The 65,148-nt window shown below is 36.1% G+C and overlaps 1 protein-coding gene across 1 annotated transcript; it reads right to left on the minus strand.

Annotated features, from left to right (window-relative positions):
* Positions 1-35,386: 35,386 nt before the first annotated feature.
* On the minus strand, positions 35,387-55,182 carry LOC102275141 (alpha-amylase 2B). The gene is made up of 12 exons (XM_005897948.2): positions 55,170-55,182; positions 51,935-52,045; positions 48,189-48,331; positions 47,687-47,833; positions 42,867-43,064; positions 42,256-42,486; positions 41,340-41,473; positions 40,412-40,534; positions 40,218-40,317; positions 37,884-38,002; positions 37,316-37,441; positions 35,387-35,576 (listed from the first exon to the last, which is right to left on the minus strand). The coding sequence occupies exons 1-12, from the start codon at positions 55,180-55,182 to the stop codon at positions 35,387-35,389; spliced, it is 1,635 nt and encodes a 544-aa protein (XP_005898010.2).
* Between the last annotated feature and the right edge of the window lie 9,966 nt (positions 55,183-65,148).

The raw sequence follows: 65,148 nt of genomic DNA on the forward strand, positions 1-65,148 counted from the left end.
GTATCTCTAATTTTCTTGAAGAGAGCTCTAATGTTTCCCATTCTATTTTTTCCCTCTATTTCTTTGCATTGAGCACTGAGGAACACTTTCTTATCTCTCCTTGCTATTCTTTGGAACTCTACATTCGAATGGGTATATCTTTCCTTTTCTCCTTTACCTTTCACTTCTCTTCTTTTCATAGCTGTTTGTAAGGCCTCCTCAGACAACCATTTAGCCTTTTTGAAAATTCCTTAGGACACTATAAAGTCATTTATTTAAGGAAAGTGTCAATTTTCCTTTATAAGTAATCATCAGACTAACAGTCATTAACAGTTTCAAGCAGCCCTATATTAAAACATTTTTCTAGGTTAATTTTTAAAATTTAAAGTAAAAAGATGAAAAGGATCAATAGAATGAAATTCCTTTTGTGCTGGAGGCCTACACTAACAGACACTTTCAGTTCAGTTCAGTTCAGTCGCTCAGTCGTGTCTGACTCTTTGAGACCCCATGAATCACAGCATGCCAGGCCTCCCTGTCCATCACAAACTCCCGGAGTTCACTCAGACTCAAGTCCATCGAGTCAGTGATGCCATCCAGCCATCTCATCCTCTGTCATCCCCTTCTCCTCCTGCCCTCAATCCCTCCCAGTATCAGAGTCTTCTCCAATGAGTCAACTCTTCTCCTGAGGTGGCCAAAGTACTGGAGTTTCAGCTTCAGCATCATTCCTTCCAAAGAAATCCCAGGGCTGATCTCCTTCAGAATGGACTGGTAGGATCTCCTTGCAGTCCAAGGGACTCTCAAGAGTCTTCTCCAACACCACAGTTCAAAAGCATCAATTCTTCAGCGCTCAGCCTTCTTCACAGTCCAACTTTCACATCCATACATGACCACAGGAAAAACCATAGCCTTGACTAGACGGACCTTTGTTGGCAAAGTAATGTCTCTTCTTCTGAATATGCTATCTAGGTTGGTCATAACTTTCCTTCCAAAGAGTAAGCGTCAGAAACTTTTTAATGTTTCCAATGTTTTTTTTTTCCCTCCCCATGAAATTGCTATATTTAAAGGGAGATTTTTTAATCTACTGAATAATTAAATTATTATATAACATGAACTATGCTCCTAATTGTGCTTAGTTGCTCATTTGTATCTGACTCTTAGAAACATGATGGAGTATAACCTGCCAGGCTCCTCTGTCCATGGGATTCTCCAGGCAAAAATACTTGAGGGGGTTGCCATTCCTTTCTCCAGGGGATCTTCCTGAACCCAGGGGTTGAATCTGGTCTCCTGGATTGCAGGCAGATTCTTCACCATATGACCCATGAGGTAAGCCCAACATGATTCATATGGGTCTACAAACTACAATGAGGTTTAGTGCATATGGCTTAATCTAAACCAACCATTTGTATTGAAGGTCTTCTGACAATAAAAGGGATAGCAAGTACATTTATCTTCCTGGTGTGCAAGTTAGAGTTAATAGCAAGAAAAATTGCCCATTTCTCTGCCCTAAAATCCAACTTCATTACCCTGCTATTGTGGGGCTAGGCTAGACTACTCTGGAGCTGGACTAATCTTAACTTTGGAACACTGAAATATCAATAACCTCAGATATGCAGATGATACCACCCTTATGGCAGAAAGTGAAGAGGAACTAAAAAGCCTCTTGATGAAAGTAAAAGTGGAGAGTGAAAAAGTTGGCTTAAAGCTCAACATTCAGAAAAAGAAGATCATGGCATCTGGTCCAGTCACTTCATTGGAAATAGATGGGGAAACAGTGGAAACAGTGTTAGACTTTATTTTTCTGGGCTCCAAAATCACTGCAGATGGTGACTGCAGCCATGAAATTAAAAGACGCTTATTCCTTGGAAGGAAAGTTATGAGCAACCTAGATAGCATATTCAAAAGAAGAGACATTACTCTGCCAACAAAGGTTCATCTAGTCAAGGCTATGGTTGTTCCAGTGGTCATGTATGGATGTGAGAGTTGGACTGTGAAGAAGGCTGAGCGCTGAAGAATTCAAGCCTTTGAACTGTGGTGTTGGAGAAGACTCTTGAGAGTCCCTTGGACTGCAAAGAGATCCAACCAGTCCATTCTGAAGGAGATCAGCCCTGGGATTTCTTTGGAAGGAATGATGCTAAAGCTGAAGCTCCAGTACTTTGGCCACCTCATGCAAAGAGTTGGCTCATTGGAAAAGACTCTGATGCTGGGAGGGATTGGGGGCAGGAGGATAAGGGGATGACAGAGGATGAGATGGCTGGATGGCATCACTGACTCGATGGACATGAGTCTGTGTAAACTCCGGGAGATGGTGATGGACAGGGAGGCCTGGTGTGCTTTGATTCATGGGGTCGCAAAGAGTCGGACACGACTGAGCGACTGAACTGAACTGAACTGAAGGAGAAACAAAAAGGAAGCAATATAATGAAAACTACTACTAGTTCTTATCTTCCTACCCCAGTCAAAAGTATTGTAATTTAATCTTTTTTTACAATATCTAATTTGGTAACAAAAAAAGCAAATCAGTAAAAGGATAGGAAAATTGGTCAAAAACATTTTTTCTTTAAATTCTAAGCTCTTTGAACACTGAACATTTTCTTGTTCTCTGTGATCCTGTAAGGCTTAGCAATGATAAATAGCCATTCAATTATTTTTTTTAAATTCTTTCATCAATACTCTTAATCCTAATATATTTCAAAATTCTTGGAGTCATTTTATGGACTGGCAAATTAAATTTAGCATTAATCTGAAAGATAACTATGTCTTTTATAATTGGAGGAAAATAGCTTTACATGTTGTATTGTTTTTTACCATATAACAAGAATCAGTCATAATTATGTATTTATCCCCTCCCTCATGAGTCTCCTTCCTCTCCCCCAGATAACTGGGTCTTATCCACTAAATAATTATTTTACAGCAAATAGATATGTTTTAGACATTCAATAGTTTTGTAATTCATATTCAATTATAATTTTAAAATAATCTAAGAGGATATTTCCCCCCTAAAGACTGCTATAAATATGACATCATCTCTGAATCCACTGATATTTTAATACAGAAAATTAAAGAGAAGTGTGTTTTTCCCTTAGGCTAATCTACTGAAAAGGTGCAGACTTTTTGCCCATATTGAAAGACACTTATTCTTGCATAGAAGTTAAATTTGTTCTCTTCCCTTGATTTTTTGGGTTCTCTCCACATGTCATTGCTACCTTACAAAAAAAGTGTTTTATTTGAATACTTTAACCTTACCATTTCTCTCTGTAATTTGTATATATATTCAGTATACATATATTATATTTATATAAATATAAATACATGCACAGATTCACATGCTTTCCCACCACATTCTCAGTTTTAGAGCTTACTTACTAGTCATTATTTAACAACATATTTACTATGTTACTTAGAAAGTAGCTTTCATTTTCTGGCAGAGGTTGAAACAAGTTTATGAATCACTACTTTTAATTATAAAAGGTGTTTAATATGCTGTCATGGATCTAAAATATAATTTCATTAACATATTCCAAAAGTTAAGCTGGTTGTTGGTGATGAATATTTACCTTTTTTAGCTGGTTAAAATTGTGTTGACATGCAGAGGTAACAGAAGATAAGATCTCTTTGGATTCCATTTCATAACAGGATCACTTTAGGTGACAAAGCAGATGGTCAGCAATGTGTAAACAGAGCATTGACTTAACCAGATAGATTCGAGCATTGGTATAACTCAGATGTATTTGAGACTCACTCTCATCATTTAACTCTGCCTATATCAATTCCTCCTATTCCCTGATTCATAATAATACTTTTCATAGAAAAGTAACTAATAATTAAAGTTTATTTATGCTATGATCATTACTACATAGTACTTTATATACCAATGTTATTAGCATTATAAATATGCTCAGAATTATTCATTTTAATTTCATTTACTTATCCAATCTTACATTGGATATGTTAATTTGACTCAATCATAGGTAATATATATGACACCATATTCTTTTATGTAACTGGTCATGCAAAAAAAAATATTCAAGAGTAAAGAATACAGTTGTATTGTTTTTGTTCAGTTTTTTCTCTTTCTGTTGCTACATTTGGTATGATTTTTACGCTAAAAAAAATATTAGGATTACATGTGACACATCTGATTGCTCATGGTTAAATTTTGAAATAGAAATGTAAAATCTTTGTTAATTTTGAAGTGCTAAGTAAATATTTCTCCAATTCTTCCTTTAAAACACATTAAAAATAAGCTGTAGTTTTATTTTAACCTTAATTTTTAAAATTTTATACATTGTCCATTCACATTTGAAGTTTTATATTGACAGAAATAGAACTAGATATTAAATAAATATATTTTCTGTTATAAATGAAAACAAATTTTAAAAAACTGACAAATTATGGGGAAATCTACATTGAAATGATTTTGAAGAGCCCTAATTTTTTATCCTTCATACTCATTCTTCATCTCTCCCCAGTTTGTATCTCTATATATTTCCTGCTTATGGCTCATAATTGTCTTTTATGGTCAAGAGGAAAAGTGGTTCATCAACGTTCAAATTTCCAGGGGAAATTTTTTCTGTTTTTCTTACAAGCTATGTAGTGAGGAATTTCTTTTTGAATCTTTCTCATTTCTACTTAATCTAGCCTAAGGGAAAAACACAATTACTCTTTAATTGTTTGTGTTAAAATACCAGTAGATTTAGAGAAGGGGTTATATTTTAGCAGTCTTTAGGGAAAAAATATTCTCTTAAATTATTTTAAAATTACAATTAGACATGAATTACAAAGCAGCTGAACATCTGAAAAATATCTATTTGCTGTAAAAGAATTATTTAGAGGAAAAGTCCCAGTTATCCTCTGGGTTAATGCTAAATTTCATACTACGGGCTTCCCTCATAGCTCAGGCGGTAAAGAATCTGCCTGCAATGCAGGAGACCCAGGTTTGATTTCTGGGTTGGGAAGATCCCCTGGAGAAGGAAATGGCAACCCACTCCAGTATTCTTGCCTGGAGAATCCCCATGAACATAGGAGCCTGGCTGGCTACAGTCCATGGGGTCACAAGAGTCAGACATGATTTAGTGACTACAACACCACCAGGGTAATAAAAGGACGCCAAGAATTTTGAAATATATTAGGATTAAGAGAATTGATGAAAGAATTTTAAAATTAATCTAATGAATATTTATTATTGTTAAGCCTCCATGGGATCATAGAGAACAATATGTTTGATTTCTAAGGAGTTTGATATTTTAAAAAGTTTTTTGACCAATTTTCCTATCCTTTATTCTTATTGACTGCTTTTTCTGATTACCAAATTAGATAATGTAGACAAAGATTAAATCACTATACTGTTGACTGGTGTGAGGAAGACAAGAACTAGCCACAGTCTTCACTGTACTGAAATCATCTAAAATTCAATAGACAATATTGAGAACTCTAATTGACCACTCTACCCTTTAATAAAAATATCTTGTTGTGAAATAAATTCAACCCTGAAAACTTAACTCTCTTTTTAATTCAGTTCTACTTGTAACAAATAGCTACAATTTATTTTCTTTCTGTGTGTGTTCAGTTTATTTGAATATATCAATCTATATTAGCCATCTGGTTTAGTTTCTAAGTTGCATCTGACTCTTTTAAGATCACATGGACTGCAGCCTTCCAGGCTCCACTGTCCATGGGAATTCTCAGGCAAGAATAGATTGGGTTGCCATTTCCTTCTCCAGGGGATCATCCTAACACAGGGATTGAACCCAAGTCTTCTGCATTGCAGAGAGTCTTCTGCATTGCAGGCAGATTCTTTACTGCTGAGCCACCAGGGAAGCCCATATTAGCCATCTATATCTAGGCAAACCACTTCCATCTACACTAACCACTAATGTGTCCAGGTAATAGCAAACAAGAAATTTTGAAAGTCATTGTTGTTGTTGTTCAGTCACCCAGTCATGTCCGACTCTTTGTGACCCCAGGGACTGCAGCAAGCCAAGCCTCCTTGTCACTCACCATCTTCCAGAGTTTGCCCAAGTTCAGGTTCATTGCATCAGTGATACCATCCAGCTGTCTCATCTGCTGATGCCCTCTTTTCCTTCTGCCCTCGATGTTTCCCAGCATCAAGGACTTTTCCAATGAGTTGGCTGTAATAGATGGCCAAAATACTTGAACTTCAGCATCAGTCCTACCAGTGAATATTCAGGGTTTATTTCCTTCAAGATTGACTGGTTTGATTTTGCTGTCTGAGGGACTTTCAGGAGTCTTCTCCAGCACCACAGTTCAAAGACATCAGTTCTTTGGTGTTCTGCTTTCTTTACGGCCCAGCTCTCACAACTGTATGTGACCACTGGGCAGACCATAACCTTGACTATATGGACCTTTGTCTGCAGAGTAATGTCTCTGCTTTTCAACACATTGTCTGGGTTTGCCATTGCTTTCCTGTGAAGAAGCAATCGTCTTCTGATTTCATGGCTGCAGTCACCATCTGCAGTGATTTTGGAGTCCAAGAAGAGGAAATCTGTCACTACTTCCACCTTTTCTCCTTCTATATGCCATGCAGTAATGGAGCCAGATGCCAAGCTGGCTCTTTCACTTTCCTCCTTCACCCTCGTCAAGAGGCTCTTTAGTTCCTCTCCACTTTCTGCCACGAATGGTATCATCTGCATGTCTGAGGTTGTTGATGTTTCTGCCACCTATCTTGATTCCAGCTTGTAACTCATCCAGCCCAGCATTTCTCATGATGTGCTCAGTGTATAGGTTAAACAAACAGAATGACAGCAGACAGCCTTGTCATACTCCTTTCTCGTTCTTGAACCACTAAGTTGTTCTATACAGAGTTCTAACTGTTGCTTCTTGACCCCCATATAGATTTCTCAGGAGACAGCTAAGATGGTTTGGTATTTCCATCTGTTTAAGAGCTTTCCACAGTTTGTCATGATCCACACAGTCAAAGGCTTTAGCATAGTTGATGAAACAAAGAGATGTTTTTCTGAAATTCCCTTGCTTTCTCTATAATCCAGTGAATGCTGGCAATTTGATCTCTAGTTCCTCTTTTCTAAACCCAGTTTGAACATCTGGAAGTTCTTGGTTCACATAAATATGAAGCCTAGCATGCTGGATTTTAAGCACGACCTTACTAGCATGGGAGATGAGTGCAACTACCCTTCTTGGGAATTGGGATGAACATTGATCTTTTCCGATCCTGTAGCCACTGGCGGGTCTTCCAGATTTGCTGACATAATGAATGAAAAACCTTGATGGTATCCCAAATCCTTTAGGGATTTGAATAGTTCTGCTGGAATTTCATTGCATCCACTAGTTTTATTAACAGCAGTGCTTCTTAATGCTCACTTAACTTCACACTCCCGAATGTCTGGCTCTGGGTAACTATACACCATCGTAGTAATCTGGTTCATTAAGATATTTTTTATACAGTTTTTCTGGGTATTCCTTCCATCTCTTCTTGATCTCATCAGCATCTCCTATATCTCTACCATTTTTATCCTTTACTGTGCCCAACTTTGGGCAGAATGCTCCCTTGACATGTCCAATTTTCCTGAAGAAATCTCTAGTCTTTCCCCTTTTGTTGTTTTCTTCTATTATTAAACACTGTTTACTGAAGAAGGCCTTCTTGTCTCTTCTAGCTATTCTTTGAAACTCTACATTTAACTGGATGTACTTTTCCCTCTCTCCCTTGCTTTTTGCTTCTCTTTGTTCTTCTGCTATTCGTAAAGCCTCCTCAGATGGCCACTTTGACTTCTTGCTTTTCTTTTTCTTTGGGATGGTTTTGTTCACTATCTCCTTTACAACATTATGGACATGTGTCCATAGTTCTTCAGGCACACTGTTATCTAGATCTGGTCCCTTGAGTCTGTTTGCTATCTCTACCGTGAATTCACAAGGGATTTGATTCAAGTCAGACCTGGCCAGCTTAGTGTTTTTCCTGGTTTTCTTTAGTTTAAGCCTGAATTTTGCTATGAGAAGCTGATGATCTGAGTCACAGTTAGCTCCAGGTCTTGTTTTTGCTGACTGCATACAGCTTCTCCATCTTTGGCTACAAAGAATGTAATTAGTTTGATTTCTGTATTGACCATTTGGTGATGTTCACATGTAAAGTCATCTTTTGCGTTGCTGAAAAAGAGTATTTGCTATGACTAGTGAATTCTCTTGGCAGAAATTTTGAAAGTCATATTTATTGTAATTGGATGTATTCATGGCACAGCAGCAAATCTCTTAAAGTTGTTATAAACCATGCAGAACCATTTCCTTGTGATAGTTTGTTGAACATTTAAAGGAAAATCAGAGAACCTAAGCTATCTATTTCAATTCAGCTGGCAATTCTGCAAAGCTTAAGATCTAAAAGTCACAACATTGTAAAACAACTGTATTCCAATAAAAATTAATTTTAAAAAATCTAAATGCTAGAGTACCATCAAAAATTTTCACAATTAAATTAAAATATATAAAAATTACCTTGCCTTCAAACACTAATCTCCTTGTAAACATACATTTCTTTTACAATATCATGTACACTGTATAATGACCACATTATGTATATTTTATTCAAAATGCTTTTATATTCTGATTAAATTTAAGCCTTAGATTTATAAACATGGTTATTTGAAATTGTTTATCCTCCCCACATGATTCTCAGAGAGGAGGTTTCCAGTTGCACCATTCTAAGGATACTACAGGCTTCCCTGGTGGCTCAGAGGTTAAAGCATCTGCCTGGAATGAGGGAGACCTGAGTTCGATCCCTGGGTTGGGAAGATCCCCTGGAGAAGGAAATGGCAACGCACTCCAGTACTCTTGCCTGGAGAATCCCATGGAGGGAGGAGCCTGGTAGGTTACAGTCCATGGGGTTGCAAGGAGTTGGACATGACTGAGCGACTTCACTTTAAGGATACTACAAAGGTCATCAATGGCAAGGTAACCAGTTGTCTATCCAACACTTCTGCCCCTGTATGTTTCCTGTGACTCTTTTTCCTATTTTAGTTCTTTTGTTTTTATTACACCAAGACCTAGTTCTCCATACTGATTTCTCATCCTTCTTAAAATTTCTTCTTCCAAACTTTCACTGTTTCCATTCCCATCTTTTCCATTGCTATTTTATTCTTTTTCTTACCTTCATTTCATCTCTTTTCACTTTATAAATATAAGAAGAACTCCACATGAGGCCTCAACTACCATTTGAGGAAGACTTCACAACATATAGCAAATATTTTTCTAATAAAGCCTGAATCTGTATGTTCAGTTGTGCACTGAACAAAACTACCTAGAACCTCATGTGTTCAAATCTGAATTATCATCTTTATCCCATTTCATTCATCTCCAATTCTTTATTCTTTTTTCAACTCTTCTCCAGTTCTCCATTCATATTCACCATGTTCTCTGTTTTAGTGATAGCACCACCTATCTTCTAAAGTAAATAAGAAATTTTAGAGACTATTCTTAAATCATTCTTCTTCACCATCTGTATTATCTCAATCAGGAAACATTCTTAATTCTACTTCCTGAACACTAAAAGGACTATTTTCTTAATTTCTATATTCACAATACTGCCTGTATTCAGTTTCTCCCCCTATCTTTCACTAGCAACATCCTGACTAGTTTCCCAACCTCATCAAAATTATCTTCCTCCCTAAAAACACACTTTCTTCTCTTTTCTTTTTCACAATAGTAGTACCTTGTTATAGATATAGTAAATACATAGAAAACATAATAGACTCTCCAGAACCAACACTAATAAAGTGATATTCTCTTCTTCTTGCTCATATATTACCAAACATTTAACAGTGAGCATTTGCCTAATCAGATGTCATGTAATTGGTGACAGAAACACAAACACTAGTTTCTCTGGGAGCATGTCTAATTTCTAATGCTGTGGCCTATAATTTTTCTATATCTATCCTTCACTTTCATACTGTAAGCATTCCACTCTTTTTCATCTTACAAACATCACTATCAGAGTAACACTTGCCTCATAAAATGAGCTCAAAAGTATTCCTTCTTCTTTTATTTTTTTGGAAAGAGTTTGAGAAAGACATACTTCTTTTAGTGTTTAGTGGAGTTCACCAGTTAAGTCATCTGATCCTGAGCTTAGATTTTCTATTTATTTTTTATCCAGTCTTGATAGATTGTATGTTTCTAGAAATGTATTACTTTCTTCTAGGTTATCTAATTTCTTGGCATATAATTGTTCATAGCAGTCTTTTGTGATCCTTTTTATGTTATGGTATCAGTTGTAAACTCTTCTTTTATTTCTGCTTTTATTTGTATTCTCTCCTTTTTCTTAGTTATTTTAGATAAAAGCTTGTGAATTTTGTTTATCTTTTCAAAAACCCAGCTTTGTTTCATTGATCTTTTTATTCTTTTTCTAGTCTATATGTCATTTATTTTTGTTCTAATCTTTATTATTTTATTCCTTCTTCCTACTTTGAGTTGAGTTTTTCCTCCTTTTCCAGTTCCTTGAGGCATGAGGCTAAATTGTTTATTTGCTATATTTATTCTTTCTTAATGTAGGCAATTATTACTATACTTTTCCCTGATAATTGCTTTTGCTGTATCCTGTATTTTAGTATGTTATATGCCATTCTCATTGAGGTAACATTGGTTTATATATAAAGTTTCATATGCATAACATTATATTTCTACATACATATATATACCCTCCAATATGGTCACCACTGAAAATTGATTTTCCATCCATCAACATACAGTTGGTCCCACTTACGCATTTCACACTCCACCCTAACTCTCTCTGTATTTACATGATTGTTGTTGATTTCTTTGTTCATATATTTTCTTTTTCAATTCATGAGCACAGAATATCTTTCCATGTATTTGTGTCTTTTTCAATTTATTTCAACAATGTCTTTAGTTTTCAGTGTTTAAGTTTTTCATTTCCTTGGTTAAATTGATTCCTAGATATTTTTGTTGTGGTTGTAAATGGGATTGTCTCTAGATTTCTCTTTCTACTATCTCATTTTCATCATATATAAATACAACAGATTGTGTATATTATTTTTTATCCTGCCACTTTACTGTATTCATTTATCATTTAGAATACTTTTTGGTAAAATCCTTAGGGTTTTCTACATATTAAATCATTTCATCTGCAAATAGTGACAATTTTGCTTCTTTCTTTTCAGCTTGCATGTCTTTTATTTCTTTTTCTTGCTTAATCACTTTGATTAGGATTTCCAATACTATGTTGAATAGCAGTGGTGATAGCGGGCATCCTTGTCTTGTTTCTAATCTTAGAGGGGTAGTATTCTGTTTTTCACCATTGACTGTGATGCTAACTCTGGGTTACTCATACATGTCCTTTATTATTTTGAAGTATCCCTCCTATACCCACATTATTAAGTGTTTTTTTAAAATCAGAAATAGGTGTTGAATCTGTCAAATGTTTTATACATATATACTTTTTATCTGACCATATTATTTTCATCCTTCATTTTGTCAATGTGGTGTAACTATATTTGCATCCTTGGAATGAATCCCAGTTGACCATGGAGTTTGATTCTTTTAATGTATTGTCAAATTCATTTTACTAATATTTTGTTGAAAATTTTTACATCCATTTTCAACAGAGATATTGGCCTGTAGTTTTCTCTTTTTTATATTGTCTGGGTATTGTTGGCCTTGCAAAACAAGTTAGGAGGTATTTCCTTCTCTTAATTTTTGCAATGGTTTGAGAAAAATAAGCATTTGATCTTCTTTGAGTATTTGGTAGAATTCAATTCTGAAGTCATCTGGCCCCAGAATTTTGTTTTGGGGCAACTTTTTGATTATTATTTCAATCTCTGAACTAGTGATTGGTCTATTCAGAGTCTCTTGTAGCTTGGTGTGACTTAATTTGTCAATCAGTTGTGCCTGGCTCTTTGCAACCCCTTGGACTGTAGCCTGTCAGGCCCCTCTGCCCATGGAATTTTCCAGGAAACAATGCTAAAGTGACTAGCTATTCCCTTCTCCAGGGAATCTTCCTGAACTAGGTATCAAACTTGAGTCTCCTGCATGGTTGGCAGATTTTTCATCACTGAGCCTCTATTTCTTCCCACTTCAGTCTTGGAAGATTGTATGGTTCTAAGAATATGTCCACTTCTTCTAGGTTGTCTATTTGCTGATTTTATTTATCAGAGCCTTCTCTCTTTTTTTCTTATTGAGTCTAGCTAACAGTGTGTTGGGTTTGTTTATCTTCAAAGAACCAGGTCTTCACTTCTTTGATTTCTATTTTTTTAGTCTCAATATCAACTACTTATTATTTGATCTTTGTTACTTCCTTCCTTCTATTAACTCTGGGCTTCATTGTTCTTTTTTTTCTAGTTCCTTTAGGTGTAGGGTTAGATTGTTTATTTGAGATTTTTCTTACTTCTTGAAGAAGGCATGCATTGATATAAAACTTCCCTCTAAATACTACTTTTTCTGTATTCCATTAATTTTGGTATGTCATATTTTCATTTGTCTTCAGGCAATTTCTGATTTCCCCCTTGATTTTATTTTCATGGATCCAAAGTTTATTCATTATCAAGTTCAGTATCCACATATTTATGATTTTTCTAGTTTTCTTCTTATAGTTAATTTCTAATTTCATTCCATTTTCATAGGAAATGATGTTTATATGATTTCAGTTTTGTTAAATTTATTGAGACTTGTTTTGTGTCCCAACATATAGTCTGTCCTTGAGAAAGTTCCATGTGAACTCCAGAAAATGTGTACTCTGCTGAATTTGAATGGAATGTTCTGTATAAATCTATCAAATCCATCTAGTCTAATGTTTCATTTAAAGCTGTTTGCTTGTTAAGCTCTGTCTGGATGATCTGTTCAATGATGTAAGTAGGGTGTTAAAGTCCTCTACTATCATTGTATTACCATCAATTTCTCTCTTAGGTCTGTTAATACTTTTCTTATATATTTGTACTTCTGTCTTAGGTACATATATTAATTATTGTTATATATCTCTTGATGAATCATCCCCTTTGTTTTTTTATACTGTCCATATTGTCTCTTATTACCTTTTTTTGATTAGAAGTGTATTTTGTCTGATTGAGTATAGCTACACTAACTTTCTTTCAGCTGCTATTTGTTTGGAATATTATCTTCCATCCCTTCACTTTTAGCCTATGTTTGTCTTTAGTGATAAATTGTGTCTCATAGAGGCAGCATATGTTGGGGTGTGTTTTTCAATCTATCCAGCTACTTTGGGTCTTTTGATTTCCAAATATGATCCATTTACCTTTAAGGTGATTTTTGACAGGTGGGGACTTACTGCTGTCATTTTTTCTTTTGTATTATGGTTGCTCTATATCACCATTGTTTCTTTTTTATTGTAGAGGGGATAAAAAATTAACAGATTTTTAAGACAATTTAGCCTAAGATGGAGAAGCTCTCTACCATCATGAAAACAAGACTGGGAGCTGACTGGGAAAGACTAGAGCTCTCTTCAAGAAAATTAGAGATACCAAGGGAATATATCATGCAAAGATGGGCTCAATAAAGGACAGAAATGGTATGGACCTAACAGAAGCAGAAGATATTAAGAAGAGGTGGCAAGAACATACAGAAGAACTGTACATAAAAGATCTCCATGACCCAGATAATCACAATGGTGTGATCACTCACCTAGAGTCAGACATCCTGGAATGTAAAGTCAAGTGGATCTTAGAAAGCATCACTATGAACAAAGCTAGTGGAGGTGATGGAATTCCAATTGAGCTATTCCAAATCCTGAAAGACGATGCTGTGAAAGTGCTGCACTCAATATGACTGCAAATTAGGAAAACTCAGCAGTGGCCACAGGACTGGAAAAGGTCAGTTTTCATTCCAATCCCAAAGAAAGGCAATGCCAAAGAGTGTTAAAATACCACATCATTGCACTTATTTCACATGCTAGCAAAGTAATGCTCAAAATTCTCCAAGCCAGGCTTCAACAGTGTGTGAACTTAAAACTTCCAGATGTTCGAACTGGATTTAGAAAAACCAGAGATCAAGTTGCAGATGTCCATTGGATCATTGAAAAAGCAAGAGAGTTCCAGAAAAAAACATCTATTTCTGCTTTATTGACTAAATGAAAGCCTTTGATGTGTAGATTACAACAAACTGTGGAAAACTCTTGAAGAGATGGAAATACTAGACCACATTACCTACCTCCTGAGAAATCTGTATGCAGGTCAAGAAGCAACAGCTGAAACTCGACATGGAACAACACACTGGTTCCAAATTGGGAAAGGAGTACATCAAGGCTGTATATTGTCACCCTGCTTATTTAACTTTTATGAAGAGTACATCATGCAAAATGCTGGGCTGGATGAAGCACAAGAATCAAGATTGCCAGGAGAAACATCAATAACCTCAGATATGCAGATGACACCACTGTTATGGCAGACAGTGAAGAAGAACTAAAGAGCCTTTTGACGAAAGTGAAAGTGGAGAGTAAAAAAGTTGGCTTAAATCTCAACATTCAAAAAATGAAGATCATGGCATCTGGTCCCATCACTTCATGGCAAATAGATGGGAAACAATGGAAACATGACAGACTTTATTTTTTGGGGCTCCAAAATCACTGCAGATGGTGACTTCAGTCATGAAATTAAAAGATACTTGCTCCTTGGAAGAAAAGTTATGACCAACCTAGACAGTATATTAAAAATCAGAGACATTACTTTGCCAGCAAAGGTCTGTCTAGTCAAAGTTTTGGTTTTTCTAGTAGTCATGTATGGCTATGAGAGTTGGACCATAAAGAAAGTTGAGTGCCAAAGAATTGATGCTTTGAACTGTAGTGTTGGAGAAGACTCTTGAGAGTCCCTTGGACTGCAAGGAGATCAAACAAGTCAATCCTAAAGGAAATCAATCCTTAATATTCATTGGAAGGACTGATGTTGAAGCTGAAAATCCACTATTTGGCCACCTGATGTGAAGAACTGACTCATTTGAAAAGCCCCTGATGCTGGGAAAGCTTGAAGGCAGGAGAAGGGGACAAGAGAGGATGAGATGGTTGGATGGCATCACTGACTCAATGGACATGAGTTTGAGTAAACTCTGGGAGTTTGTGATAGATAGGGAAGCCTGGAATACTGCAGTCCATGGGGTCACAGAATATAGGACACGACTGAGCTACTGAACTAAACTGAACTCATCATGCATTAAATAATTCTGATCATCAGTTCCCCAGTATATACACACAAATATCTTTATGCAACATAAATTGAGACTGTGTGGACTTCACTTGTGTACTGACGATAGTAAAGATTATCTCTTACAATAAAGAGTAACACTTAATTAAAAACTAGATTTCTAGTCAAATCACTATACTTTTACATAATAACACCTGACTGAGTTACCAAAGCTGAACAAATCTTAACTTAATTTTTCCAGGTTTTCCCTTTGACTTCTTGAAGATTCTCCACAGAAGCACTGCCTAGGAGCTCCTCTCATGTCTTGCAGTATTTTTTTTTTTAAGCTTTTTACTTTATATTGGAAATTAGCCAATTAACAAAGTTGTGATAGTTTCAGATGGACAGTGAAAGGATTGTCAATGATCATTGACCATATATGTGTCCATATCCATACATATCTGATATGTAGATATATGAGATATATAGATATATATACACACACACACATAACAATTTAAGATGAGCAAGGAACCTGAATAAATACTTTTCAAAAAAAACACATACAAATGATGCATACGTATATGATAGTTGTTCATATTTCATCCTCAGGGAAATGCCAAACAAAACCATAATGAGATATCACATCAGACCCTTCATAATGTCTGCTGTCAAAAAACAAGAAATAGCAAATATTCACAAGGATGTGGAGAAAAGGAAACCCTGTACATTGCTGTTAAAAATGTAAATTGGTATAGCCATTATGGAAAACAGTATGAAGTGCCTCAAAAAATTAAAAATAGAATTACCATATGATCTGGGCTTCCCCAGTGGCTCAGACAGTAAAGAATCTGCCTGCAATGCAGGAGACCTGGGTTCAATCCCTGGGTTGGGAAGATGCCCTGGAGGAGGGCCTGGCAACCCACTTCAGTATTCTTGCCTGGAGAATCCCCATGGACAGAGGAGCCTGGAGGGCTACAGTCCATGATGCCACAAACAGTTGGACATGACTGAGAAACTAAGCACACACATATGATCTAGGTATCCTGCTGTGTATATATCTGAAAGAAATAAAGTCAGTATCTTGAATTGATGTGTACACTTTTATGTTCATTGCAGCATACTTACTATAGCCAAGATATAGAAATAACTTAAGTGTCCCTCATGGATGAATTGATAAGAAAAGATGATATATCTATATATAATGAACTACTATTCAGCAATAAATAATGAAATTGGGCCATTTGTGATAACATGAATGAAACTGGAGGACGTTATACTAATTGAAATAAACCATACAAACAGAAACAAAACTGTGTGATCTCGCCTGTATGTGGAATCTTTTTTTTTGTTTTTTAAGGTGGAACTCATAGAAGCTAAGAGAATATGGTTCCCGGGATCTAGCTGGTGGTGGGGATGGGGCAAATGAGAAGGTGTTGGTATACTTTTCCGATTATAAGATGAATAAATTCTGGGGCTGTAATGTATAGCATGGTGGCTATGGTTAATAATACTGTATTGTATACTTAAAATTTGCTAAAAAGAAAAAAGTAAATCAAGAGTTTTACCACACTCAAGAAAAAATGAACTATATTAGGTGACAGAGGTATTAATTTACTTAAATGGTGTAATTATTTAATTGTTTAAGGATCAACACAATTCTACTCTATTCACGTACCAAATACTTCGTTATTGCTGGCTCAGTTTGAGAGTGGTGATTTAATTTAAGACACAGTGGGGTTTCAAAGCTTTAGTTTACATGATCCTGGTTAGGTCCTCAAAATATGGGCCAGATATCATCTAGGGTTTTATTGCCCTTTGAGAGCTACCTAAGACTTTATAAATTACCCATGCTCACTCACTTTGGAATCCTAAAGTTTTCTGCTGTCAAGATTTCTGTTGATGTATGGTAGGGAGAGAATGAGTTTATGTCCTCATGGTCATCTTATAAAGCTTTACTGGCTTCTAACTCTTTTCCATCTTCAATCCCTGATTTTATATCTTTTCCTGGGGAAAAAAAATCCCATTAATTCTAGTAAAGCCCTAGAAAACCATGTTTATCCTCTTGAGGTCTTGTCTCAGAATCTCACTCTTTCTGCCAATGGTTTTCATATCTTATTAAAGACGAAGATTTTCATCTATGTGATATATCAGATGCCAGATACTAAAATAATATATTCTCACTTTCTAATAATTGTCTGCAACAGTTAGAACTGGACATGGAACAACAAACTGGTTCCAAATAGGAAAAGGAGTACATCAAGGCTGTATATTCTCACCCTGCTTATTTTACTTAAATGCAGAGTACATCATGAGAAATGCTGGGCGGGAGGAAGCATAAGCTGGAATCAAGATTTCTGGGAGAAATATAGATAACCTCAGATATGCAGATGACACCACCCTTATGGCAGAAAGTAAAGAAGAACTAAAGAGCCTCTTGATGAAAGTGAAAGAGGAGAGTGAAAAAGTTGTCCTAAAGCTCAACATTCAGAAAACTAAGATCATGGCATCCAGTCCATCACTTCAATGGAAATAGATGGGGAAACAGTGGAAACAGTGTCAGACTTTATTTTTCTGGGCTCCAAAATTACTGTAGATGGTGATCGCAGCCATGAAATTAAAAGACACTTACTCCTTGGAAGCCAAGTTATGACCAACCTAGAAAAGTAGAGACATTACTTTGTCAGCAAAGGTCCATCTAGTCAAGGCTATGGTTTTTCCAGTGGTCATGTATGGATGTGAGAGTTGGACTATAAAGAAAGCTGAATGCCGAAGAATTGATGCTTTTGAACTGTGGTGTTGGAGAAGACTCTTGAGAGTCCCTTGGACTGCAAGAAGATCCAACCAGTCCATCCTAAAGGAGATCAGTCCTGGGCGTTCACTGGTGGGACTGATGTTTAAGCTGAAACTCCAATACTTTGGCCACCTCATGCGAAGCGCTGACTCATTTGAGAAGACCCTGATGCTGGGAAAGATTGAGGGCAGGAGGAGAAGGGGATGACAGAGGATGAGATGGCTGGATGGCATCACCGACTCAATGGACATGGGTTTGGGTGAACTCTGGGAGTTGGTGATGGGACACGAAGGCCTGGCGTGCTGCAGTTCATGGGGTCGCAAAGAATCAGACACGACTGAGTGACTGAATTGAACTGAACTCAACTTCTACAATTTAGGAATTTATTTCTTAGCTTAAAGTGGCTCCATGGATGGCAGTCCCTTTCAAGTATCTTAAATATCATCTTGTCCAGTATCCTGAGACATGTAGAGGAAAATATCTTTCCCAGGATCATACTGATAGTATCAGAGCCATCGTTCAACTAGAGCCTCTGATTTCTCATGCTGGCATTCTTTCCATCACTCCATGCTGCACTAATATTCCAAACAAATGCAATCATTATTTAGGTAAACTATTAAAAGAATTTTTGCATTTATTCAAATGGTAAATACTCAAATTACTTAACAAGAAGATCTTAAATTTATATTTTACTTTGACTATTGAAATTGATAGTAACCACTCATGGAGCAGATATTCTTTGTGACTTTACATTAGAAAAGCAATTATGTATGCTTGTAATTTACTGCTCTTTCAAAGTGTAGTTCAAAATGCCACAGTAATACAATTAGTAAATTAATCAGTGTTGTAAAGTCAACTTTTATTTATAGTATTTGAATTTTTAATTCAGATTATAGGCAAATTTAATTTTATAAAACAAAGCACTTGGAAATGTTTAAGTAGAAACTCCATGGAAGCAATTAAATTAAATTGCTTGTATCTACTCAATTTATGCAAATGCATTATTCACTTACTCTTTCTAGTCAATATAAGGTTTATTGGATAATAACTATAATTTATTGCCTATTCAATGTGTCAGGCACTGTGCCCTATTTATATACATGCTGTTTCTGTAACTTCCCTGTGAGTTAGGTGCTAGGTGTTATTTATCACTACTGCCTAGGAACACAAAGGTGCATGCAGAAAGGTTATGTAAATTGCCCACAGACACACGACAAAGTAGCAGTTATTGAATTCAGACCCAAATCTGTCTCAGCTAAAACCTTTCACACTTTTAGGGATGTGAAAATTGATTCTTTATTCACAGTGATCAATATTTTTTTACTTTCTATATCTATTTCTATGTAGATTATTTTTCAGAGGTTGAATGTTAGTATCAAATGAAGAACTACATTTTTTCAATTACTCATCACATAATTCATTAAACCCTATTTTGTGTCAGCATGTTTGGTGCTAAAGACTTAAGGTATGCTTAGATGTAAATAAGTACTTGAATAATTAAGAAGATTTTCCTCCTAACATTTTATGAGCTTTTGTCAAATTACATATTTATTAAAATAGATAAAACATGTATTTTATTAAAATATTTATAAATATATTACATATATTTATAAAATAGACAAATGTTTATTTTATTAAAATATTTATTAAAATAGATTAAATACTACTAATGCAGTAATAAATTTTGAAAACATTTTCCTAAATGCCCAAGATATTCCCCCTTCCCCCATTAGAATCCTTGCCAGTGCCTCATTTAAACTTTTTCCTCCAAAATCTCTGGAATAGAGTGCAGCCTTTCCTGACCTGTAAATGGGCTCACTTTCCCAATATATTGAACACATTTTCTTAGCTTTGTTAACTGTCCCTAACATACTGGTTCATACTTGCACAGTATTCATCTTTAAGCAACAAAATCTAGGACAGGGATAATAGGAAGATTCACCTTAATTGGCAATATGTCAGTATTTTTCTAGGTAACAAGCAATGATTGATCTTGATGGCAATAAGAACACAAACGTACCTGACCTAGCAGCACATAAAGCATTCAGATAGCACAGATGATTTAACTCTGTGACCAGCCAATACTCTCAACATAAATCTTTTTTTTCTCAAACTAAACCCATAATTTTTAAAGTTTAAAACATGTATTAAAATACAGATTTGACTTTAATAATCTAACAAGGATGAATTAAATGATACAAACCCATTCCAAAATGTAATATGACTACAATTAATTTGGTGAAAGATAGAAGATACAGAACAACAGCACCTTCTTGGACATACTTTTTTTTTAATATAAATTTATTTATTTTAATTGAGGCATCCATTTATGATAAAAAAAAACTCTCCAGAAAGCAGGAATAGAAGGAATATACCTCAACATAATAAAAGCTATATATGATAATATCGGACATACTTTAATTTGCACCTAAACTAGATTTCAGAGTAATCCTAGGCTTGCAGAATGGTCTAAGTCGTACACGAATATCTCCATATTGGCTTGTGCACCTACTTCTACTTCAAATACGAGATGATGTAAGATATTATCTGAGACATGTGAGAGAGAGAGAACACAAAATCCTTATAAAGATGATTCTAAATGTCCTGAACTTTTACTCTCCTGAGTATATGTCAGTCATCTCTGAAGGTTGGGAAAGATTAGAGCTGAACATACAAAAGGAGAAATTCAAGATAGTGAACCTGATTTTCCCCATAGTCCAAAGGAAATAAAAAACATGGAACTGATAAACCCTAACACAGAATTTCTGCCTGGACACAGCTCATTCCTAAAGATTAAGCCCATCAACTCTACTTTTTCTAGGAGTGCCTGTTCTTCAAAGTGCCATAGTGCAAATCTCTAACACTCATTATCCAACTCTGTCTGCCATGTTGGTCAAGCTGTACAATGTGTTTTCTCACGTAGAACAAAGCAGAACTGCCTAGGTTTTAACCTGAGATGGATCAGGCAAATTACATATGTGTTCGTGGCTTCAGGAACAGAAAATAGAAAAAAAAAAAAAAAGAAGGAGAAAACTTGTATTTATATTTTCAAAAAGAAAAACATTGAATTGAAAGTGAAAGTGAAGTTGCTCAGACGTGTCCAACTCTTTGGAAACCCCATGGACTGTAGCCTGCCAGGCTTCTCCGTACATGGGATTTTCCAGGCAAGAGTACTGGAGTGGGCTGCCATTGCCTTCTCCAGGGGATCTTCCCGACCCAGGGATTGAACCTGGGTCTCCCACATTGCAGGTACATGCTTTACCCTCTGAGCCACCAAGGAAGCCACAGTGAATTATCATAATACAAAACTCAGAACTTTGTTAGAATTCCTCACATTAGAAGAAAAATTAGTATTTTTTCTGTTTCTTTTTAAAAACTATTATTAAAAAGGATTGTTAGTTGTAAATGGTTTCAGTAATTAGTGACTACTAAGTTTGAATCTAGCACTGATTTTGGCTTGGCACTCTAATTCAAGCGACCATTAATGTTTAGAAATGCATGTGAAGTAAAAAGTAAGATTTATTTTTTTCTAGGAAAAAAGTTTCAGTCTATCTTGTCTCTCTCCTTCTCTGTGTTGTATACATTGTATTGATTTCTAAATTTACCACTATAATACATCCCTCTCATATGCACATTTTCTGTTTCCCATCTTCCCAATATGGTTTCATTAACAAAACCCAAATTTACTGTTATTAATATTATGTCTATGTAAACATTTTTCATTCTGAGCCAAGTACTATGACAACATTCCATTACCTTTCTTAGACAAGAGTTTTTACTTTTCCAAAAGTTATTTTTAATTTATTTTATCTGCCTGGTATTCTTCAAACACCTATCTTCTTTCTGGTTTTAATTCATTTCTGTGGCATTCTTCAAATACCTGATTATGTCTTCCAAAACTTCTAACAGTTCTCTAAAATGCTTATCAATCAATGCTTTTCAAATTATTCACAAGGTCAAACACTTTAATTTTATTTTATTTTTCTAAAAATACTTTCCTCACAAAAATCCCACTAATGAACTTATATCATATTTTCTGGACTCTGCTTGAGCCCTACACTCTTGGAAATTTCTTGTTATTATATTAAGAATTCCCTTAGTCTCTCTTCTATATTGGATTCTCTCTATTTCAAAAAACTTATTTTCCTCTTTCTGGGTTTAACTCCTCATTTCTAAAAAAAAAAAGCATATGGCATTTAGATATTTTTAGATTTTTTTACATAATACAAATATCAATGAGAGTAGAAGTGTTAGTCACTCTGTCGTGTCCAACTCTTTGTGACCCATGTACTATAGCCTGCCAGGCTCCTCTGTTCCTGGAATTCTCCAGGCAAGAATACTGAAGTGGGTTGCCATTTCCTTACTCAGGGGATCTTCTGACCCAGGGATCAAACCTGTGTGTCCTGTATTGCAGGCAGATTCTTTACTGTCTGAGCCACCAGGAAAGCCCAAATATCTATTCTCTCCCACAAAACAGGTGATGGTATGGATAGCCACAAAATTCTAAGTTGTAAATCATTTTCCTAAGGATTTGAAAGAGATTGTTCTACTGTGTTCAAGCTTTCAGAGTTATTGTTAATCAGTTCAGTTCATTCACTCAGTCATGTCCGACTCTTTGCGACCCCATGAATCACAGCACCCCAGGCCTCCCTGTCCATCACCAACTCCCGGAGTTCGCCCAAACCCATGTCCATTGAGTCGGTGATGCCATCCAACCATCTCATCCTCTGTCGTCCCCTTCTCCTCCTGCCTCCAATCCCTCCCAGCATCAGAGTCTTTTCCAATGAGTCAACTCTTCGCATGAGGTGGCCAAAGTACTGGAGTTTCAGCTTTAGCATCAGTCCTTCCAAAGAACACCCAGGGCTGATCTCCTTTAGAATGGACTGGTTGAATCTCTTTGCAGTCCAAGGGATTCTCAAGAGTCTTCTCCAACACCACAGTTCAAAAGCATCAATTCTTTGGCACTCAGCTTTCTTCACAGTCCAACTCTCACATCCATACATGACCACAGGAAAAACCATAGCCTTGACTAGATGGACCTTTGTTGGCAAAGTAACGTCTCTGCTTTTGAATATGCTATCTAGGTTGATCATAACTTTCCTTCCAAGGAGTAAGCATCTTTTAATTTCATGGCTGCAGTCACCATCTGCATAGATAAGTCCAAATTCCACTCTACTGAAATTTTTATGCTAGACATTATAGTTTATTATTTGGGCTGGAAATCTCAGTTTTATTAGAGATGAAGGGGATTATTCCCTATAGCTTTTGCTCTTATTACTTTCTCATTTCATTAAGGAGGGGCTTGGAGTAGAAATAACTTTATTCTGTGATCTTCAAATGTAAGATAATGAAAAATTTTTAAAGAACTTATACTGCTATAACTATAACTTCTATGATTTGAAGAAGTTTCCTAAAACAAATTGCTTCAAACTCATGGTTTTCATGTTCTTTGAAAGAATCCATTTTAAAAAATTTAGAATTAACAAAGACCCTATATAAACTTAGAAAATACGCAAAAAGTTTTTGAAAACCAAGTTGTCAAATTTTGTGATACTTGTTTTGGATTTTGAAAGTATATAATTGACACTGGTAAACATAACAGTTAATAAAGGGAAAAAAAACCTAAGATTCATTGTCAGATATTTTAAATCAGTAGCTACAGTGTTAAATTATATATGTAGCAATAAGGAACTTAATTAATTTCAAGGACACACTGAAAATATTGTATTCTACTATATGGTTCTTCTTTTTTCCATATTTTAATTAGCCTTTTATACTTTGAATTAACAAGAGAATCAGATGCAAAACTTTCTGAGGGTATAGAGACTTAACAGTTCTACTAAATGAGAGGTCTTCCAGAGCAAAAGCCATACCTTATCTCTTTACCCCTCATAATTATCATCCTACCTTGCTGGTGGTAGTTAAGTATTCAAGTAGGTATGCACTGTACTTATGCCAGTAATGTGATGAAAATATTTAAACAATATATTTTATTGACACATTTTCCAATTAATTAGTATATATCAATTAAAATATTGGCACTTTCTTCATAAGCACCATCTCATTTATTTCTAAGAAATCTAAAGATTCTTTTAAATGAATTAAAAGACAACAAGTTATTCTCTATTAAAAGGGGAATAGCAAACCTTCAGCAAAATAACAATTGGCAATAAAAAGATATATCTCAGTCAAATTAAATTATAGAGTATTAACATTCATAGAATATAAGTTCCTAAGATAAATGGTGCAGAATTCCTAAAGTAACATCTGATTCTTATAAAATGTACTATCAGGAAACAGAGGTTCCATTTTATATTTCACTGCATCTGTACCAAGCAATTACCTTTAACAAAATCCCAACATCCCTCTTCAATTTCAATATGACATTTTATTCTCAGGTTAATAGATATTAATAATATGTACAATCATAGAATATAACTATATCAAGACACTAAATATATAGAAGGTAATTCTTTGGCTTCTATTCCATTAGGACACCATCCCAGGCCCCAAATCTGATCAGATATAATATCTTTAGAGTCATTCAGTCTCCTACTACACCACAGATTATCCGAGCAAGCCTCTCAGTGACAGTGTTGTACCTGAATATTCTTCCAGACTTATTTCATCTTTTACAGGATTTCACAGCAATAAAACGCTGGAAACTAATAGGTTCTATCATACAAAGCAGTGTCACTGTGAAAGACTTTGGGTTCAGATAAGAACAGTTACTAAATGCTAATAATAATCATAGTACTGAAGTAAAGCATATTTCAAAATATAAGCATTGATGCATCTAAATTGTACTGCTAACCTTGTAAATACATAAGGGTAACTAAGTGAAGGAACAAGTCAATTCTCAGTAGAATTATCCATATGTAGGCAGGGTAGGGGGCTTGGAGCAGTGTTAGGTGCCAGAGTAAGTCCAAAGTGACAATTCCAGACAGTAAAATAAGGAGACAAAGAATAGATGGGATGGTTGAAATAATTCTTCTGCGGCTGCTGCTGCTGCTAAGTCACTTCAGTGGTGTCTGACTCTGTACGACCCCATAGATGGCAGCCCACCAGGCTCCCCTGGCCCTGGGATTCTCCAGGCTAGAACACTGGAGTGGGTTGCCATTTCCTTCTCTAATGCATGAAGGTGAAAAGTGAAAGTGAAGTCACTCAGTCGTGAGTGACTCCTAGTGACCCCATGGACTGCAGCCTACCAGTTTACTCTGTCCACGGGATTTTCCAGGCAAGAGTACTGGAGTGGGTTGCCATTGCCTTCTCCTATATAATTTCTAACACTGAATAATGGAACCATTGAGAATACTAAAGTGTTTCTGCTTGGCTACAGGGTATGTTCCATTCTATTTTGCTGTTAAATTTCTATGATCTCAATCTGCAGTATATATTCGTCGTTCTAAGAATAAGAGAAGATTATGGACTTGTATCTTGGAATTCAGCCTATAAATTTAATGTCCATAAAAATCCATGAGTCCAGTATACCCAATCAGAAATGTCTTGTGGTAGGATATGCAACATTATCAGAAGCTGTAATATAGATAAAAGTCAACCATAAAAAAGAACTGAGAGAGATAAGACCTCTCTCTTTCCCCTAAAATTAGGAAATATTGAAAAAATAACTCATAATGAGATAAAGGCAAAACTTGATCAAACAGTTAAAGGAAAGGAGTGAGTCTGAGTACTATAATGCTTCTGTCTCTCAGCTGGTTTTTGGTCAAGTTCCCACAGTTTGATTGCTAAAGCCTGGGTAAGAAAAATATGCATATAAACTGAAATTCTTCGAGATATATTTGAATTTAGAGGCAACACTGATTTGAGACTTAAGACAACATAGTGTTGCAGGAAAGAGATTCTTCCCAAATAAAACAAGACTTTGGCACATCAAGAACTTAAAAATGGCTTTGACCTGGAAGTGTAGCTTAAACAACATGGTCTTTTCACAAGGAGAATTACTAGCAGCAGAGAAAGGACTGGTGGCCTATATTAGTCAGAAGTTAATTTCACATGGTAGCTTAAAAGGCCTCTAAGAAACCACAATGTAAAGGAGGAAAGTGGCAAGTTCCCATACAGTTCAGAAGAATGCAATCGTGTTTGAGATATGGCATCACATCTTCCAGATAGAAAATCTATAAGAATTCGAGGGCAAGCTGTCAGTGTCACAGTAAATAAGTGTAGTCAGAGTTTCAGACATACCATGAAACACATAAGTCTTGGGACACATCTCCACTGAGCCTGGGGAGTTAACTGAGGAAACAAAGATACAGGTTAAAGAACCCATTATATTCACCGAATCTGCACTTTCAGGAAAAATAACAAATGATTTGATTGTGAGTTCATGATATGGTGATATATTAAAATTTCATGGAAGTTGATGACCCTTGAAATGAGGGGTCATGTGTGTGCCAGCAAAGTGATATGGCAAGTCCAGAAAGAATTTGGGAGAGACTGCAAGAGCCAAAAGAAGCATAGGTATTAGTATGAATGCTTGGATTTTGAATGACAAAAACGATCAAGAAAAATTTGTTACCTTGATGACTGGGAAGTAAGGGATACAGATAGCTTTGGACTGGAATTAAAAGCTCAGAAAACCTCAAGACGTTTCCTGTCTCTATCTCTTGGCTCTGCATTCCAATGTCTTGGCTTAATTCTCAGACAGGTTTACCCCACCCAGTGGCAAAGCTTTTGAACGCAGTGTGTTCAAAACTTACTTTCCACCCAACTGGCAAACTCAGAGAAAAAATTAAGCATCTCTTTCCCAACAGGTTAAGCCAAAGACTCAAGACTGAACCCTCGATTGGTCTGATTTGGTTGTAAACCCAGCCCTGAACCAAACATTACGACAAGGGAATGGAATGCCCTGATTGTTTCAGCACAGATCACATGCTACCTCTGCAGGTGAGAAATAAGGCTAATTGTGCCTTACAGCATGGATGAAACATGATCTCTCTGCGTGTCATTAACAGAAAAGCTATGTACTGTTATCAATAAAGGAAGAGATGCTTTACAGGGATAAATAATAAATATTCATCACATGCACATGTTGAAATCTCCTAATCATGTGGATAATATCTTAGAAGATATTTTCATTAAAAGTTATTGCTAATTGTAATAATTAATTATGAAGGAAACCATATAATCTGAGAATTATGGTAGTGGAAAGTGTGCATGTACATGTATGTTGTCCTATACATTGCTAATTTAGTATACCATATTTGTCCTGAAATATCCAGGATGAAATCTGAGTTTGGTGTTTGCTTGTACTTGCCTTTAATATTTTTTATTTGGGTTAATATTTTAAATTCTGTAGTTTTTCAATGTTTAGAAATATACACCCATGTCTTTTGTCATATGACTTTGCAATGCCTTCTAATAAAGCACATAAGTATAGTTTCTCACTCAGTTGGTAATACTTCTTACTCAAAGCCACTAACAGAACTCTTGGGCTTATACATACATTTTCCTTTAACCAATGGAATATTTTCAGACTGAAGCAAGCAAAGACTTTACGTGTTCTTTCATGATTAGACTTGGTCCCTGTATTTCTGCTTTGCACCATGAAAATAACATACGTTGAGTAACCACTGATTGAAGAAAATGGATCAGACATCACTTCAACTCACAGCCTGAAGTCAAGCCCTACAAGTAAACTGTAGCATAATTCACAGCTGTCAAGTAACCTGCAAGAAAAATCAGCATTTGTTGTTCTAAATTCCTGAGACTTTGAGGTCCATGATTATGCAGCATTTTCGCAGCTAAAAGAATAAATATGCAATGTTTATACTGCTTGTGAGTTACATTTCACTAATTTTCAGCATAATATATCATAAAATCATACTGTTAAAACTAGTAAGAAATTTTGACATATTACAGATTATTTCATAATATTCTTTAAAACAATTTAACTTTTATTAAACATCCCAAAACATTTCTCAAATAAGGCATTGAAATTAAACATAAAAATACAGCATTTTAAGATTTCTTCCTATACTTAAATTTAAAAGCAACATATTATGCTCCTATGGATCTTTTCAAGATATGCTGGACAAGGAGGGAGAATGTGAGGACAGGCAATCCAGCCCCCCAAAACCCCACTGTAACTCCAAGAGAGAAGCCTCATTATGATATTTTTACACATTGATATTCCACATAAGATTGCAATTTTAAGAGTGGCAGGGAAAGGAGATAAGTTAAAAAAACAAATTTGTAACTTTTGACCACATAGTCATCTTCCCAAGAAAATTACAAATTTCCTCTTTACACCTAAGAGTAATTTGCTGCCAAGTCGCTTTAGTCGTGTCTGACTCTGTGCGACCCCATGGACTGCAGCCTACCAGGCTTCTCCATCCATGGGATTCTCCAGGCAAGAACACTGGAGTGGGTTGCCATTTCCTTCTCCAAAGAGTAATTTATGTATACATAAATTAAACCCACATATAAATAGCTAAAAAATAAATATTATGCTAAATTACACATTATAAAGGAAATATCCTTTTTCTCTTCAGCCCAAGTAATCACATTATAAAAAGTATCTTTCCTATCACCCTTTAACCATGCCATTACCAGAATATGTTCCATGTTAGATAGACAGATAAAAGTCACTCCATTGTGTCTATCTCTTTGCAACCCACATGGACTATACAGTCCATGGAATTCTCTAGGCCAGAATACTGGAGTGGGTAGCCTTTCTCTTCTCCAGGGGATCTTCCCAACCCAGGGATCAAACACTGGTCTCCCACATTGCAGGCAGATTCTTTACCAGCTGAGCCACAATGGAAGCCCATTACCAGAATATGTCCCATGTTAGATAGATAGAATATATCCCATGTTAAATGTTGTCAACTTAAAAGATCCAAGTTTCATGTAAAGGGTACTCTTGAAAGAGGAAATGAGATATTCTATAATTTTACACTTATAAGAGTTTACACCTGTGGAATATTACTGCTAAATAGAAAATAAACATAGTCCCATGCAACTTTTCAGCAGATGTGTAAGTAGAAATTATTAGTACAGATTCTGTCACTCAGAAAATTCTTTAGTCTTAAGTGGAAAATCATAGAATAGGCAGTGACTGATATTCAGTGATTGGAAGACTGCTCAGAGTCTACTTACGTGTCTTTCCCAATATGATATTACTACCAGTATAGTCACACCTCTGAGTTAACACATTATTTCCAGGAAATTTTAAAACAACTATTAAAAGAATTCAATTAATATAAATGATAGTAAGCCATTAACATCTATAAATTTTTGAGGCAATAAAAGGGATAAATTTGAACCTCTTTGAAGACTCATTTCATCTTGTCTTTTGGCAGGTCACTGAGATTGACTCCACGGGTCTGAGTGAGCTCAGTGCAAGAACAGGTAATACCAGAGGCTGAATTCATAAGCCATCTTTTCTAAGAAAGCCAGTTTTTTGTTGTTCCCTCCTCATATTTGTGTCATTTGTGGGAATGGCAGTCTCTGTCTACTGAAGCACTTTCAGTGGGCACCCAGTCCACATGTGCTAGCTAAAGCACCATTCTCTGTGGAATAATGAAAGCTCTGAGGCATTATATCTGTTTGTAACATTTCCCAGTAAACCCTCTTTTACACTTACTATAATGAAGTTGTGGGTTTCCCAGGTGGCACTAATAGTAAAGAAACTGCCTGCCAGTGCAGGAGACATGAGACATGGGTTCGATCCCTGGGTTGGGAAGGTCCTCTGGAGGAGGGTACGGCAACCCACTTTACTATTCTTGCCTAGAGAATCCCATAGACAGAGGAGCCTGGTAGACTACAGTCCACAGGGTTGTAAAGAGTTGGACATGACTGAAATGACTTAGCACACATGAAGGAAAAATGAAATTATATCTCCTTTGAATGACAGATATGTTACTTTTTGAGATCAGTTAACAAAAAGGAAAAAAAGAGTTTTAATGGAAGAACTTGGGAGAGTAAAATTGTAAAATCATGGGATGCTATTCTTGTAATATCACCCTGACCAAATATTGCATATGGGTAGGAAGGTTCTGACGGAGAAGGCAATGGCACCCCACTCCAGTACTCTTGCCTGGAAAATCCCATGGACGGAGGAGCCTGGTAGGCTGCAGTCCATGGGTTCTCGAAGAGTTGGACACGACTGAGCAACTTCACTTTGACTTTTCACTTTCATGCACTGGAGAAGGAAATGGCAACCCACTCCAGTATTCTTGCCTGGAGAATCCCAGGGATGGGGGAGCCTGGTGGGCTGCCATCTATGGGGTCGCACAGAGTCAGACATGACTGAAGCAGCTTAGCAGCAGCAGCAGCAGCAGGAAGGTTCCAAAAGGGAGAGAAAAGCAAAGACAATCATGGGCCATGGATAGGAATTCCAGGGATTCCAAAGCATATGAACTATTAGAGCTCTGAATATTTATTAAAATGTCACTAGCAAGGAATAGTCAAAATATATAGAAAGAAATGGTAATTGAGGGTCTTTATTTTTTCATGTTCTTTTTCTTCTTTAAAATTATTGATTTTAACACAAAATACTTATTACCCTCCTAAAACACCAAGGACCACGAAAGAGATATTTTTCCTTACTCATTTTTTTTTCTTTTTTTAAAGAATAAGTACATTTACAGAATTTTCCACAGTTTATTGTGATCCACACAGTCAAGGGCTTTGGCATAGTCAATAAAGCAGAAATAGATATTTTTCTGGAACTCTCTTGCTTTTTCCATGATCCAGTGGATGCTGGCAATTTGATCTCTGGTTCCTCTTCCTTTTCTAAAACCAGCTTGAACATCTGAAAGTTCACGGTTCATGTATTGCTGAAGCCTGGCTTGGAGACTTTTGAGCATTACTTTACTAGCGTGTGAGATGAGTGCAATTGTGTGGTAGTTTGAGCATTCTTTGGCATTGCCTTTCTTTGGGATTTGAATGAAAACTGACCTTTTCCAGTCCTGTGGCCACTGCTGAGTTTTCCACATTTGCTGGCATATTGAGTGCAGCACTTTCACAGCATCATCTTTCAGGATTTGAAAGAGCTCCACTGGAATTCCATCACCTCCACTAGCTTTGTTCATAGTGATGCTTCCTAAGGCCCACTTGACTTCACATTCCAGGATGTCTGGCTCTAGGTGAGTGATCACACCATCCTGGTTATCTTGGTTGTGAAGATCTTTTTTTGTATAGTTCTTCTGTGTATTCCTGCCACCTCTTCTTAATATCTTCTGCTTAGGCCGGAAGCAACAGTTAGAACTGGACATGGAACAACAGACTGGTTCCAAAGGAAAAGGAGTATGTCAAGGCTGTATATTGTCACCCTGCTTATTTAACTTATATGTAGAGTACATCATGAGAAACGCTGGGCTAGAAAAAGCACAGGCTGGAATCAAGATTGCCAGGAGAAATATCAGTAACCTCAGATATGCAGATGACACCACCCTTATGGCAGAAAGTGAAGAGGAACTAAAAAGCCTCTTGATGAAAGTGAAAGTGGAGAGTGAAAAAGTTGGCTTAAAGCTCAACATTCAGAAAACGAAGATCATGGCATCTGGTCCCATCACTTCATGGGAAATAGATGGGGAAACAGTGGAAACAGTGTCAGACTTTATTATTTGGGGCTCCAAAATCACTGCAGATGGTGACTGCAGCCATGAAATTAAAAGACGCTTACTCCTTGGAAGGAAAGTTATTACCAACCTAGATAGCATATTCAAAAGCAGAGACATTATTTTTCCAACAAAGGTCCATCTAGTCAAGGCTATGGTTTTTCCAGTGGTCATGTATGGATGTGAGAGTTGGACTGTAAAGAAAGCTGAGCGCCCAAGAACTGATGCTTTTGAACTGTGGTGTTGGAGAAGACTCTTGAGAGTCCCTTGGACTGCAAGGAGATCCAACCAGTCCATTCTAGAGATCAGCCTTGGGATTTCTTTGGAATGAATGATGCTAAAGCTGAAACTCCAGTAGTTTGGCCACCTCATGCGAAGAGTTGACTCATTGGAAAAGACTCTGATTGGGGAGGGATTGGGGGCAGGAGGAGAAGGGGACGACAGAGGATGAGATGGCTGGATGGCATCACTGACTCGATGGATGTGAGTCTGAGCGAACTCCATGAGTTGGTTTTGGACAGGGAGGTCTGGTGTGCTGCAATTCATGAGGTCGCAAAGAGTCGGACACGACTGAGCGACTGAACTGAACTGAACTGAACTGAACATTTACAGAATGCTTTGACTTCTCTGCCATTCAGTCACTAAAGGAGTGGATAGTGTTTTTGATTAATTTGGAAGGAAATATTGGACACATGTAGCCTAGCTGCTTCTCTTTCTCTTGGCAGTGATTTATATGTTGATAAAGATACTCTGCATTTTTCTTCTGGAGAAGCTCTGCCTGTCCAAGGGAAGCCCTGCTCCAGTTCAGGCTGTTGAGTATAAATGTCTATCTAATTCTTTGGTTCACTATTAAGACTACCAATTGCCCTCTCATAAAAACTATCTGAGGTCCAGGGAACTCTTCAGGCAGGAATACTAGAGTGGGTATAGCCACCATTTCCTTCTCCACCGTATCTTCCCGACCCCAGTATCAAACCCCAGTCTCACACATTGCAGGTAGATTCTTTATTGCCTAGTCATCAGGGAAGCCCTCTCTTACATTACAGCTTTTAAATAAAATAATATTTTGATTTCTATCTTCCTTACACTTCTGTTTGCTTTTTCAGTAAATTTCACCCTAGGACCTGAGAAAATGTACTATTTATTGGACACCTTTAAGCCTGCACACTAAAAACATTCCCATATAGTAACTCTAAAGTTAAACCTCTATAAAATAAAGTTATATTTTACAGAAAATAGTCTCTATATCAGAAAAAAATCTAGTTAAATATTAGTCCTTTTTATTTTTCTTCTACTTTTTGGCTGTTTTTTTGACCAAAAAAAAAAAAAAAATAGATACAAATTTTTTCATTGATTTGGTAATTTTAGAATAAAAGGCAGAAAATACTTTATACCAAATAAGGCTCTTCCTCCTCAAATGAAAAAATTTAAAGTTTATTCTCACTGAAGCAGAATTTTGCTGGATGTAAGTCTTTAGTTTAATTTTTTTAATGTGTTCATGCTCATTATGATACAGGAAAACATTTTATAGCTGAAGTTTCTTCTACAAAGCCAGTAATATTATTATAACCATTAACTTCTGGGAGATTGAGGGTTAGGGTTAGGGTTTAAAGTGTTTAAAAATTTATAGTATGGTTGAGGTGTTATTGGAATGACAGTTATCAAGGGATAGTTCTATTATTTCCATCCCCACTGATATAAAAATAGTAAGCAGAATGTTGGCTGTCATTTAAAATCAGTTATTTCAGCACATGACAATATAAGCCTGGAATGAGGACTGATAAATATATGTTTATGCAAACTGAAATGATTCACAGATTTGTAGACTTATGTGCTAGTGAACTACAGTAGAATTCAGTTTATTTAAACTACACAGATGGGGTCAGGTAGGAGGAGAGAAGTAAACCATAAATGCAAACTAAAACTAAATGAATGAATTCTGTATTACTAGCAGTATAAGAAATGATAGTTTCTAGAATTTCCCTCATGGTAACATATGATTATTTTTCATAGTGATAGACTATATAGTTAGAAATGCCATTGCTGGTATCAATATATCAAATCTAATAGGGAAGCTTTGACAGGAAATGTATTTGTATGTAATTAGTCTCTTTCTACTCATTCAAACTATTTCCTACTAGTATCCCATGGATCTCCCTCTTTAGCTTCACTATTTTGAAAATAAAAATTAATAGATGATGCTAAGTTTTATGTAAGGAGATAGGGCAAGTAGTTTAGAGAAAGGGGAGGAGTGGAAATCAAAGAAATACTTCAGCTTTCTAAGTGAGTGGTGAAACACAGCAGTACCAAAAGCCTTGCTGAAGACAAAAATTGAAGGTCACATTTTGGATATGTCAGGTATGAGATGTCTGTGAAATACGGAAGTAGAGATGTGAAGCATCTGTTGTAACATGAAGTTGAGTCCCAAGAAAAGATCTGGTTTGCAGATATACGCCTCCATGCTAAAGTGTGTGTTTTAAACCCAAGGATACAATTGCAGTCACTTAGGGAGAGGATACAGAAAGAAGAAAATTCAATCCAAATGAGATTTTAGGTCAAACAGAAGCCAAGTCAATAAAACAAAATCTGAAAAAGAGTAATTAGTGAGAGAAGGAAAACAAAGAATAGAATCACAGAGACCAAAGGAAGAGAGGATGTGAGACTGTCTGTCCATATTGAGTAGCGTTGTGAAATAGAAAAAGATGAGGACAGTGAACTACTTTGTATGAATAACATAAATATTTTTTATTATGTTGACGAGCAGATTAAATGAAGTGACGATGGAAACTGAAGAGTAAGGAGATGAAAAATGACTAGTGTTGAGGATGTTGAGATTGTGTGATGAAAATTCCAAAGTTCGACTAGAAAGAGAAAAATTGAGGTTATGAATTTTTTTTAGTTGAAAGATTCTAATATGATATACGTAATCTGAGGGGACTATTATGTCAATAAAAGAAAGACTGTTAAATCAGAAGAGAAAGATAATCTAAGCAGTAAAGTCCTCAAAAAGGTAAAAATGGAGGGAGCGGACTTTGGTAAAAAGCACTTTGTTCATTATGACAGGAGGAAAGAAGAGAAAGATAGGGCCAAGTATAGGTAGATTTGTGAGTAAAAAGAGGAGAGAATTTCCAAGTTATGGCTTCTATTTTCTTATTCAACTATGAAAATAAAACACCTGAGAGTTATAAGATGACCTAGCCAAGAGCCTTAATAAATCCCACATTGAGAGTCAAGTGAAGAAGAATAAACAGCTAAAGGATCAGGGGAAAAAAAAAAATAAAACTGAGTATAGGGAGTCAAGAGAGCCCTATGAAAACATCCATCCATATTAGGGATTAAGAGATGGAACAAAAGTCATACAACATCATCATGCTAAAGCTATTGGAAAGAGAAAGAAAGAAATGAATACAGAGAAAGTAGAAGATTCCTGTGAGCTCAAGATAATTAAGAATTATATACTACATAATTTAATTTTCTTTTATTTTTGAATTTATTAACTATGAAAGGGCCTTTTATATTGTAAAAAATATGCAAATATTATGACTTTGTATGCAAACTATCATTAAATTAGCTACCCTTAACTAATTGTTAGAAATACCCTATGTAAGAAATATAAACCTGGATTAAAGATATGTAGCTGGGCAAGTGGTATTAACTGTAACAAACAAATTTTTCATCATGCTTTTCTGAGTTCTTAAAAATTCCTTTGACAAATAGCTTAAAGAGAATCTTCTAAAATGTAACAAAATGTTGATTGTAATTACAATTATTAAGTATATGTGTTTTTATGCTTTTTTGAGTTTTACAGTTTGAATACTTTTTATAGCTTTTACCAAAAATTAATGAATTATGAGAAGTTATATATTACATACATAGAAGAAACAAAACACATTTTATTTCTCTGGGTGTATGTATTTAATTCAGTTCAAATTTTATAATTTAGAATCAGCATGAATTGCAATAAATGGATCTTCAGCAGAGTTACTAATAGAAAAATGAGCTTTGCCATCACTGGAAACACTGATTTGAATCCCTGTACAACTGTTACCACTTTTATCTCCAGAAATAACATCACAATATGTACCAGCAGGAAGACCAGTCTGCAAAGTTGCAGATAGTGTACTGTAAAAATAAAAGTTAAGATTTAATATGAATTTAACACAATTAAAAGCAAGAATACAGACTCTCTAAAATAGTGTAACTGTGTGCTATAGAACTTTAAGCAGTCAAGGTCTCAATGAAAATAAAATTCAAACATAAAGATTTCTGCAGTGGTTGGTTTTCTCAGGGTCAACAAAATTCTTATAGAAGATATAGAAATTTCCTAGTCAATAGTAAATATTATACAAAAAAATAAAGTTGAAGAGTATCAGTGAAGATTTGAATGACCTGCTTCACTTAGAGAAAATAATTTTAAATTACTTTAAATGTATCCTCATCTGAACTTAAGAAAATACTGATTATTTTCAAAAACTTAAATTTGGTTATTTCCTCAAAAATCTCCTTTTTTCAAGAGGTTAAAATAAATTTGGGCTGGAGATAAAAATAATCTTGCATTTCTATAAAGAAGTATATAATTTTAAAATATAATGCTGTCTCATAAATATGTTTCTTCCCTCTCCCTGATAGCTCAATTGATAAAGAATCTGCCCACAGTGCAGAAGATGTGGGAGACACAGGTTTGAGGCCTGGGTCAGGAAGATCGCCTGGACAAGAAAATGGCAATCCACTCTGGTATTCTTGCCTGTAAAATCTCATGGACAGAGAAGGTTGGCATGCTACCATCCATAGGGTTGCAGAGTCAGACAGGACCTAGCACGCATACACATATGACAAAAGACAGGGAAAAAAAGGACTAGTAATGGATTCTTGGGGAAGACAAGTATATACTTTTTTATTTGTTATTATTATTTTTTGCCAGTAAAATATCATTTGGGCAAAGAGTGAGCTAAACATGGGTGGAATCTAGTTTGGACTAACATTACAAGTGCTTGCAAAGATGCCTTCTGAGCTATAATTCCGTATGTGAGGGAAACAGTATAATGGAGGCAAAGAATATAAGTCTCACAAATGAAAAGCCAGTAATGAGATGTCTCAGAACTAAAAGTAATAAGTCCCCTGAGGTGAATCAATGACCATAATATACATATTCACTATAAATATATATATGCTTTAAAAAGTATTATTTGTCACAGAGAGATGGGAATGTGCAAAACAAGACTAAAGAACTACATACTAAAGTAGGTGAAAAAAAGAGAGGAAAAAAGACATTTCAGATCTGAGGCAGTATTTTTCCATTATTGATTTAAAAAGTTTTATAAGACATTTTTCTATGGATTTCGTGACCTTTAGACTTTGTATATTTTGGGGGCTTCTCTGGTGGCTCAGAAAGTAAAGAATCTGCCTGCAGTGCAGGAAACCTGGGTCCAACCCCTGGGTCAGGAAGATCTCCTAGAGGAGGAAATGGCTACCCACTCCAGTATTCTTGCCTGGAGAATTAAATGGACAGAGGAGCCTGGTGGGCTACAGTCCATGGGGTCACAAAGTGTTAGACATGACTGAGTGACTAACGTGTATATTTTATGTGAGGTGTATATGTAAGCAGTACACATGCATCACATCTGTCCATGATGTGAAGAGTGCACAAAAAATGACTCCACTTAGAAAAGAAAACCATTATAAACAGAGGAGATAAAAGAAAATCAGTCATCATCATTTTTCTTCTGACCCTTTTCTAATCGTTATGTTTTCTTAATCTGCCATCTAAAGAATTTTTCAGATGTGAAAAAAGTAAATGAGCAGGAAAAGAATAAACCAAGAACATATTAGCATAAAATATTATTTCTAATTGATCTACTTACCTGTCATCATTGTTAAAGACAATGAATCCTTTGTTTCCTCTTCCAAAAGCTACTTGGTTGCTGCCATTGTCCCACCAGTTTGTAAAAGGTTGACCATCAACTACATTACGGAACATAACCATGTTCCTAAAAACAAAAGAGAATGTGAAATGCTGTTGATACTTCAACAATTTAAAACGAAACAATGGACTTCCCTGGTGGCTCAGTAGTGGAGTATCTGCCTACCAAAGCAGGAGAAATGGGTCTGATCCCTGATCCAGGAAGATCCCACATGCCACGGAGCAACTAAGCCCATGTGCCACAAATGTTGGACCTGTGCTCTAGACCTTGGGAACTGCAACCACTGAGCCTGCAAATCCCCTAAAGCCCATGCTCCACAACAAGAGAAACCACCTCAGTGAGAAACTCCCACACCACCACAAAGAGGAGCCCGGCCCACTACAAGGAGAGAAAAGCCTGCACAGTAACAAAGACCCAGCTCAGTCAAAAACCAGTAAATAAATAAAGGCATTTTAAAAATGCTAAGAAAGTTTATTATCAGAGAATGTGTCCAAATAAGGTTTCCTACCTTATTTGACGCCATCGATGTTCACAGACCCAGTCATTGCCACAAGTAGTATCTGGATTAATAGTAACTTCTTTAATTACTCCATTTTTATTTGGTGGCCCCATCCAATCATTAACATCCTCAATTAGTAAAAAAAAAATAATAATAATCAATTTTAAAAGCTCACATTTTTAACATTACATGTGTCCTTATTTAGGACATCAAACCCAATCTGTCCTATTTGTGTTTTTGTAGTGGCTTCACTTAGAATTCAACTTGTTCAGGATTTTTACTAAGTATATCTTCTCCCTAACTTCTCATTCCCTAGTGCCATATTTCAAACAAGAGTATGATTTTTTTAGTCTCTCATTGTTTTCCAAGGAATTGTAATCACTTCTTAATATCACTATAGGCAGTGTGATGTTATTGAAATGGCAAGGACTTTAGTGTTATAAAATGCAGGACTAAAAGATAGTTTCCATTACTACTAGCTCAAAGACTTAGTTAATATACATAACTTCTATGCCTCATTTTCCTCTTCTGTAAAATGATGATATTATAAGTTACTATAAAAATTAAATAAGGTATGTAAAAATCTTTATACATGATAATTGCTAATAAATAACTGTTTCGTTCATCTTTTTTCAATAAAAGTTCTAATCAAAATATCAAAATACTCTTCACTAAATTGACCAAATTTTATTACTGTGCTTTTCTAATTGGTACTTTCAAGGTAATCATAGGAAAAAATAGATTATGTCTAGGAAGTTATCAATATCTGTCTTAAATCATATGGTATGATAAATGATGGACAAGCTAAGAGTTGTTAGCATGCAGAAGTCATGGAGAAGACTTTATGGGAAAGGGGGAAATGAACATATGCCATAACTCCTGCCATCAGAAATAAGACTAATTAGTGGAAATTATAAGAAATTGATTCAATATAAAGGGAAATATCCTAAATATTTAGGATATCTAAGGCTATCTAAGAACAGAATGAGTTGTTGTACAAAGTAGTAGTGGACTTCTCAATTTGTAAAGAACCTACTAGAAACTAGAGGAATATCTATCTGGTTCAGAGTGAAGAGAATTTTCTACGTCAGGTATGAAGTTGCTGTATGATGCTGCATTTGAAACTTCCCACTAACTTTCCAAATAACTTAAGTTCTTATTTCTCAGTTTCTTTTAAAAATATTTACTCAGATTAATGTCTTTACCATACTGCTCAAATTTTTCTGATTTTAGCATTTTCAGAATAGTTAGCAAATTTCTCTTTAATGTATTTTCCTTCCTGCTATACTTTCCCTACTGAACTTCGGCTCAACTAGATAATGCCTTTGCATTCCACAAAACTTTCTTTAAAAAAGTATTTAACAAATACTTATATTGCTTATACCATGAGCAGGTACTGTTTTAAATTTCCTTGAAGTGTTAATTTGTAATCCTCATATCAACTGTATGAAGCAGGTACTTACAAGTACACATTTTATTCATTGTATCCTTATTTTTAAATGGTATTTTTTAAAGTGGGTGGGCAAGAGGGTATATTTCTCATACTTTGAAATAGCTTACATACTCTTTATCAACAGAGATCATTCATTTTAATTTTTTATTTTTTTATATCTAAAGTCTGCTTTTATTTATTTATTACATTAAAATGGACTTATTGGTCCACATAACTGAAAAGTATAGGGAATAGAGTTACATTTTGGATAAATGGATGCCATTAGGTTACTTATTTTCTTCCCATTCATCATCTCTTCTTTCTTCTGGTTGGCTTTATTTATATATTTTTTGTGGTCTTTGTTTTATTTTTTTAATATAAATTTATTTATTTTAATTGGAGGTTAATTACTTTACAATATTGTACTGGATTTGCCATACATCAACCTGAATCCACCACAGGTATACACGTGTTCCCCATCCTGAACCTCCCATCCTCCTCCCTCCCTATACCATCCCTCTGGGTCATCCCAGTGCACCAGCCCCAAGTATCCTGTATCATGCATCAAACCTGGACTGGCGATTCATTTCATATATGATACTATACATGATTCAATGCCATTCTCCCAAATCATCCCACCCTCTCCCTCTCCCACAGAGTCCAAAAGACCGTTCTATACATCTCTGTCTCTTTTGCTGTCTTGCTTACAGGGTTATCATTACCATCTTTCTAAATTCCATTTTAATTTTTTTTAAATATCCACTGCATTGTTACAAGAACCCTGTGTCAGGTTTTCACTTAATAAATATTTGATAAAATAAATAGTGAATGTTATAGCAATATGTGAAATTATAACAAAATTAACTTCTTTTTCTTGAGAAGAAGATATTTTGTACAACACCAAAACTTACTTTTCCATTCACAAAATGTCTTGTCCAACGGTAGCTTGACATTACTCGTGTAAATCCATAGGGATGAGCGAGCATAAATCCGACTCCCATTTTGTACAGTCTAAAAGGCACAAAATTATCTTATTATAAAAGAAAATAATATTTTTAACATCATTAAAATGGTAGGTTTAAAAATGGGGAACTTTGTTTCTTACCTAGCATCCCAGAATGTAAGAATAGATGCTCCCCCAGCTCCATGCCCTCGCTGATTGTCATGGTTATCAACAAAGACAAGTGCCCTGTTAGAAGGCATGAAACCCCAGCCTTCTCCCCAGTTCCTATTAAAAAAAGAAAATCTTAAGAATATATATATGTATTCTTTTACAATAACTTTAGAATAATCAAAATGTGCATTTCTTTCAGTATTGCACTCTTCAATGAAATTCTCTAGTTAAATGATTATTCTGTAGGGTTTTAAAATTTTTTAATTTTTAAAATTAATTTATTTTAATTGTAGAATAAACTGAGCTTTTGAAAATTACAAACTATATATATATATATAATCTACAAATACATTCCATGCATGTATATATGTAGAAATTACTTGAATTACATTCATGTTATAAGAATTTTGCTATAAAATTTATATTAGAAGTTTTAGTGTATTATAATTTAGATAGACTTCAGAAGGGCCAACATACATACCATTTTATACAGAATTGCAAATTAGATTAAGTTTCAACAGTATATTGTTATAAACATTTTAATATTTGAAATTAACTAATATATGTAAAGTCTATAGAATGGCCACATTGTAGGAACTTCATAAATTATAGAATCACTTTAGTAAGAACCTGGCTTTCACAAATTATGTGCAAACATTAATTAAATCTAGTACAGTCATATAATGTATAAATTACAATCTCTAGATTGGTGTTGAGTCCCTAAAAAGCTTCCTTGTGATTGATATTCTAAATAATAAAGATGATCACTTGGAATGTGGGGATATACAGCACTTGTTATTAGTAAATGAATCCTTGAAATTTGTCTAAATAAGAAGGCATTATGAAGAAAACTCATGTTGAGGTATCATCACAAAAAAATCTGTGAAATAATTCAAAGGATAAAGCATATTTTATTTACTTTAAGTAAGCCATCTTCTCTCCACTCCACTTGCGAATAACTGTTCCTAGTTTTGCACCATATTTAAATTCTGTCACACGGCCATTTCCAAAGTAGTCACTGCTTGTAATTGCCTCACCACCCAGATCAATTACCTTGTAGAAATGAAGAAGAAAACAACAATTTAAATAAGAATTTAACTAAGTTAAACTTATATAAAAAATAGCTTTATACTATTTTATATTATATGAAATACCCCAAATGGTTTTCCTTATATCAAGATTCTCATTTTTCTTTGCTAGACTATATCTATCCAACAATAGTAAAAGTAACATGACAAAGTAACTTGTCCTGTGAGAATGCTGACCTAATTTAGACTTGCACATAAATGATAAGACTAGTTCATACTTGTATAGCACTTAATATCCAGCTGGTAATATTTCTTGCTACTTGATAAATATTACCTCTTCAAATCTCCAAAGAAAACAAAGATATAACCATTATCATTATTCCTTTCGATAACTTCTGAAAAAATTGTTGCACAGAGAGGTTAATGAATCAGCCTAACCAAACACACCTAATGGTGATCTAGCCAAAATTTAGAGTCAGATATCCTGTCTTAAGACAACTATATTATTATCTGTCTTCTATCACGGCCTCTGGGGAAATTATACATGACATGGAGATTTTTGCAGCCTAAATAAATTTTTGTCATTTGGATAACAAACCTCTTGATATAGAGTTAGATGTACTGTCTTCTGAATAAAAGGAGGTTAAGGAACATTCTTCTATGTAAATGATTGAGCCATTAAGCTAAAGAAACTGCATTTTAAATAAAATCTGTCACTTATTTTCTGATGAATTATTGATGAGGAATTATTTTCTAAGAATAATAAATGGTCATATTTTATATGGATACACGTGTATATTGACATACCTCCTGGTAAATGAAAGGTTTACTTCCTGAAGGAAACCACTTTGTGTTTAGATTATGCAGTTTATCCAAAACTGCCTTTATGTCTCCAGGCCACATGTGCTTAGAAGCATCAATTCGGAACCCTGCTACACCAATGTCAATGAGATGGTTTAGATAGTTAGCAATCGTGGAGCGCACATAATCTTTCTCCAGTGCAAGATCAAGAAGACTAACGAGACGACAATCCCGGACCTATGGAGAAAAAAATTTTGTGATTGATACATAAAACATCACCTTCACTTGAGAATCCATTCAATTATTCATTCATTTATTCACTAACAGATATTTCAATAGTGATTTCTTTGCACCAGTCTCTGGAGATATTGACATTCTAGTACTGACATACCTTTGAAATATTTTTCATTGTAAAAATGAAAAAAATGGAGAAAAAGTAGAGGAATTTTTTCATTTTGAAAAATTAAATTGGGGAAAATTATTTGAATGTTGATATGAGATTCTGAAGTCAGACTTGGAATGCTGTTTTCCTAAACACTCTAAACTAACATTTAAAATGGAGATCAGTGAGCTACATATGGATAATAAAAGGTGTAGATAGATATTTTGCTAATTACCTGATAAGCATCATTATAGCTCTCAATATCTCCACTTCCAGTTTTACATTTTCCATCATTAAAATCCCAACCAGAGTATGGGACTGCTGGAAAATCCTCACTTCCAGGGTTGAAATAACTTCCACAAGTACTGCCTGTTCCCGCACTCACACCACTTCCAGTCATATGATTAATTACAGCATCCACATAAATACGGACCTGAAAGGCAAAATTTCCATTTCAGTTTGACTTACAGAGAGATAGAAATTTATAGTATTATTAATTAGATTGTACAGCACATTGATAACATTCCAAAATACTTCTTTGTTATTTTATAACTTATCTTACAAGAAAACAGTCAAGTGTGAAAAGAAATCATTGTGAATTGAAGCCCTATAAGCATTCTAGGCACTTGGAAGATGCTTATACATATAATAAATTAAGAGAACCCCAAACTAATAGAACTGTGAAAAAATACAAAGAGACTTTTTTTTTGGAGTATCTGGAATCAGTTGAGGCAAGAGAGATTATTAGTTTTTGAAGTTTCCATAGGTCATCCTAAGAAACAAGAAGCCAGACTCTACTATCTATTTAGGATCAGAAGAATAAAGGTAGGTATTGTCTCTCATCCCCTTCATGGATCACAGCCATGTTGTGGCAAAAAGGGTCTTGTGTAACTCAGTGAAGCTATGAGTGATGTCATGAAGGGCCACCCAAGATGGATGGGTCATAGTGAGAAGTTCCAACAAAATGTGGCCCACTGGAGGAGGGAACGGAAAACCACTCCAGTGTTCTTGCTGCAAGAACTCCATGAACAACACAAAGAGGCAAAAAGATGTAGCACCGGAATATGAGGACCCCAGGTCAGAAGTGTCCAATATGCCACTGGGAAGAGTGGAGGGCAATTACTAATTGCTCCAAAAGAATGCAGCAGCTGTGCCAAAGTGGAATGATGCTCAGTTGTGGATGTGTCTGGTGGTGAAAGTAAGGTCCGATGCTGTAAAGCACAATATTGCATAGGAACCTGGAAAGTTAGATCAATGAATCAAGGTAAATTGGACGTGGTCAAGCAGGAGATAGCAAGAGTAAACATCAACATCTAAGGCATCAGTGAATTAAAATGGACGGGAATGTGCAAATTTAATTCAGATGACCATTACATCTACTACTGTGGGCAGGAATCCCTAGCGCTCATAGTCAAGAAAAGAGTCTGAAATGCATGACTTGGATCAATCTGAAAAACAACAGAATAATTTCAGTTTGTTTCCAAGGCAAAAAATTCAACATCACAGTAATCTAGTCTATGGCTCAGCCACTGAAGCCGAAGGACCTAAACTTGACAGGTTCTACAAAGACCTACAAGACCTTCTAGAACTAACACCAAAAAATGATATCATTTTCATATGGGATTAAAATGCAAAGGTAGGAAGTCAAGAGATATCCTGAGTACCAGGCAAGATGGCTATAGATTCTTTGTAGCTGAAGATGGAAAAGCTCCATATAGCCAGCAAAAACAAGACCTGGAGCTGACTGTGGCTGACATGAGGTCCTTATTGCAAAATTCATGCTTAAATTAACAAAAGTAGGAAAAACTACTTGGCCATTCAGGTATGACCTAAATCAAATTCCTTATGATTATACAGTAGAGGTAATGAATAGATTCAAGGAATTAGATCTGATAGACAGAATGCCTGAAGAACTATGGACAGAGGTTTGTATCATTGTTTAGGAGGCAGTGACCAAAACCATCCCAAAGGGGAAAAACAAAAAAAACCAAAAAGATGCAAGAAGGCAGCATAGCTGTCTGAGCAGACTTTAGAAATAGTTGAGGAAAGAAAAGAAGCAAAAAGCAAGGGAGAAAGGGAAAGATATATCCAACTGAATGCTGAGTTCCAGAGAACAGCAAGGAGATTAGAAGGCCTTCTAAAATGGACAATGCAAAAAAGGAGAGGAAAACAGTACTCTTCAAGAAAACTGGAGATACCAAGCAAACAGTTCATGCACAGATGGGCTTGACAAAGGACAGAAATGGTAAGGATTTAACAGAGGCAGAAGAGATTAAGAAGAGGAGGCAAGAATACACAGAAAAACTATATATATATATATATATATATATAAAAAGGTCTTAATGACCCAGATAACCAGGATGGTGTGGTCACTCACCTAGAGCCAGACATCCCTGAGTGTGAAATCAAGTGGGCTTTCAGAAGTATTACTACAAAGAAAGCTAGCGGAGGTGTTGGAATTGCAGTTGATTTATTTAAAATCCTAAAAGATGATGCTATTAAAGTGCTGCACTCAATGTGTCAGCAAATTTTGAAAACTCAGCAGTGGACACAAGACTGGAAAAGGTCAAGTTTCATCCCAACCCTAAAGAAGAGCAGTGCCAAAGAATGTTAAGACTACAGTACAATTGCTCTCATTTTACATGCTAACAAGGTTATGTTCAAATCCTTCAAGCTAGGCTTCAGCAGTATGTGAACCAAGAACTTCCAGATGTAAAACCTGGATTTTAGAAAAGGCAGAGAAACCAGAGATAAAATTGCCAACTCTCATTAGATCACAGAGAAAGCAAGGAAATTTCAGAAAAACATCTGCTTCATTGACTATGCCAAAGCCTTTGACTGTGTGGATCATAACAAACTATGGAAAATGCTTAGAGAGATGGGACTAACAGACCACCTAACCTGTCTTCTGAGAAAACTAAGTGCGGGTCAAGAAGCAACAGTTAGAATCTTACATGGAACCAATGAATGGTTCAAAATGGGGAAAGGAGTAAGACAAGGCTGTATATGGTCACTCTGTTTATTCAACGTCTATGCAGATTATATCATGCGAAATACTGGGCTGGATGAGTCAAAAGCTGTATTCAAGGATCCCTAGAGAAATATCAATAACCTCAGATATGCAGATGATACCACTCTAATGGCAGAAAGTGAAAAGGAACTAAAGAACCTGTTGATGAAAGTGAAAGAGGAGCGTGAAAAAGCTGGCTTAAATCTCAACATTCAAAAAACTAAGATCATGGTATCTGGTCTCATCACTTCATTTCAAATAGTAGGGAAAAAGTAGAAGCAGTGACAGATTTTATTTTCTTGGGCTCCAAAATCACTGTGGATGGTGACTACAACAATGAAATTAAAAGATGCTTCTTTGATGAATGATTGGTTCTGAGGTCACTGCAACACTCCAGAAATATTAGTGTGGCTGCTTTAAAAAAAAGAAAGAAAGAAACTGTGTATCTGGTCACTTATTCCTCTAAAATTATCTCATTGCCTGGGATTCAATCTTCTCTCAATATACTTGTTCTAGAACATTACATACACAGCAAATGTAAACAGATTTGAAGGAGGACCAGGAAAGACAGTTAATATTAAAGAAAAATGTATGTTTTGGCTTCACATTTAACTTTTTTTAAGTTTCATGAATGGATAAAACAAACAAATAAATTTTGTATACAGGATCTGTAAAACTATCTTGTCTATTTAAGTTTCTTGCTCATACCCCATGCAAATTAGAACTCAGTGTGGTACATGGCCATATTCAAACACCTAAGAGTCATGCAACTGACGCTTTAGTTTGAAGCATCTAATCCTTTCTTTCAAAGTAGACACAACCATACTGCATTCTTACTGAGGATTTTGTCCATCAATATGTTGCCATGAATTATCTCTACCACCTTTCCTCTCAAGAATCAAAACCAGCTTGATTTGGGAATCTTCTCTTTTCCAAATGAAATAGAGATGCAATACTTAACTTTCCTTGGTGTTTGTAGATATTGCCTTGTGCATTCCATTGTAAAAGAGATGGTGACACCTGTCAGTAAGGCATCAATGACCAAAAAAAATGCTTGGAAGGAAAGCTGTGACAAATCTAGACAGTGTATTAAAAAGCAAAGACATCACTTTGCTGACAAAAGTCAGTATAGTCAAAGTTATGTTTTTTTTTCAGTAGTCATGTATGGATGTGAGAGTTGGACCATAAAGAAGGCTGAGTGCCAAAGCACTGATGCTTTCAATCTGTGGTGCTGGAAAAGATTCTTGACGGTCCCTCGGACTGCACGGAGATCAAAGCAGTCAATCCTAAAGGAAATCAACCCTGAATATTCACTGGAAGGACTGATGCTGAAGCTGAAGCTCCAATACTTTGGTCATGTGATACGAAGAGCCGACTCACTGGAAAAGACCATGATGTGGGGAAGATTGAAGGCAAAAGAAGAGGACAGAAGAGGATGAGATGGTTGGATAGCACCACTGACTCAGTGGACATGAACTTGAGCAAATTACAGGAGATAGTGAAGGACAAAGAAGCATGGTGTGCTGCAGTTCTTGGGGTCACAAACAATCAGACAAAACTTAGTGACTGAACAACAACAATTGCCTCTCATTATGCTCTTCATCAAAGAGAAAATAATTACAGACGATCATAGTACTTGCGGGAAGGAATATCCAAGAATTATGGGTGGCCATACAATTCACATAGAAGAAACAGCAAATGTTGTAAGTGGAACTTCTAATTGCTAACTGGAAAAGTGTTCCCCCAAAATGTGTACAACCATAAAGGTTGAAAGTTGATGTTCTGCTTTATAAAATAAAACTTAAACTTACATTAGTTGAAGTCTGTGGCCTTAAACTTTTAATTACATCTTCTTTAGTGGATAAATGGTACATATAAAAATAGTTATAATTAAACATAAGGTAACAATTACATTTTAATTTATAGCTAAAGCATGAGGTAACTTTTATATGCATGAAAATTGTTCTTCTTAAAAGGAACAAGAGACAAGAGAGATAAATTATTTTTCTGTATCATGTGTTTAAAGGAAACTTTAAGTCACTTACACCAACGTTGTTACATCTAGTCACCATGTCTTTGAATTCATTTTCATTTCCTGATCTTGTACATAACTTGTAACTAACTGGTTGGTATCTTTCCCACCAAGGTCGTGAAGGGTCAGTAATCACAGCATTTTCACTGGGTGGGGAGACCTACAAATAAAACAATGTTAATAAGTATCAATTTATGACTCACTTTATACCACTGAATAGTCTATAAACTAATCAATAGTCTAAAATTATTTCTGAATCTTTGGTAACTGCATTTCTTTACAATTGTTTGAAAATATTAACATTGCATTGGAAATATCCTGCTGAAAAAAATTATCTTGGAAATAAAACGTAAAGTCACTGACAATTTCAAATTTTTTTCTTCCTCAGAAAACTGTTTTACTTAGAGTACTTTAATTGTGAAGTAAAATGTTGTCCCAGCTTTCAGACACAGGGGATACTACTACTTATTCTCAGCACAGCAATTTCTGCAACTTATACAATGAACAATACTCACCTGAACCCCTCCAAATCCTTTAGGAGCTAAGTATCGCTCACATTCAAGAGCAATATCGACCCAGCGCCACTCAAACAGATGAACAATGGAGGTCCGTCCAGATTTGACGTGTGGGTCATACTGAGCCCAGCAGAACCCAATTGCTGAAAGCAACAGAAAAAACTTCATTTTGCTTTGAAGTTGTCAGTGTTCTTTCCAGCAACTATTTATATTCCTATAAGAAGTATATATTACAAAATAAATGTTAAATGAGCAAACACTTGAGCACAAACTGTTTATTCATAATCTGAAAAGAAATATTGATAATAATTTAAACAGATGAAGAACATCCATAAAATCTCCCAAGAATACCATCTAAATGAGCTTTAGTAACAATGCTTTCCTTATCGTGGGAATATTAACCTTTTAAACATCTGGTATTAAATATTTATAAAGTGTGTAATCATGTATTATTTAAGTAGGATTAGATCTTATATCTAAAGTCCTTCACTAACAGAAGGAAAATAACAATTAGAGTCACCTGAACTCACAGTCAAAATATTTCCCTAACTATCTATTGCAAACATTTGCAGGGTTTCAATTTCAAAATGAACAAAATATTCAGTTCAGTTTTGGTTTTACCCCCAACCAAAATTTTTGATTATTGAAGTTTCTGCATTAAGAAATTAAGTTTCAATATGACATTTTATTGTGAGGTTAATAATAGATATTAATTATACATACAGTCATAGAATATCAGATATATCAAGAGATTAAATAAAGAGAAGTTAATTCTATGGCTTCTTTTCCATTAGGACATCATCACAGGACTCAAGTTTGACCAAGTATAAGATCTTTAGGCTTATTCACTCCAGGAGTGCACACAGAGCATCTGAGCAAACCCCTTAGTGAAAGTATTGTATCAAAACATCTATTCTGATGTTCTGGATTTTTTTCAAAACTATAGGTTTCACCATCAAAAGCAGTGTCACTGTCAAAAACTTTGGATTCAGATAAGGTAAGTAATTAAATGCTAATGATCACAGTACTGAGGTAAAGCATATTTCACAATATAAGCATTGATGCATTTACCTTCTGTTTCTAATCTTAAAAATACATTAGGGTAACCAAGTGAGGCAACAAGTCAATTCTCAGTAGACTTATTTATATGTCGATTGAGCAGGGGGTTTTGAACAGCATTAGGGGTCAAAGTGAGCCTGGAGTGATGATTCTAGATAATCAAAAAAAAAGAAACAAAGAATAGATCTGATGATTGAAATAATTCTAATAGCTCTCTAATTTCTAACAGGAAATGATAAAAATCATTGGGAATTCTAAAGTGTTTCTGCTTGGCTACAGGGGATGTTCCATTCTATTTTAATGTTAAGATTCTATGATCTTAATCTGCAGTAATACAGTTGTTTGTTGTTCTGAGAATAAGAGGAGACAGCGGAATTTTATTTCGGAATTCAGGAAAATTTAACATCCATAAAATCCATATACCCAACATTTCCAGTCAGAAATATTTTGTGGTCAGATTAACATGATCAGAAACTGTAATAATAACATTCTACTAATTAAAAAAAAAAAAAAGAACTGAGAGCCAACACTTCTCTCTTTCCCAAGAAATTAGGAAATCCTGAAGAAAGGACTCATGAAAAAAATAAAGGCAAAACTTGATCAAATGATTAAGGGTAAGGAGTAATTCTGAATAATATAAATGCCTCTATCTCTAAGATGGATTGTAGTTAAGTTCCCATAGATTGACTGGTAAAGTCTAGAGAAAGAAACTATGCATGTAAAGTGAAATTCTTTCTAATATAAATAAATTAAAAGGTGATGATTATTGGATACTTAGGCAATAAAGTGTTGCAGGAAAGAGATTCCTAGTAGACTAAACAAGACTGGCACTAAAAAGCTCTATTTTGGCTTTGGTGTGGAAGCGTGGTTTCAACAGCATAGTCTTTTAACAAGGAAACAGCATCAGCAGGAAAGGGGCTGGTGGTCTATATTAGTTAAGAGGTAGTTCCACATGGTACCTTAACAGGCATCAAGGAAGCCACAATGCAAACAAGGAAAATGGCAGGTTGCCACATAGTTCAGAAGAAAACAATTATGCTTGAGATTGTATCATATCTTCCAGGTAGAGAATCTGGGAGGCTTTGAGGGCAAGCTGTCAGTGCCACAGTAAATAGATAGAGCTTGAGACATAGCATGAAACATGTGAATCTTTGGACACATCTTCACTGAGACCAGAGTGTTGATATGAATACCTAACTGAGCAAACAAAGATATTGGTTAAAGAATCCATTTTTATTCAGCAAATTTGCACTGTCAGGGAAAATAACAAATGAATTAATTTTGAGTCTAGGATATAGTGAAAAATTAAGATCACATGGAGTAGAACACCCTTAAAATGAGGGGTTATATGTATGCCAGCAAAGTGATATGACAAGTGAGTCCAGAAAAGAGAATTTTGGAGAGATACTGTAGAGCAAAAAGAAGCATAAGAAATAACAGGAATGCTTTGGATTTGAAGTGATTTAAAAAATCAAGTAAAATATGTTAGTTTTGTGACTAGGAAGTAAGGGATACAGATAGCTTTGGACTAGAATTAAAAACTCAAAAAACCTCAAGACATTTTTTGTCTCTATCTCTTGGCTCTGCATTTCTATGTCTTTCTTGGCTTAATTCTCAGGCAGGCTTTTGCCGCACAGTGGCAAAACTGTTCAAATGCAAAGTTTACTTCCCACCAGTCTGGCAAACTCAGGGAAAAAAATAAGCACCTCTTTCTCAACAGTTTAAGCCAAAGACTCAAGACTGATTCTTAATTGGTTTCTGACTTGGTTTATAAACCCATCCCTGAACAGAATATTGTGACAAGGAAATGGATTGTCTTGATTGTCCTATCCTAGATCATATGCCTACCACTGCAGGTGAGAAATAAGGCTAACTATGCATTAACAGACAGGGCTTCCCTGGTGGCTCAGACAATAAAGAATCTGCCTGTGATTCAGGAGACCTGGCTTTGATTCCTGGGTCGAGAAGATCCCCTGGAGAAGGGAATGGCAACCCACTCCAGGATTCTTGCCTGGAGAATTCCATGGACAGAGGAGTCTGGTGGGCTACAGTCTATGGGGTCGCAAAGAGTCAGACACGACTGAGTGACTAACACTTTCACTTTCATGCCTTAACAGAATGGGTGAAATATGGTCTCTGTGTGATTACAGGAAAGCTATGTGCTGTTACCAATAAAGGAGGAGAAGATGCTTGACAGGGATAAATACTCATCACATTTCACATGTTGAAATCTTCTGGTTCATGTGTATAGTATCCTAGAAGATATTATCACTAAAAGTCATTGCTAACTATGGAAGCTATATAATCAGAATTATGGTAATGGAAAGTATCATGCACATGTAAGTATGCTAATACATTGGTGTCTATGATAAAAGCTGAGTTTGGTTTTTGTTTGATATTTCATATATATACTTGCCTTTGTTATTTTTGTCCTATATTATTATTACAAATTCTGAAGGTATTTTCCATATGACTTTGAGATTCTTCCTATTAAAGTATATAGAGTATATTTTCTTACGCAAATGACATTATCCTCAAAGCCACTAAATATAGCTCTTAGGCTGATCCACATGTCTTCCTTTAATCAATGGAATATTTTCACACTGAAGCAAGCAAAGGCTTTATGTGTCCTTTCCTGATTAGACTTGGTCCCTGTATTTCTGCCTTGAACCATAAAAAGAATATACCTTGTGTAGCCACTGATTGAAGAAAATGGATCAGATGTGACTTTAATTGACAGCCTGAAGTCAAGTCCAGGTAAACTGCAGCATGAAGCAGAGATATCTCAACCTGCAGACCTCAGAGCAAGAAATATAAGCATTTGTTGTTTTAACTGCCTGAGATTTTGAGTTTATTGATTATGCAGCATTATTAAAACTGAAAACTATTCAACTTTTTATACTATTTGTGAGTTACATTCTACTTATTTTCAACATTATACATTGCTGTATAAAAATAGTGCTATAAAAAATAGTAAGAAGATTTTGACATATTACAGATTATTTCATAATACAGACTTCCCAGGTGGAGCTAGTGGTAAAGAATCCACATGCAAATGCTGATATGCAAGAGACAAGGGTTAGATCCCTGGGTCTGGAAGATCCCCTGGAGTAGGAAATGGCAACTGCGTCAATATTCTTGTTTGAGAAATCCCATGGACAGAGGAGCCTGGCAGACTCCATGGAGCTACAAAGACCTAGACATGACTGAGCACACATACATACATTTCATAAATGACTTTACAAAAATTTAACTGTTAAACCTCTCAAAAATGGCCTTCCCTTGTGGCTCAGTTCATAAAGAGTCTGTCTGCAATGAGGGAGACCTGCGTTCAATCCCTGGATTGGGAAGATCCCCTGGAGAAGGGAACAACTACCCACTCCAGTATTCTGGCCTGAAGAATTCCATGGACTATGCAGTCCATGGGGTCGCAAACAGTCAGACACAACTGAGTCACTTTCACTTTGGGCTTCCCTAGTAGCTCAGAAAATCCCTGGAATTTCCCACCCTGGAAAATCCCATGGGCAGAGGAGCCTGGTAGGCTGCAGTCCACGGGGTCGCTAAGAGTCGGACACGACTGAGCAACTTCACTTTCACTTTCCACTTTCATGCATTGGAGAAGGAAATGGCAACCCACTCCAGTGTTCTTGCCTGGAGAATCCCAGGGATGGGGGAGCCTGGTGGGCTACCGTCTATGGGGTCGCACATAGTCGGACATGACTGAAGTGACTTAGCAGTAGCAGTAGCTCAGAGGGTAAAGCATTTGCTTGCATGCAGGAGACCCAGGTTTGATCCCTGTGCCAGGAAGATCCCCTGTAGAGGGAAATTGCAATCCACTCCAGTATTCTTGCCTGGAGAATTTCATGGACTGAGGAGCCTGGCAGGCTACAGTCCATGGGGTTGCAGAGAGTTGGACATGACTGAGTGACTAACACACACCCTCTCCAAAAAAATTTCCCATGTAAAATATTGAAATTAAACATCAAAATATAATATTTTAAAGGGTTCTTCCTGTGCTTAAGTTTAAAAGCAACATATCATGCTCCTATAGATGTTTTCAAGCTGCCAAGGACAAGGAGGGAGAATGTGAGGACAGGCAATCCAGCCCCTAAACATCCCTTTGCAACTCCATACAGAGTAGCCTCATTACTATATTTTTCTTTTGGTATTTCACATAATGTTTTAATTTTAAAAAGGGCAGAGTGAGGAGATTCTCCTGATAAATTAAAAAACAAATTTGTAGCCTACTTGACTACAAAATCATCTTAAATAGAAAATAACAAATTTTCCCCTTACTCCTAAAGGTAATTTGTTTATATATACACTAATTAAATCCACATGTAAATAGCTAAAATAACAAAATAACTATGCTAATGATTCATCAGTTCAGTTCAGTTCAGTCGCTCAGTCGTGTCCGACTCTTTGCAACCCCATGAATCGCAGCACGCCAGGCCTCCCTGTCCATCACCATCTACTGGAGTTCACTCAAACTCACGTCCATCGAGTCATTGATGCATTCCAGCCATCTCATCCTCTGTCATTCCCTTTTCCTCCTACCCCCAATCCCTCCCAGCATGAGAGACTTTTCCAATGAGTCAACTCTTCACATGAGGTGGCCAAAGTATTAGAGTTTCAGCTGTAGCATTATTCCTTCCAAAGAACACCCAGGGCTGATCTCCTTTAGAATGAACTGGTTGGATCTCCTTGCAGTCCAAGGGACTCTTAAGAGTCTCCAACACCACAGTTCAAAGTATCAATTCTTCAGCACTCAGCCTTCTTCACAGTCCAACTCTCACATCCATACATGACCACAGGAAAAACCATAGCCTTGACTAGATGGGCCCTTTGTTGGCAAAGCAATGTCTCTGCTTTTGAATATGCTATCCAGGTTGGTCATAACTTTCCTTCCAAGGAGTAAGCGTCTTTTAATTTCATGGCTGCAGTCACCATCTGCAGTGATTTTGGAGCCCCAAAAAATAAAGTCTGACACTGTTTCCAATGTTTCCCCATCTATTTCCCATGAAGTGATGGGACCAGAAGCCATGATCTTCGTTTTTTGAAGGTTGAGCTTTAAGCCAACTTTTTCACTCTCCTCTTTCACTTTCATCAAGAGGCTTTTTAGTTCCTCTTCACTTTCTGCCATAAGGGTGGTGTCATCTGCATATCTGAGGTTATTGATATTTCTCCTGGCAATCTTGATTCCAGCTTGTGCTTCATCCAGCCCAGCGTTTCTCATGATGTATTCTGCATAGAAGTTAAATAAGCAGGGTGACAATATACAGCCTTGACGTACTCCTTTTCCTATTTGGAACCAGTCTGTTGTTCCACGTCCAGTTCTAACTGTTGCTTTCTGACCTGCATACAGGTTTCTCAAGAGGCAGGTCAGGTGGTCTGGTATTCCCATCTCTTTCAGAGTTTTCCACAGTTTATTGTGACCCACACAGTCAAAGGCTTTGGCATAGTCATTAAAGCAGAAATAGAGGTTTTTCTGGAACTCTCTTGCTTTTTCCATGATCCAGTGATTCATCACAGAGGAAATTTTCCTTTCCTGATCAGTTTAAATAACCACGTTATAAAAAGTAGGCATTTTCCCTATCACCCCTTTAACCAAGCTTTTACTAGAATATGTGCCACGTTAAACCTTGTTAATATAAAAGATTCTAGCTACGTGTGAAGGGTACTCTTGAGAGAGGAAGTGAGATATTCTATCATTTGCATTCATAAGTCTCCATCTGTGGAATATATGTGTTACTGCTACATAGAAAATAAAAATACTTCCAAGCAACTTTTCAGCTGATGTGTAAGTAGAAATGATTATTACAGGTTTTGTCAGTCAGAGCATTCTTTAGTCTTAAGTGAAAAATGGTAGAGTAGGCAGAAACTGATATTTAGTGGCTGGAAGACTGCTCAGAGTCCACTTACATATCTTCCCCATTATGATATTACTACCAATGCAGTCATACCTCTGAGTTAAGATCATTTCCAGGAGACTCTTAAAATAATCATTAAAATTTAATTCAGTTGACATAAATATTATTAAGCCTTTAAAACTACGGTTTTTCCAGTAGTCATGTATGGATGTGCGTGTTGGACTATAAAGAAAGCTGAGCACCAAAGAATTGATGCTTTTGAACTGTGGTGTTGGAGCAGACTCTTGAGAGTCCCTTGGACAGCAAGGAGATCAAACCAGTCAATCCTAAGGGAGATCATTCCTGAATATTCATTGGCAGGACTGATGCTGAAGCTGAAACTCCAAAACTTTGGCCACCTGATGCAAAGAACTGACTCATTGGAAAAGCCCCTAATGCTGGGTAAGATTGAAGGCAGGAGGAGAAGGGGATGACAGAGAATGAGATGGTTGGATGGCATCACCGACTTGATGGACAGTTTGAGCAAGCTCCGGGAGTTGGTGATGGACAGGGAAGCCTGGCATGCTACAGTCCATGGGGTTGCAAAGAGTCGGACATGACTGAGCTACTGAACCTAACTAATTCTTGTGAGTTCTGCATGACCAAATGTTGCATAAGGGTAGGAAGGTTTCAAAAGGGAGATAAAATCAAAGACAATCGTGGGCCATAGATAAGAATTCCAGGAATTCCAAAGCAAATTAAGTATTAGAGAGAACTCTGAATATTTATTAAAATGTCAGTAGTAAAGAATAGAGAAAATGTATAGAAAGAAACCATAACTGAGGTTCTTTTTTATTCATATTCTTTATTAAAATTATTTATTTTGACATAAAATGCTTATTACATCTTTAAAACACAAAGAACCATGAAGGAGATTTATTTTTCCTTATTCAATTATTTTTTATTTTTTAAGGAATAGCTATCTTTACAGAATGCTCTGGCTTCTTTCTGCCACTTCACTCACTAGAGGAGTGGGTAGTCTTTTGATTAGTTTGGAAGGAAATATTGGACACATATAGCCTAGTTCCTTCTCTCTCTTGGCATTGATTTTTATTTTTTTTAATTTTTCTTCATTTTCTTTTTTAACTTTACAATATTGTATTAGTTTTGCCATATATCAAAATGAATCTGCCACAGGTATACATGTGTTCCCCATCCTGAACCCTGCTCCCTTCTCCCTCCCCATACCATCCCTCTGGGTCATCCCAGTGCACCAGCCCCAAGCATCCAGTATCGTGCATCGAACCTGGACTGGCGACTCATTTCATATATGATAGTATACATGTTTCAATGCCATTCTCCCAAATCATCCCACCCTCTCCCTCTCCCACAGAGTCCATAAGACTGATCTATACATCAGTGTCTCTTCTGCTGTCTCGTATACAGGGTTATTGTTACCATCTTTTTAAATTCCATATATATGCGTTAGTATACTGTATTGGTGTTTTTCTTTCTGGCTTACTTCACTCTGTATAATAGGCTCCAGTTTCATCCACCTCATTAGAACTGATTCAAATGTATTTTTTTAATGGCTGAGTAATACTCCATTGTGTGTATGTACCACAGCTTTCTTATCCATTCATCTGCTGATAGACATCTAGGTTGCTTCCATGTCCTGGCTATTATAAACAGTGCTGCAATGAACACTGGGGTACACGTGTCTCTTTCCCTTCTGGTTTCCTCAGTGTGTATGCCCAGCAGTGGGATTGCTGGATCATAAGGCAGTTCTATTTCCAGTTTTTTAAGGAATCTCCACACTGTTCTCCATAGTGGCTGTACTAGTTTGCATTCCCACCAACAGTGTAAGAGGGTTCCCTTTTCTCCACACCCTCTCCAGCATTTATTGCTTGTAGACTTTCGGATCATAGCCATTCTGACTGGTGTGAAATGGTACCTCATAGTAGTTTTGATTTGCATTTCTCTGATAATGAGTGATGTTGAGCATCTTTTCATGTGTTTGTTAGCCATCTGTATGTCTTTGGAGAAATGTCTATTTAGTTCTTTGGCCCATTTTTTGAATGGGTCATTTATTTTTCTGGAGTTGAGCTGTAGGAGTTGCTTGTATATTTTTGAGATTAGTTGTTTGTCAGTTGCTTCATTTGCTATTATTTTCTCCCATTCTGAAGGCTGTCTTTTCACCTTGCTTATAGTTTCCTTTGTTGTGCAGAAGCTTTTAAGTTTAATTAGGTCCCATTCGTTTATTTTTGCTTTTATTTCCAATATTCTGGGAGGTGCGTCATAGAGGATCCTGCTGTGATGTATGTCAGAGAGTGTTTTGCCTATGTTCTCCTCTAGGAGTTTTATAGTTTCTGGTCTTACGTTGAGATCTGTAATCCATTTTGTGTTTATTTTTGTGTATGGTGTTAGAAAGTGTTCTAGTTTCATTCTTTTACAAGTGATTGACCAGTTTTCCCAGCACCACTTGTTAAAGAGATTGTCTTTAATCCATTGTATATTCTTGCCTCCTCTGTCAAAGATAAGGTGTCCATATGTGCATGGATTTGTCTCTGGGCTTAGTATTTTATTCCACTGACCTCTATTTCTGTCTTTGTGCCAGTACCATACTGTCTTGATGACTGTGGCTTTGTAGTAGAGCCTGAAGTCAGGCAGGTTGATTCCTCCAGTTCCATTTTTCTTTCTCAAGATTGCTTTGGCTATTTGAGGTTTTTTGTATTTCCATACAAATTGTGAAATTATTTGTTCTAGCTCTGTGAAGGATACCGTTGGTATCTTGATAGGGATTGCATTGAATCTATAAATTGCTTTGGGTAGTATACTCATTTTCACTATATTGATTCTTCCAATCCATGAACATGGTATATTTCTCCATCTATTAGTGTCCTCTTTGATTTCTTTCACCAGTGTTTTATAGTTTTCTATATATAGGTCTTTAGTTTCTTTAGGTAGATATATTCCTAAGTATTTTATTCTTTTTGTTGCAATGGTGAATGGAATTGTTTCCTTAATTTCTCTTTCTATTTTCTCATTATTAGTGTATAGGAATGCAAGGGATTTCTGTGTGTTGATTTTATATCCTGCAACTTTACTATACGCATTGATTAGCTCTAGTAATTTTCTGGTGGAGTCTTTAGGGTTTTCTATGTAGAGGATCATGTCATCTGCAAACAGTGAGAGTTTTACTTCTTCTTTTCCCATTTGGATTCCTTTTATTTCTTTTTCTGCTCTGATTGCTGTGGCCAAAACTTCCAAAACTACGTTGAATAGTAGTGGTGAAAGTGGGCACCCTTGTCTTGTTCCTGACTTTAGAGGAAATGCTTTCAATTTTTCATCATTGAGGATAATGTTTGCTGTGGGTTTGTCATATATAGCTTCTATTATGTTGAGGTATGTTCCTTCTATTCCTGCTTTCTGGAGAGTTTTTATCATAAATGGATGTTGAATTTTGTCAAAAGCTTTCTCTACATCTATTGAGATAATCATATGATTTTTATTTTTCAATTTGTTAATGTGGTGCATTACATTGATTGATTTGTGGATATTGAAGAATCCTTGCATCCCTGGGATAAAGCCCACTTGGTCATGGTGTATGATCTTTTTAATGTGTTTTTGGATTCTGATTGCTAGAATTTTGTTAAGGATTTTTGCATCTATGTTCATCAGTGATATTGGCCTGTAGTTTTCTTTTTTTGTGGGATCTTTGTCAGGTTTTGGTATTAGGGTGATGGTGGCCTCATAGAATGGGTTTGGAAGTTTACCTTCCTCTGCAATTTTCTGGAAGAGTTTGAGTAGCATAGGTGTTAGCTCTTCTCTAAATTTTTGGTAGAATTCAGCTGCGAAGCTGTCTGGACCTGGGCTTTTGTTTGCTGGAAGATTTCTGATTACAGTTTCAATTTCCGTGCTTGTGATGGGTCTGTTAAGATTTTCTATTTCTTCCTGGTCCAGTTTTGGAAAGTTGTACTTTTCTAAGAATTTGTCCATTTCTTCCACGTTGTCCATTTTATTGGCATATAGTTTCTGATAGTAGTCTCTTATGATCCTTTGTATTTCTGTGTTGTCTGTTGGGATCTCTCCATTTTCATTTCTAACTTTATTGATTTGATTTTTCTCCCTTTGTTTCTTGATGAGTCTGGCTAATGGTTTGTCAATTTTATTTATCCTTTCAAAGAACCAGCTTTTGGCTTTGTTGATTTTTGCTATGGTCTTTTTTTTTTTTTTTTTTTTTTGCATTTATTTCTGCCCTAATCAAACACAAAGAACAAATATTAAAAGCAGCAAGGAAAAAACAACAAATAACACACAAGGGAATTCCCATAAGGATAACAGCTGATCTTTCAGTAGAAACTCTTCAAGCCAGGAGGGAATGGCAAGACATACTTAAAATGATGAAAGAAAATATCCTAAAGCCCAGATTATTGTACCCAGCAAGGATCTCATTCAAATATGAAGGAGAAATAAAAAGCTTTACAGACAAGCAAAAGCTGAGAGAATTCAGCACCACCAAACCAGCTCTCCAACAAATACTAAAGGATAGTCTCTAGACAGGAAACACAAAAAGGGTGTATAAATTCGAACCCAAAACAATAGATTAAATGGCAACGGGATCATACTTATCAATAATTACCTTAAACGTAAATGGGTTGAATGCCCCAACCAAAAGACAAAGACTTGGTGAATGGATATAAAAACAAGACCCCTACATATGTTGTCTACAAGAGACCCACCTCAAAACAGGGGACACATACAGACTGAAAGTGAAGGGCTGGAAAAAGATTTTCCATGCAAATAGAGACCAAAAGAAAGCAGGAGTAGCAATACTCATATCAGATAAAATAGACTTTAAAACAAAGGCTGTGAAGAGACAAAGAAGGTCACTACATAATGATCAAACGATCAATCCAAGAAGAAGATATAACAATTATAAATATATATGCACCCAACATAGGAGCACTGCAATATGTAAGACAAATGCTAACAAGTATGAAAAGAGAAATTAACTATAACACAATAATAGTGGGAGACTTTAATACCCCACTCACACCTATGGATAGATCAGCTAAACAGAAAATTAACATGGAAACACAAACTTTAAATGATACAATAGACCAGTTAGACCTAATTGATATCTATAGGACATTTCATCCCAAAACAATGAATTTCACCTTTTTTTCAAGCACACACAGAACCTTCTCCAGGATAGATCACATCCTGGGCCATAAATCTAGCCTTGGTAAATTCAAAAAATTGAAATCATTCCAAGCATCTTTTCTCATCACATGCAGTAAGATTAGATCTCAAATACAGGAGAAAAACTATTAGAAATTCCAACATATGGAGGCTGAACAACATGCTGCTGAATAACCAACAAATCACAGAAGAAATAAAAAAAGAAATCAAAATTTGCATAGAAACGAATGAAAATGAAAACACAACCCAAAACCTGTGGGACACTGTAAAAGCAGTCCTAAGGGGAAAGTTCATAGCAATATAGGCATACCTCAAGAAACAAGAAAAAAGTCAAATAAATGACCTAACTCTACACCTAAAGCAACTAGAAAAGGAAGAAATTAAGAACCCCAGGGTTAGTAGAAGGCAATGATTTTTATATGTTGATAAAGATATTCTTCTGAAGTCACTCTGCCTTTCCAGGGGCCCTGCTCCAGTTCAGCCTGTTGAGTATAAATGTCTATTTAATTCTTAAGTTCACTTTTAAGACTGTCATTTGCCCACTAATAAAAACTACAGAGTGAAGTAAGTCAGAAAGAAAAACACCAATACAGTACATTAATGCATATATATGGAATTTAGAAAGATGGTAACGATGAACCTATATGCAAGACAGCAAAAGAGACACAGATGTAAAGAACAGACTGTTGGACTCTGTGGGAGAAGCTGAGGGTGGGATGATTTGAGAGAATAGCATTGAAACATGTATATTATCATATGTGAAATAGATCACCAGTCCAGGTTCTATGCATGAGGCAGGGTGCTCAGGGCTGGTGCACTGGGATGACCCTGAGGGATGGGATGGGGAGTGAGGTGGGAGGGGGGGTTCAGGATGCGGAACACATGTACACCCATGGCTGATTCATGTGAATGTATGGCAAAAACCACCACAATATTGTAAAGTAATTAGCCTCCAATTAAAATAAAAGATAAATTAAAAAAAAAAAAAACAACCACTGTCTTCTGTCCATGAAATTCTTCAGGCAAGAATACTGGAGTGGGTAGCCCTTTCCTTCTCCAGAGGATTGTCCCAACTCAGGGTCTCCTGCATTGCAGGTAGATTCTTTACTGTCTAATCACCAGGGAAGCTCTCTCTTATATTATTAGCTTTTAAATAAAGGCAATGCTTTGGTTTCTATCTTCCTTACACTTTTCTTTGGTTTTTCAATAAATTTCACCCCAGAAACTGGGAGCATTTGGTAAATTTAAAACTAAACCTCTATGAAATGAAACTATATTTACCAAAATATGCTTTTCTCAGAAAAATTTCTATTTAAATATTAGTCATTTTTATTTTCCTTCCCTTTGTTGGCTGTTTTTTTTTTTTTAAACAAAAAATGGATATCAATTTCTTCATTGATTTGGTAACTTTAGAATATATATAAGGCAGAAAATACCCTGTAACAAATGATGCTTTTCCTTCTCAAATGAAAAAAAAAATTAATATATTTTCAGTTAAGGAGAATTTTGTTGGATAAAATTTATTAATACTCATTATGATATAGGAAAACATTTTATAATTGAGCTCTCTTCTACAAAGCCAGGAATATTCCTAAAACCATTAGTTTCTGGCAGATTGAGGGGCTTTTCAAAATTTTATATTAAGCTTGAAGTGTCCCTTGCTGCTGCTGCTGCTAAGTCGCTTCAGTCGTGTCCGACTCTGTGCGACCCCACAGATGGCAGCCCAACAGGCTGCCCCATCCCTGGGATTCTCCAGGCAAGAACACTGGAGTGGGTTGCCATTTCCTTCTCCAATGCATAAAAGTGAAAAATGAGAGTGAAGTCACTCAGTCGTGTCCGACTGTTCGTGATGCCATGGACTGCAGCCTACCAGGCTCCTCCGTCCATGGGATTTTCCCAAGAGAAGTGTCCCTTGACTGACAGTTAAATCAAGGGATAATCCTATTATTTCCATCCCCAGTGATATAAAAATAGTAAGTAGGAAGTAGGATGTCATTCAAAATCAAATATTTTAACACATGACAATAGAAATGTGTAGTGAGGACTGACAAATACAGATTTACACAAACTTGAAAAGTTCATATATTAGCAGACCTATTTGCTAGTGGACTACAGTATAATTTAATTTCATTTAAACTGCACAGCTGGGGGCTGGTAGGAGGAGTATGAAAACCATAAAAGTAATTTAAACTAAAACTTAATAAACTAATTCTATCAATTAAGGACTGATAGTTCCTAGAATTTCCCCATGGTAACATATAATTATCTTGCATAGGTAGAGATATTCTATATATTTGGAAATGCTATTGTTGGTATTAATACATCAAACCTAATAGGAAAGACTTGAGGGGAAATGTATTAGTCTCTTTCTACTTATCCAAAATATTTTCCAATAGTATCTTATAAATCTCCCTCTACAGCCTCAGTAATCAACTGATCTATTTATCACCACACAGTCTCTTTCATTCCTTTGTGCCTCTTTCACACCTTTCTTCTTGGAATACTCCTTCCTCTTTTATCCTCCTTTTAAAACCTACTTATCTAATTATCAACACCTTCCTTCTCCACAAAGCTTTCTCAGACCATCTCAGAACATGCATCATTTCCCTCCTTTGAAGTCAAACAGCCTATTTGTTGTTGTTCAGTCCTAACTCTTTACGGCCTTAAGGACTGCAGCACTCCAGGCTCCCCTGTCCTTCACTATCTCCCAGAGTTGACTCAAATTCATAGCCACTGAGTCAGTGATGCCATCTAACCATCTATCCTCTGCCAGCCCCTTCTTCTTTTGCCTTCAATCTTTTCAAGCATCAGGGTCTTTTGCAATGAGTTGGCTCTTCACATCTGGTGGCCAAATTATCAGAGCTTCAGCTTCAGCGTTAGTCCTACCAATGAATATTCAAGGTTGATTTCCTTTAGGATTGACTGGCTTGATCTCCTTGCTGTCCAAGGGACTCTAAAGAACCTTCTCCAGCACCACATTTTGAAAGCATCAATTCTTCAGGACTCAGCCTTCTTTATGATCCAACTTTCAAATCCATATTGGAAAACCCAAGCTTTGACTATACAGAGCTTTGTCAGCAAAGTGATGTCTCTGCTTTTTAATACAATGTCTAGATTTGACAGCTTTCCTTCCAAGGAGCAAGCATCTTTAATCTCAGGGCAGCAGACATGGTCAGCAGTAATTTTTGGAGCCCAAGGAAAAAATCTATCACTGCCTTAACTTTTGACTTTTTCCTCTTCTATTCATCAGGAAGTGATTAGACCAGATGCTGTGATCTTAGTTTTTTTAATTTAAACCAATTTTTCACTCTTCTCACTCACCCTCATCAAGAGGCTCTTTAGTTCTTCTTTACTTTCTGCCACTAGAATGGTATCATCTACATATCTGAGGTTGTTGATATTTCTCTCAGCAATCTTGATTCTAGCTTCTGATTCATCCACCTGGCATTTCCCATGGTGTGGAACCATGAGCTCGATGGACATGAGTTTGAGTAAGCTCCAGGAGTAGGTGATGGGCAGGGAAGCCTGGTGTGCTGCAGTCCATGGGGTCACAAAGAGCTGAACAAGACTGAATGACTGAACTGAACTCTGCATAGAAGATAAATAAACAGGTGACAATATACAGCCTTGTCATACTCTTTTCCTAGTTTTTAACCATTTAGTTGTTCCATGTTTCATTCTAACTATTGCTTCTTGACTCACACACAGGTTTCTCAGAAGACATGTAAGGTGGTCTGGTATTCCTGTCTCTTTAAGAATTTTCCAGTTGGTTGTGATCAACACAGTCAAAGGTTTACTGTAGTCAATGAAGCAGAAGTTTTCCTAGAATTCCATTGCTTTTTCTATGATCCAACAAATGTTGGCAATTTGATCTCGGGTTCCTCTGCCTATTCTAAATCAAGCCTGTACTTCTGGAAGTTCTCAGTTCACATACTGCTGAAGCCTACCTTGAAGGATTTTAGCATAACCTTTCAAGCATATGACGTGAGTGCAATTGTATGATAATTTGAACATGCTTTAGCTTTGCATCTGGGATTGGAATGAAAACTGACTTTTTCCAGTACTGTAGCCACTACTGGGTTTTCCAAATTTGCTGACATATTGAATGCAGGACTTTTTAACAGCATCATCTTTGAGGATTTTAAATAGCTCAGCTGGAATTATATCCCCTCCACTAGCTTTGTTCATAGTAACACTTCCCAAGGCCCACTTAACTTCACTCTCTAGGATGTCTGACTCTAGACTGACCACACCATCTTGCTTATCTGAGTCACTATTCTACCTAAAAACAAATTATGTGAGTGGCTCAATAAAATGGTTTTGTATAATTCATCTGTGTATTCTTGTCACCTCTTCTTAATCTCTTCTGCTTCTGTTAGGTCCTTACCATTTTTGCCCTTTAACATTCCCATACTTGCATGAAATCCTCCCTTGATAACTCCAGTTTTCTTGAAGAGATATCTAGTTTTTCACATTCTATTGTTTTCCTCTATTTGTTTGCATTGTTTATTTGAAGAAGGCCTTCTTATCTCTCCTTGCTATTCTCTGGAACTCTGCATTCAGTTGATCTTTCCCTTTCTCCCTTGCCTTTCACTTCTCTTCTTTCCTTAGCTATTTGTAAAGCCTTCTCAGACAACCATTTTGCCTTCTTGCAATTTTTTTTTTTTTTTTAAGGATGGCTTTGGTCATTGCCTCCTGTGCAACATTATGAACCATCATCTATAGTTCTTCAGGCACTCTGTCTAGCAGATCTAATCCCTTGAATCTGTTCATCACCTACACTGTATAATCACAACAAATTTGAGTTAAGTCTGGTTTTTCCTGACTTTGTAGAGCTTCTCCATCTT

This window comes from Bos mutus, chromosome 3 (assembly GCF_027580195.1).
Source record: "Bos mutus isolate GX-2022 chromosome 3, NWIPB_WYAK_1.1, whole genome shotgun sequence".
Classification (NCBI taxonomy): Eukaryota; Metazoa; Chordata; class Mammalia; order Artiodactyla; family Bovidae; genus Bos; species Bos mutus.

Bases quoted from the DNA above. Each gene is read 5' to 3' on its own strand.
- LOC102275141 (XM_005897948.2), bottom strand. The intron at 41,474-42,255 runs GTATGTCAATAT...CATTTCTACAAG, and splicing joins AACCTTTCATTTACCAGGAG to GTAATTGATCTGGGTGGTGA. The intron at 37,442-37,883 runs GTAGGAAACCTT...TTTTGTTTTTAG, and splicing joins CATCGATGGCGTCAAATAAG to GAACATGGTTATGTTCCGTA.